The sequence below is a fragment of the Triturus cristatus genome, chromosome 2_1 (assembly GCF_964204655.1).
Source record: "Triturus cristatus chromosome 2_1, aTriCri1.1, whole genome shotgun sequence".
In the NCBI taxonomy this organism is placed as follows: domain Eukaryota; kingdom Metazoa; phylum Chordata; class Amphibia; order Caudata; family Salamandridae; genus Triturus; species Triturus cristatus.
In genome coordinates this window covers 795406440-795478528 of record NC_140581.1, presented here as the reverse complement: position 1 = coordinate 795478528, position 72089 = coordinate 795406440, and the positions used below count along the sequence as shown (strand labels likewise).

Here is a 72089-nt window from a genome sequence, read left to right as displayed (position 1 = left end):
TAGAGTTGTGTGTCGTCGGCGTACATGTGATATTGGATATTTGCGAAGTTGAGAAGCTCTATGAGTGATTCCATAAACAGATTGAAGAGTGTTGGGGAGAGGGAAGATCCCTGGGGTACTCCCAGAGTGACTGGGGTGGGGTTGGATAAAGATTGGTTGATCTTGAATCTTTGTGTTCTGTTTTGGAGGAAGGAAGTGAACCAGTTTAACACTGTTCCAGATAGCCCCATTCTATGCCTCAGGAGGTCAAGTAGGTTGTCGTGTTTGACTGTATCGAAGGCTGAAGAAAGGTCAAATAGGATTAGCAAGCAGGCTATGTTTTGATCCAGTATTTGTAATTCGTCATCAATTATGTGGGTCATGGCTGATTCGGTACTGTGCCCTGATTGAAAGCCTGATTGGAATTGGTCGAGCAGCTTGAAGTGGTCTATGTGGTTACTAAGCTGCATGTGGACACATTTTTCGAGTAGTTTGGCCAGGGTTGAGATGTTGGATATTGGGCGATAGTTATTCAGGTCTGATGGGTCTGCTGATACTTTCTTAAGGATGAGGGATACCTGACCAGTTTTGAGGATATCAAGAATGGTTCCTTGCATGAGAGAGGAATTTATGATCCTAGTCCATAGGGACACTAGCAGTGGCATGAAGGTCTTTAAGTGGGATGCTGTCGGGTGTCTGTGAAATGATTGGAAGGATTCAGAGTAGTGAGCGTGTTTAGGATAGTTTCTTCGCTGTAGAGGTTGAAGGTAGTCCAGGAGGCATTGTTCTTGAGGTCGAGTATTGTGGAACAGTTAAGCGGGGTCCCTGGTGTGGTCCGTGAGGAGATTGCGTGTGTATCAGCAAGGGATAATAGATAGTTAAGTAGGTCTGTCTTTAATTTTTCAGTCTTTGTTATGAAAAAGGAGGCAAGATCCTCACAATTGGGGAGTGTATCCGGATTGGCTTGGGGGGAGTGGGGAACACCCTTAGACTGAGCTTTGATTATTTCGAACAATTTTTGGGGGCGATTCTTAGCTTGGTCTAGTTGTATGTATATGAAATCAGCTTTTGAGCGTCTAATCCTTCTGTAGTAGGCATTTCTGGTGCTTCTTAATAATTTGAGGTGGGCAATGGATGGGGCGGCTCTCCATTGTCTTTCAATTGCTCAATGATCTTCTGTCTTCATTTAGTCTACCATTATACCAGGGGTTTGAGTTCTTTGTGGTGACTCTTTTTAATTGTAGGGGGGCTAAGGTGTCAAGTACCCTGTTCATAGAGTGGAAGTAGTGATTGGTCATATCCTGTACATCCTTTGATCCATCCGGTGGGGGCGTGAGGATGTGACTAGCGGCTGCAAGATCGACCGGATTGATGTTTTCTAGGTTCCTCTTCCAGATTTTCATTCTTGTGGGTTGGACAGAGAGTAGTTTAACTACTTCCTTGATATGGAAGGTGATAATGTAATGGTCGGACCATTTGCAAGGGAGAATCGATTCTAGCTGGGTAGAGTCTGCTTTGGAAATTACTAGATGAAGGATTGAGCCTTTTACGTGGGTGGGGCTGTCACAGATTTGGGGCAAGTTGAGGTCGGATAGGAAAGCTTTGAGGCTATTGACCTCTGGGTCGTCAGGATCGTTCCACTGGAGGTTGAAGTCCCCCAGGAAGATCTGTGTATTCTGTTGTCCGACATTTGTCGCTAAAATATCCATAATGTGTTCGCTGAAGGTGAGGTTGTTACCAGCACTATGGTAGAAAGAGTGTAGTGAGCATATTGGCTTGTTATTGCTCATAATGTGTAGGCAGAGGTATTCACAGGAAGAGAACACCGGGGTGTTTGAGCAGCTCACAGAGAGGTTGTTCCTATGAATGCAGGCAATCCCACCACCTATTCTATCGGGTCTATCTAGTCTTGTGATGTAGTAGTTTGGGGGAACTAGTATGTCTAAAATGGGCGTGGATGATTCAGTTAGCCAAGATTCAGTTAAAATTTTAAGGTTGGGTTCATTGGTTATAATGAGGTCAGCTATATCAGGGGCATGACATGCTGTCGATCTACAGTTTAGTATGATACATTTGATCTGGACCTTGGTCGGGGTGGTGTGCTGGTCGTGGGATATGGGTACTCTTGTGAGGTTGTTTTCAACAATACCTCTGGGAGTGTGTCTTGTCAGTCTTGAGGCATTGGGATGGATGGGTTGGATTAAGGATCGTTTCTGTGTATTCTCTAAGTGCACAGGTCCACATGGTAGGATGAAGGTTCGTAGGAGTGAAGGAGGGAAGTAAGATCATTTGGTGATAGGGTTTTCTTTTCCCTGGTCGGCCGGGATGATGCATTGGGGTAAGGTACTGTTTTCCGTTTGAGGGGCACCTGAAGCGAGGGGCTAGAGCAAGGCTGCTGAATGGGCTTCACTTGGGGCTTGGGTTGTTGCCAGATCAGGTCATGAAGAGTTTGTATGTCATCTTTTATTAGTTGTAGGGATAGCAGTATCTCATCTAGTCTGGGGTCAGGAGTAGGGGTTGTCATGTTGATGGCCTGGACTGTGGTTAAGTGAGGTGGTGTTGTAGCTTGTGTGGTGTCCCGGGGTATGACGTGTGTTGGTTCGAAGGGTGGTGGATTTTCAGTGGGGGGTCCCATGGGGAAGGGAGGGGTGGAGAGTGCTTTAGGAGTATATGATTCGCTGTGTGGCATTGTTGTGGAGTGGAAGTCACTGAGAAGGGGGAGAGTGGAGCGGGGGTGAGGGTGTATTGTGTGGGCTGTAAGAGGAAGGACGGTGAGATTCGTATTGCAGGGAGCGGGTGGGACTGCGGACTTAACGGCAGTAGCTGTGTACAGAGAGATTGGAGTAAAATCTGGAATAGAGTTAATGGGGGGTGGGGAGGGGTGAGCTATCCAAAGAGGTGACGAAGATGTGGTTGTGGAGATGGGGAGTGGTAGTAGGGGGCGAGGGTGTGTGTGGGAAGGCTACGGATGAGGTGAAATGGGTGTGAGGCGAGGTGGGTGTAGTAGAAATAGTGGTGGAGCTGGGGGGGAGTAGGTATAATACAGATGTATGTTATTCAGTGGGGTGACAGTTGGACCTGTGGTGGGTGTATTTGTGCTATGGGATACCGAGGGAAAATGTCTAGAAGGGGGATCAGGTAGGGAGACACTCAGAGGGTTAGGAGAGGTGGGATAGGGTCTTGTAACCTTCGCTTTGATGATTAGGAAGATATTGTCCAATATATTAAGGTTATGGTCTGATGCCTGCATGAGGATGATCCCATTATGATAAATGGTAATTGTGGCAGTTGTGTTGTAGTGTCAAGAATTCCTGTCATACAAGGGAAACACGCCCATATGTAAACAGGAGAGCTGTTACATAACTCAAGGAAAACACGCCCTTATGTAAACAGGAGAGCTGTTACATAACTCAAGGGAAACACGCCCTTATGTAAACAGGAGAGCTGTTACATAACTCAAGGGAAACACGCCCTTTTGTAAACAGGAGAGCTGTTACATAACTCAAGGAAACACGCCCTTATGTAAACAGGAGAGCTGTTACATAACTCAAGGAAAACACGCCCTATAAAGGGAGGAACCGGGAGGTACAACGCTGTCGGATATTGTGTTCACACCGACGTACCTGCTTCGTGAAGAGCAGTGTTCCGGAGTGGTGCTCCAGTAAGGCAAGAACGGAGGTAGGTCGAGTCGTTACTCCCTGGGCCGTGTCTTGCCCCATCGTCACCTGTGAAGGACCCGGAAGCTCTACCGGTCAACCATTGAGCTTCGCTTTTTGACTCGGCTGAGTCCAAGCGCAGTGGCGCTTTTGCTGGTTGGAGTCGTAACTCCCAGCCCGACCAGAGGCACAGGGACTGCCAGCTGTAACGCACACCAGGAGGTGTTTGCCGCGTTACAGACTCGGAAGTCCACAGGATCGATCGAGCGGCTGCTCTCGGTTCAGTCTTCTTGCTTGTGATTGGGGTATCGGTGACGCATCACCAGGAGGTGACTCCGCGTCCCGGTGCAGTCTGAGGAAGAGGTTGAGCGGCTGCTCCCTTCAGGTAGAGACCCCGGCTGGGTGTTTCCCTGACTCCTCGATTCTCCCCAACACTCTTCGTGCCCCTCACAGCCTACCGATTGGCATTGTCGGCCATTTCATTTCTGCCCTCTGTTGGCATACGCCGGGACCGGCGTATATGCAGAGGACGGTTAGGACCATCCGTGCTGTGGGCTGGTAACGTACTTAGCCTGGAGGATTCCAGTGACTATAACTTGTTTATTCTTTGTATTATATTTGCCTTCATTAAAACAACTAACCCTTCACTAGTGGTTGCGTCCTCATTGTCGTGTCTGTTAAACGATCCTGAGACGTTCAGGGCGTTACAAAATATCCGACCTTAATAACACTAACTGTCTCCCGGTCGATAACAGACATGGCAACACTTGATGATGTGCTGGCTGCTTTAGCGGCCATGCAAGTTGAAGTGGCTGCCTCTAGGCAAGAAACAGCCGATGTAAAAGCCAGACTAGATGCTATCCAATTGGACCCGCTCACGCCCAGCACCTCCCTCACGAATCAGACCCCTGCGGTAGTAGTGGAAATGCCGGTAGCCATCCCCTTGGCGACACCAGAGAGGTACAGTGGGGATCCTAACACAGTGCAGGTATTCCTCACACAAGTGGTGCTACATTTATCGTGCAAACCAAAGGCGTTCCCCACGAGTCAGGCTCGTGTGGCTTTCCTTATATCCTATTTGGCTGGAAACGCGGCACAATGGGCCGTACCTCTGGTGAGCAGGGACGACCCCCTCTTATGTGATTGGGGTGCTTTTCGCGAGGAATTCCTGAAGGTATTCGACAGAAGGGCTGACTCGTACACGGCGGACCGTGAAATGCTTGAGTTGAGACAGGGATCCAACGACCTGGTGCAGTATCTCAACGCGTTCCGAAGGCTGGTTGCGGAAACCAAGTGGCCTGTTGCTAAACAGACGGCGCTCTTCCATCAAGGGCTGTGCGATGAGCTCAAGGACGCCGTGGCTCATATTGACCCTCAACCCAAGACATGTGAGGGCCTTATCAACCTGGTATTACGGCTGGAACATAGGCTAAGTGAAAGAAAGGGGGATCATGGGAGAAAAGGAAAATCCCTTCCATCCTATGTGACGGTGGGAAGTCCTGAAACTTCCACCGCATCCAAGGGAGAACCCATGGACATCGGCGCAATACGAGCGAGCCTCACAGCCACGGAGAAAGAGTCACGTCGTAAACAAGGATTGTGCCTATATTGTGGCAAAAAAGGCCACTACGTACGTGAATGCCCTGCCAAACCGAAGACGTCACGTTATCGGGCCAACCGGTCGGTAACAGCCGTGGTGGACATACCGGCGGAAAACTAGAGGACTCCAAGACCAGAGAAGGGGCATCTCGGAGTCACTCATCCATCCCTTCACTTTCCAACTCGGTCACTAAGGGACAACGACACCTGTTTATCACGGTGCACGTGGGAGTGCATGACCAGTGGATACCCGTTGTGGCCATGGTGGATTCAGGGGCCACTGGCATGTTTATGGACCACAACGAGGCATGCAGGCTAGGGCTAGTGCTTCTTCCCAAAGCTGTACCCGAAGACGTCTATGCTGTAGACGGAAGGCGATTGGTGACGGGGCCCATCGGGCAGCACACGGGGGTCCTTCCGATGAGATATGGGTGGAACCATTTGGAACAAATCGATTTTAACATCATCCGAGCGCCCCAATATGGCGTCATATTGGGATTGCCGTGGCTACAGAAACACAATCCCTTTGTGGATTGGCCAACACATCGCATCGAAATGACGTCACCGTATTGCATCCTGCATTGTGGAATAAGAACGGAATCCCTTGACGCAGATGAGAGCGGGAGTCAGACGGTGGCTACAGCGGCAGAAAAAGATGTGGCTCTCCCCCAGGCTTATCACAGTTTTGAGGATGTATTTGATGAGGTGAAGGCGGAAGTGCTACCACCACATAGACAGTTTGACTGCCAGATCGACCTGGTGCCAGGGGCCAGCGTTCCCAGCGGCAGGCTGTATGCCCTGACGGAGCCTGAAAACGTGCATCTCCGGGGGTACCTGGATAAACTCCTCAAGCTAGGATTCATCCGCCCGTCCAAGTCTCCGGCCGCCTCGCCACTCTTCTTCATCCCGAAGGCTAATGGGGAGCTGAGAGCCTGTGTGGACTTTAGGGCATTGAATGCGATAACCATAAAAAATCGGTACCCCTTGCCTCTCATCAGTGTACTTCTGGAACAGGTCAAGAAAGCTCGTATCTACACCAAGTTGGATTTGAAAGGGGCATACCATCTGGTGCGCATGAGGGACGGAGACGAGTGGAAGACCGCCTTTAAGACCAGGTTCGGCCTTTTTGAGTACCTCGTCATGCCGTTCGGTCTGTGCAACGCCCCGGCAGCCTTTCAGTACTTTTTGAATGAGGTATTCAGAGAGGAGTTGGATATCTACGTGGTCGTATATATCGACGACATCCTCATCTATTCGTCCAGTGTGGAGGAGCACGTACACCACGTCAAAGCTGTGCTCCAAAAGCTGAGGGAAAACATGCTGTTTTGTAAACTCAGCAAGTGTGACTTCCACGTCACATCCGTGGAATTCCTCGGAGTGATGCTGAGTCCAGAGGGACAGGAGATGGCAGAACGAAAGATCAAGGCGGTGAAAGAATGGCCGGTGCCCCAAAGCGTGAAGGACGTCCAAAGTTTCATTGGCTTCGCCAACTTTTACAGGCGGTTCATAGATGGATTTTCAGGAGTGGTGGCCCCAATCACACAGCTACTGAGGAAGTCCAAGGAGTTTGTCTGGTCCCCTGAAGCGAACAAAGCCTTTGAGGCCCTGAAAAGCGCCTTTGGTAAGGCGCCGGTGTTGGCTCACCCCGATCCGGATCTCCCCTACGTGGTGGAAGCGGACGCGTCGGATGTGGCGCTGGGGGCTATCTTGTCCCAACGCAACCACGACACAGGGGTGCTTCATCCCGTTGCGTACATGTCCCGCAAACTCAACGACGCCGAACGCAACTACCATATTGCGGAGAAGGAGCTTCTCGCAATCAAGGACGCCTTCACCGAATGGAGGCATTGGTTGATGGGGGCAAGACATGTGGTATCGGTGTACACGGACCATCGGAACCTACAGTTCATGACTGCCACTAGACACCTTTCTCCCAGGCAGCTGCGGTGGATGATCTTCTTTGCGGGGTTCAACTTCCGCATCACATATCGGCCGGGGACGGAAAACCGAAAGGCGGACGCCCTGTCCCGTCAATCTGCAGTTAAGGAACCATTGCCTGCCGAGCGTTCCATCATTTCCCCGAGGATGGTATTGGGGGTTATCCAACCGGATACTTTCCTGAGGGGAATAAAGAGAGGGATCAGGTCATTCGCATGGCGGAGGTGGCTCCTCAGTCACAGAGAATGGCAGCTGAAGGACGGGATACCCCTGAAGGGCAGGTGCCTATTGATACCCACGCCTAGGCTAAGGAAACAAGCATTCATCTGGTGCCATGACTCTCCATGCGCAGGTCATTTGGGCTTTGAAAAAACGGTGGCTAGCATGGGACGGCATTTCTGGTGGCCAACCATGAGAGTGGATGTCAGGAGGTGGGGACAGGAGTGTCCTACGTGTGCTACCATGAAGGCCGACCATGGCCGAACCCAAGGGCTCTTACATCCACTTCCAAACCCGGATAGACCATGGGATAGCATATCACTGGACTTCGTGGTGGGCCTACCGGTAGACCAGGGGATGACGGCAATACTGGTGGTGGTGGATTACTTGACGAAAATGGGGCACTTCATCCCCTGCAAGAGAGTCCCTACGGCCGGGGAATTGGCGTCACTACTCCTAAAGAATGTGGTACGACTGCATGGATTACCTGGGGTGATCGTGTCGGACCGGGGGTCGCAGTTTACTGCGCAATTCTGGAAGACTTGGTGCACTGCGCTGCATGTTAAGACCGCCCTGTCCACCAGCTACCACCCTCAAACGGACGGCCAAACCGAGCGCCTGAACCAAACGCTCAAACAGTATCTGCGATGTTTTGTGGACCAGGGCAGGGAAGAATGGGTCGACTTGCTATGGGTTGCAGAGATAGCCTATAACAACGCCACTCACAGCTCCACACAGTCATCTCCGTTCTATAGCAACTATGGCCAACATCCCAGGTTCTTGCCATTTCTACATCCGTTCAGAGAGGACAGGATTCCCGCCACAGCGGACAGGGTGGCACACATAAAAGACACATTGATGCGCTCAAGGGCTGTCCTAATAGAGGCCAAGAGAAGATACAAGGCTGCGGCAGATAGGAAGAGAAGGCCCGGGCCACTGTACCGCACTGGAGACTACGTCTGGATATCCACAAGAAACATGAGGTTTCGAAAGAACAGTGTGTTCCATCCCAAGTACATGGGCCCCTATCGAATTACCAAGTGTATGGGTCCCGTGAACGTGAAGGTGTGCTTGCCCCAGTCATTGCGGATACACCCTGTCTTTCATGTATCATTGCTCAAACCAGCACCCTCCAAGCCGTCTGGGACACCTCGGCCGGTATGCGTGGAGTCGGAGGTGGAGTATGAAGTGTCGGGCATACGGGCGTCCAAATGGCGCAGGGGGAAGCTGTGGTACCTGGTTGCGTGGAAAGGCTATGGCCCGGAGGAGCATTCATGGGAACCGGCTGAAGGGGTTCATGCTCCGCGCTTGGTCTCCTTGTTCCATCGGCGTTTTCCTGCCAGCGCTGGACCCGTGGGGAGCCGCTGAGAGGGAGGATGTACTGTCAAGAATTCCTGTCATACAAGGGAAACACGCCCATATGTAAACAGGAGAGCTGTTACATAACTCAAGGAAAACACGCCCTTATGTAAACAGGAGAGCTGTTACATAACTCAAGGGAAACACGCCCTTATGTAAACAGGAGAGCTGTTACATAACTCAAGGAAACACGCCCTTATGTAAACAGGAGAGCTGTTACATAACTCAAGGAAAACACGCCCTATAAAGGGAGGAACCGGGAGGTACAACGCTGTCGGATATTGTGTTCACACCGACGTACCTGCTTCGTGAAGAGCAGTGTTCCGGAGTGGTGCTCCAGTAAGGCAAGAACGGAGGTAGGTCGAGTCGTTACTCCCTGGGCCGTGTCTTGCCCCATCGTCACCTGTGAAGGACCCGGAAGCTCTACCGGTCAACCATTGAGCTTCGCTTTTTGACTCGGCTGAGTCCAAGCGCAGTGGCGCTTTTGCTGGTTGGAGTCGTAACTCCCAGCCCGACCAGAGGCACAGGGACTGCCAGCTGTAACGCACACCAGGAGGTGTTTGCCGCGTTACAGACTCGGAAGTCCACAGGATCGATCGAGCGGCTGCTCTCGGTTCAGTCTTCTTGCTTGTGATTGGGGTATCGGTGACGCATCACCAGGAGGTGACTCCGCGTCCCGGTGCAGTCTGAGGAAGAGGTTGAGCGGCTGCTCCCTTCAGGTAGAGACCCCGGCTGGGTGTTTCCCTGACTCCTCGATTCTCCCCAACACTCTTCGTGCCCCTCACAGCCTACCGATTGGCATTGTCGGCCATTTCATTTCTGCCCTCTGTTGGCATACGCCGGGACCGGCGTATATGCAGAGGACGGTTAGGACCATCCGTGCTGTGGGCTGGTAACGTACTTAGCCTGGAGGATTCCAGTGACTATAACTTGTTTATTCTTTGTATTATATTTGCCTTCATTAAAACAACTAACCCTTCACTAGTGGTTGCGTCCTCATTGTCGTGTCTGTTAAACGATCCTGAGACGTTCAGGGCGTTACATGTAGAACGGAGAGGGAATGATAGATAGTGTAACACCATGTGCAGTTTTCTTAGTGGATGCAGTTGAGAATAGGGTAAGAAAGGCTTTCCGCCATTGTGCTCTCCTTTTGGTGTAGAATATAATGTCATTCGTTATGTGTCCTGTGATATCTGAGAAGTAGGGGTCAGAGATTGGAGTTTCTGTGTGTGCTTTTAGGAGGTTATATTTGAAGCCTTTGGCTGCCTTTTTTGAGAGGGTAGGAGAGTATTTGATGGAGTAGGTGTGTTGGCCCTTGGGCTACATAGTGTGTGTTCAGATTGCAAGGGGGGGTGAGAAGGTCAGATAGTTAGCGAGTTAAAGTGGGAGGGGATCTATTCGGAGAGTATGAGAAATAATAGGCCTCAGTATTTGCTACATCACCACATTAAGGGAATAGTGGTTCTGGGGACTGACTGATCAGTGATTATGCTCTGGGGTGATTGCCTGATGTATCAGTCATTCCAAGATGGCCGCTTGCTTGTCTAGTGAAGGAGTGCCGAACTATCTAGGCAAAGTCCTCTGTCCATGCATTAAAACTACCTTGATCTAGTCCTCTTTCTGTTTCTGTGGGGGTAGATCGAGCTTGGTCCTTTGAATCTGTTTGGTTGTGTGCTGTGTCTGTTAGTCCTCTGTCTTTGTCCATGTGGTGGGGTGAGGTGAGTGGACCTTCATTTAATTAGCTCATAAAGATTGCCATTTTGAATTTACTCTGTTCAGGCACAAAATGGTAGGACTTGTTGTGATCAATCGAAGTGCGTCCACCCTGATCACCGCTGAGTTAGGGGGCCAAACATGAGGGCTTGGTTCCCACGGGTAGCCGCAGCAATATCAAAAAGAGTATATGTGTGAGTGCCGAGCGTGGAGCCTGTTTGTTTAAAAAGGCAACTCCTTGTCACCGTTTATCAGGCGAAATCAGAGCATTTATGGCCAAGATTATTGCTTGTAGCGTGCCTGTTTGAATGTGGCAGAATGTGGCAGAATTTGCTGGCTTTATTTACTTGGGCAGTCCTGCTTGAGTTTGTCCCTCCAGTTGCCCTAATCTTGTTAACTGTATTCATCCATAAGCTCACAGGCCTTTAAATCTTGTTCTTGTCACATTTAATGGGCATTCAAAGACAAAGGTCAAACGTCAAGCTGTGTCTTCGGAGTGATCCTGGTGTTTACTTTGCTTTCACTGACTTCAAAGTGAGAGCATTTATAGTCAAGCGGAATGCAGATTACTCTCCCCATGGAGCACAGGTGCCAATCCTATGCTCCAGTTTACAAAGCTGTAACATGACCTTTAAATAGCACATCATGTAACATGCGGATGACAAATTTTATTGCAGCTAGATAGGTAAGTTGTTTACTGCTTTCAACACAGAGTTCCTTTTGTTATTTGTAGTTAATAAACTGCAATCCTTCTAATATAGCACAGTGAGCTATGAAGGACGTGTGACACCTACACCTTTTAACCCTCACTGTTGTATGCAACAAACATCTCGTACATTGATTTACATAGGTGATTTATTGTCAATGTATAATATGTATGTTATGTAAAGCACTCTGACACTCTGCATTGGGATGAGTGGCACTATAAAAGAAATACAATGTCAGTATTTATATTGTTATTTGTGCAAATACTGGGACAGATCAACACATCTGATATTCTTACAGTGCATGAATTTCTCTTATATACAGGGACTGAACAAATTCAAAAGCATGCCTCTCTTATGCACCTGTGAAGTGATAACAAGATGTGAGCCTTTCTTTCCCCTCCTTTCCATTTGCACCGAAGTGCGAACCTCCAGACAGCATCCAGCCAACATCAGATTGGACCAAAAGGAAGCCTGATGGACATTTAACTTCGGACTTTATCTTAGGCCAAGCTGGAGGTGAAAATACATTTTTTTAAACCCTCCCCGCCTGCATGTTGTTGCTTAGAATGTAAGCAGACAACAGTGCGGGCCCTGCTAAACATGTCCCGGTGTCTGATAATTACCCCGGGACACGTTCAGTATAGGCAAATAGGCAAAGTCATTCTTCACAAATAACACCACTTCACTGCTCTTCTAAGCACCTCAAACCACCTCATTCTTCCCTATCCTTTGAACATGCACTTCCAAGAGCTTACTTTATTCTCAAACAGCAAGTGCAGTGACACCAGGTCAATAAGAACTCATGGAAACATTACACCTATACTAATGCTTCAGTTTACGTTTTAAACAGACAAAAGGAACACAATTTCTTTACTTGCACTAGGGGATACCACACACTACCTACGCCAGAATATACCATTTGATCCTAGCTGCATGTTAAAATACAAAGTATGCACTTTCAAGGCTATTGTTCACGAACACCACAACTTATCACCCTGCTTCGGAGCACACACACCGACAACACACCTCTCTCTTTATTGGTCATTTTGAGCTACACTTACCAGACCAGACATTATACTTGTGAAGCAGGTACAGTGGCACCATGTCCAACACAAACACAATGAACATGAACCACTTTATTTCATCCATCTACATATTCCTCTTCTGTCCCTAGACTCACCTCATCCCTCCCCACCCTTCATGCCTCTACAAAGTCCTAACTTCCATTCAGTCAGCAAGTCTACTGGCCCCAGGACAGTAATTTCACTCCTTTGTGATTTTAAAAATAAATGTGCAACTTATAACATTTACTGTCCTGCTACTTGTAAAAAAACAGATACCACAATCCTAGAGCCAATCTGAGAATCCCTTCTCCACCCACCAACAAGTTTAAGAATCACCAAGCTCCTTTCCCTCTGCCTTCTCTACTTAAAAGTAACCGTGGGCAGAGAACTCCGCTCCGCTGGCAGAGCTTGCAGATTTTGCATGCTCTGCGTTCCGCTGAGAACGCGAAGGTTATGCAAAACTCCGACTCCGCAGCAGACCGGAGTTCAGCCGCGGGCCCTCCCCGCCTTTACCCCCTCAATAAATATTTTGACAATAAAAATAAAAATTACGGTAAAATGCACACTTACCTTTATAGCGGCGTTTCCGGGCTGCCCTCCTCCTCCTCGCCGTGGTCTCTCCTGCAGAATCCCCTACGTCAGACGTACGTCATGGTAGGACTGCGCATGCGTGTGCAGTCCTACCCACGACGTACGTCTGATGTAGAGGTTACGGTTTCCAGAAGAGATCACGGTGAGGAGGGCAGCCTGGAGACACCGCAATAAAGGTAAGTGTGTTTTTTACCTTCATTTTTATTACTCTTTAAAAAATATTTATTGAGGAGGGGTGGAGGGAGGTGCGGAGTAGAGCGGAGCTCCACTGAGTTTCTGCCCAACTCCGTGGAGCTCCACGTAGAGCAACTATACCAGCTCTGCCCAGGCCTGCTTAAAAGCTTCACAATCTGCCTTTAGATTCTTTCTACAATTTGCCCAATACTGTGTCTACTTACACCTCACCACACAATCTAACAACAATTACAATGCATCCTTCATGCCCTTCCACCACGGAGAACCATTAAAAATATATGCTCTTTCAGGCCCCATCTTTCACTTACTAAATCACATAAGCAACACAAACCGGCCTTTTGTGTTTTATTACTTTTCAAGCCCTAGCCTATACAACATTACTTAGTGCACCTTAATTACATGTACTGCGTTCAGTAACACCTTATGCCAAAAATAAGACCAATATACAATATTAATTTGTTGTCGGTCCACAATAAAATACATCTGCATATTTAATTGATACCATTACAACTCAAGACACACTACCTCTGCCACCAAGTACATTTTCATTAAAATAGATTTGTGTTATCACCTGTTGCCTATGCCAATGTGTTCCATGGAAACAACACCAAATCCTCAACAGTAATATTTCATAACACTTTTGCACGTGTCTTTTTTTATCCCGTCCCTACCTATTGCACAAGCACTTCTATCAGATATCCTCTAAAAGCACACAATATATGTATATATATATACACACACACACACACGTATTATTTTTTATTTACTTATTTATTTATTTACTTTTCACTGAAAAAAACACAGGTTTCAGGGACGTTATAGTTAGGGATTAGCATTTAAAAAACCTTAGAAATTCACTGGAAAAACCACAGGTTTCAGGGACACTATAGTTAGGCTGACATTTAACTCGTACAAAAACAGAGAAATTTGGCCATTATATTTAGCTGAGCTAACTGTAACTCGCGCCCCCGCAATACTCTGCTGATGATGTCACATATTTCATCACTCATGACATGATCAGTGACCACTGATGACATCACTGATGACATCTCAAATTACATCACTCATGACATCGTCCTGTGAGTGTTTCTAAAAAGTTAAAGAATTAGATATATATATATATACATATACGCCAAGGTGTATTGAAGAATGAATGGCTGTATGAGTGTCAGAATGGATGATTTAGAGGATGCATGACTGACTGTATACCTGAGTGATTAAACGTGTCTTAGTGAATGCATGGGTGAATGTTTGTACAGTCTGTCAGTTGGTGTGTAAGTGGCTGTATGAGTTGGTTAGTAGCTACATGAGTGTCTATAAGGGTTAATGATTGGTTGTCTGAGTATCTGTATGGGTGCCTGAGTGTCTGTGTGGGTGGGTGAAGGGGTGTATGACTCACTGCATGGATGTTTGAGTGGGTGAATGCCTGGGTGTATGTGTTCATGAGTGCATCTGGAAGAGGCTGTATGGTTGAGTGAGTGTGTGCATGGCTGTGTTGGTGAGTGCATAGATGTTTCAGTGTTATATGGGTGAGCAACTGCATTGTGAAAGGCAGTATGTGTGAGTGTAGGAGTATATAAGTGTATATGTATATAAGTATATATAGGTACTCACTCACCTAGTCAGTCACCAAAGAATCAATTACGCTGCCATTTACTCACCTATACAGTTATACACACACCACCTCACTTATTCATACAGACAGTAACACATGCTTACTCTCTTCTACAATCACTGACACAAGCACACACTTATCCATACAGCCACTCTCACAATCAATCACTCATGCATACAGTGGGTGAGTGGTGCTATGTGAGTGTCTGTATGGGTGTATGAGTGCATATATCAGTGGCTGTATTGATGAGTGACTGAGTGTATAAGTAACTGTATGGGCGAGTGAGTAGATGTGTGTGTAGACCTATGAATCAGTGAGTGGGTATGTACTAACTGGTATTGGTGTGTCTATGGTTTCGAGGATGGTACTCTATATTTTAGAATGGGTGTTTCAAAGGTTATATTAGGGTGTGAGGAGGTGCTTCAGATATTAAGTGTATGATGTCATTAGTGAGGTCATTTGAGATGTCATCAGTGATGTCACTGACCATGTCATGAGTGATGTAATATGTGATGTCATCAGCAGTGCATTGCGGGGCGCCAGTTATACTTAGCTCAGCTAACTATAATGGCTGAATTTCTCTGTTTCTGTGCAAGTGAAATGTCAGCCTAACTATAATGTCTCTGAAACCTGTGTTTTTTTCACAGAATTTCTAAGGTTTTTTAAATGTGAATTTCTAACTAAAACGTCTGAAACCTGGGGGGTTTTCAGTGAATTTCTAAGGTTTTTTTCAATGCTAATCCCTAACTATAACATCCCCGAAACCTGTGGTTTGTTTCAGCGAATTTCTAAGGTTTATTAAATGCTATTTTCTAACTATGATTACATAGGTAGAAAAAGTACAGAAAGAGGAAGAAAGGTGCAGAAAGAAGCAAGAGAAATGCAGAAAGAGGGAAGAGAGGTGCAGAAAGAGGAAGAAAGGTGCAGAAAGAAGCAAGAAAAATGCATAAAGAGGCAACGGAAGTCCTCAAAGAGGAAGAAAGGTGGAGAAAGAAGCAAGAAAAATGCATAAAGAAGCAACAGAAGTCCTCAAAGAGGAAGAAAGGTGGAGAAAAAAGCAAGAGAAGTGCAGAAAGAAGCAAAAGAGGTGCAGAAAGAGGCCTATTTCGTCTATACCTTACCACACACTCATACAAAGTAGTCTAATCACTCATCCTTCTCCCAAGATGTGTTAAATCTCACTTATCTCTTGAAGGTTCACTATTCATCAACTGCTCAGAATGTTAGGCCTACCAAATGTAAAACAGCAATACTAACCATATCACTGTTTTAAGTCTGACAAAGTTTGTGAAGGTATGCCTGCATGTGTCTCTTCTTTTACCTAGTGACATGTTATATAAATATAAACATATCAATACTTGAATACCTGTGGTTTAAACAGCATACTCTGTAAATTTGTGTACAAAAAGGTGTATGTATTTCTTTCTGCTCATAATGCAGGGCACATGGGCATTCAATAGTATATTTGAGGGGTTCTATAACACCTATATACATAAAACATGTCTGCCTGTGCAATCGAATAACAGAGCAGAACTAAGAAGATTTGACCATCTATAAGAGAAGCTACCCGCTTTTTAAGCTACCATCTTCAGATACATAACACGTGAGAATACATGTACAAGTAGACATATACCTCAGTCACGAGAGCACGGAGACCTTTAAACTTGACAGTTTGCAATTCTTATTTGAATTTAGAAACAGGCGAGTGAACTACAGAAAGAAGCAAGAGAATTTCAGAAAAAAACAAGAGAGGTGCAGAAAGAGTAAGAAATGTGCACAAAGAGGCAAGAGAAGTGCAGAAAGAGGCAACAGAGGTGCAGAAACAGGCAAAGGGGTGCAGAAACAGGGAACAGGGGTTGAGACAAAAGCAAGAGAGGTGTAGAAAAGGGAAAGAGGGATATAGAAAGAAGCAAGAGGGGTGAAGAAATGTGCAATAGAGGTGCAGAAAGAAGCAAGAGCAGTGCAGAAAAAAACAAAAGAGGTGCAGAAAGAGGCAAGAAGGGTGTAGAAAGAGGCAAGAGAAGTGAAGAAAGAAGCAAATGAGGAACAAAAAGTGGCAAGAGGGGTGCAGACAGAGGCAAGAGGGGTGCAGAAAGAGGGAAGAGGGATGCTGAAAGAGGGAAGAGGGGTACAAAAATTTGCGAAAGTGGTTCAAAAAGATACAAGAGATGTGCAGAAAGAAGCAAAAGAGGTGCAGAAAGGGGACAGACGAGTGCAGAAAGAGGCAACAGGGGGCAGAAAGAAGCAAGAGAAGTGCAGAAAGAAGCAAAAGAGGTGCAGAAAGAGGAAAGATGTACAGGAAAAGGGAAGAAGCGTGCAGAAAGAAGCAAGAGAGGTGCAGAAAGAAGCAGGAGAAGTACAAAAAGAAGCGACAGAGGTGCAGAAAGAGGCAAGAGGGGTACAGAAAAAGGCAAGAGAGGTGCAGAAAGGGGGAAGACGAGTGCAGAAAGAGGCAACAGGGGGCAGAAAGAAGCAAGAGAACTGCAGAAAGAGGCAAGAGAGGTACAGAAAGTGGCAAGAGGGGTACAGAAAGAAGCAAGAGAGGTGCAGAAAGGGGACAGACGAGTGCAGAAAGAGGCAACAGGGGGCAGAAAGAAGCAAGAGAAGTGCAAAAAGAAGCAACAGAGGTGCAGAAAGAGGAAAGAGGTACAGGAAAAGGGAAGAAGCGTGCAGAAAGAAGCAAGAGAAGTGCAGAAAGAAGCAGGAGAAGTACAGAAAGAAGCAACAGAGGTGCAGAAAGAGGCAAGAGGGGCACAGAAAAAGGCAAGAGAGGTGCAGAAAGGGGGAAGATGAGTGCAGAAAGAGGCAACAGGGGGCAGAAAGAAGCAAGTGAGGTGCTGAAAGAAGCAAGAGAAGTGCAGAAAGAAGCAACAGAGGTGCACAAAGAGGCAAGAGAAGTACAGAAAGAAGCAAGAGATGAGCAGAAAAAGGCAAGAGATGCTCAGAACAAGGAAAGTGAGGTAAAGAAAGGCAAGAGAGATGCAGAAAGAGGCAAGAGGGGGTGCAGTAAGATACAAGAAGTGCATAAAGAAGCAACAGAGGAGCGGAAAGAGGCAAGAGTAGTGCATAAAGAGGCAAGAGAAGTACAGAAAGTAGCTAAATAAGTGCAGAAAGAAGCAAGAGAAGCGCAGAAAAAGGCAAGTAAGGTGCAGAAAGAGGCAAGCGAGGTGCAGAAAGAGGCAAGAGGTGTGCAGTAAGAGGCAAGAGTAGTGCAGAAAGAAGCAAAGAGGTGCAGAAAGAGGCAAGAGAGGCGCAGAAAGAAGGAACAGTGGCTTCTGCACCATTATTACCGATTTAACACCCACATTTATCAGTAAGTAACAGGTGACCATTCCAGGTTTGCAAAGGGCCTTCCACCATGCAGTCGCTGCATTTTTGGTAACGTTTGAGCCGTTCGAGCTAGAAACAAGGGTTTTTTTGTTCAAATTTGCAGATAATGCAGCAAATGGGGAAAATGTATAATAATGCAAAAATCGGTGCAGCCGAACAGTCTCATAATTCCAGTGGCCCTCCTCATACCTCTAACTAGGTCCAGAAGTGCTTCTCAGTGGTTCCTTCTGTTTTTTGTCCCAATCGAGTTTATAGTTTAGCTTCAATGGAAATGAGGAAGACTAAAACTAAATACCAGATACTTCCTATCTACATAATTTCACTGCACAACATACCACATAATTCCACTACACACAACGTGCATCCACTTCACTCCCAAAAACATTAGTAAAATATTTTTACATCTACAATGCCAATAGCTCTAATTCTCACGAGACCTATTACATTGCAAATGCTTTCTTTAACTAGTAGTCACGTTTGTAGAATGGTGGAGAAAGGGGGCTGGGCCTATGACCAGCGCTCAGGAAATCCGCTGCGGAGGACTTACAGGAGGTACCAGGAGGGCTTCTTGGCCCCCAAGGCCCCTCAGGTGTAAAGTGGACTTCATCCTCCAACCAGTAGTGGGCCAGGAGGCATGTTTGCAAAGTGATGGACTAAGGGGGCGTGGCCTCCGAAGACCTCTTAGCAATCCCACTGTATGGAACTTACTGGAGGAAACAGGAGGGGTAGTTGCCCCCCAAGGACATCCTTGGGGGGCAACTACCCCTCCTATTACCTCCAGTGAGTCCCACACAACAGGATTGCTAAATTTTTATAGCAGGCCACGCCCCCTTTGCCCACCACTCTGCAAATACGCTCCCTGGTGCGCTCTTGGATGGGTATTGAAGTCCCCTTCGCTGCTGGGGGTCTTTAGTGGCCAACTAGCCTACCTGTTACCACTAGTAAGCCCCACACAGTGGGATTGCTGAGAGGTGGACACAGGCCACGCCTCCTTTCTCCACCACTCTGCAAACACTCATACTGGCGTGCTCTTGGTTGGGGGATGAAGCCTCCTTGTCCCTGGGGGCCAACTAGACCTCCTGTTACCTCCCGTAAGCCCCACAAAGCTGGATTGCTGAAAGTGGTCAGAGGCCATGCCCCCTTTTTACACCACTCTGCAAACACGCCTCCTGGCGCACTGCTGCTTGGGGGATGAAGTCCACTTTAGTCCTGAAATCCTCAGGACACAAGGGGACCTCATCGCCCCACCACCAGTGCGCCATGAGGTGTGTTTGCAGAGTGGTGTAAAAAGGGGTGTGGCCTCCTACCACCTCTCACCAAATCAGCTGTGTAGGGCTTACTAGAGGTACCCAGGGCTGGGGGGCCTCAATGGACCCCAGCCCTTAATTTATGTTTGCCCCGGGGAGGTGGTGGTCCCTGGGGCAGGAGCCCCTCCGATACTTCTTTTTAAATAAAAAGTGAAGCCCCGAGGAGCTGGAGGTCCCTGGTGCTTGGGAGGGCCTACGAGGCGCCCCAACCCATAATTAAGTTAATGCCCCGGGGAGGTGGTGGTCCAGGGGGCCGCTTGGGGGAGCAAGAGCCCCCCACACATTTTTGATTTAAAGCCCTGGGGAGGTGGCGGTCCCTGGAGCTTGGGAGGGCCCGCGAGGTGCCCCAACCCATAATTAAGTTAATGCCCCGGGAGGTGGTGGTCTCTGGGGCAGCGTGGCGGAGGAAAAGCCCCCCCACACATTATTGATTTAAAGCCCCGGGGAGGTGGCGGTCCCCGGGGCTGCGGGGTGGTGTGTGCCCCCCCACATTTCATTAGCATAGCCCCGGGGTGGGGATGCCACAAGGGCTGCAAGGGGCCCCCTGGGCCTCGCATAATATTTATGCATTGCCCCCGGGACCTTGCCCAACAGGGGGCTTCAAGAGAACAAAGCACGGGGTCCGCGAATCCGGCCGACAATTAAAAATAAAAAAGCCCTCTTGGTCTCTGAGGGACCCCCTGAGCAGGCCTAGGGGGTCAGGGTGTTTCTACCCTGCCCCTTTTCTTTCTTTTTTTTTAACCTTTAGTCACAAGATGGCTGCCAACCCTTACTGGTTTGGAGTTTTGGCAGCCGATCAGAATCAAGCTTGTGAATGGGAGTGTTTGCAGATTCACCGCGATCACCAGTTACAAACATTTTTTTATATATGAACTGCTGAACGGATTTACACCATTTAAAAAAAAAGGTCGCTTTCTAAACCAAAACCTACCTTTTTTGCCAAATTTGATGTAATTCTGTTGAGTAGCTCGGGCTGTAGCCTTGTCTAAAGTTTCCTATGGAAATAAACATATAGCAAATGCGTTTTGGGACCCCCTTTTTTCTCAGCGCCTGCATGACAAATCACCCCGAAACGTTCAAGACAGGAGCTGGCCGGAGTGCCCCATTCGTTTTGAAAATTTCGCGAAAATTCGTCAAACAGCTCCAAAGATATTGGCAAAAAAAAAATGCTTTTTGAATAGAAACAAGGTCCTAACTAGAACTACCTACTGGTGACTGCCAGTAGGTAATATATATATGTGTTACAAATAGGCTTCTCTAGTTGGCAGGTTGTTACCCTGTCCAAGTAAGGACCCTTCTTCCTAGTCAGGATATGAGGGTTACACTTCTAAAATAACCCCTGCTCGCCCCCTAAGTAGCTTGGCACAAGCAGTCAGGCTTATCTCAGAGGCAGAGCGTAAAGCATTTGCACATAACCAGCGTAATACAGTGAAAAACCACTACAAAAGGACACCACACCAGTTTTAGAAAAATAGCCAAAATGTATCTGTGTAAAACAAGACCAAAACGATAAGAATCCAACATACAATTATTTAAAATACTCATAAGGCAAAACCAGACTTTAAAAACAGTTCCTTGAAGTTGATCGCTCCATCTCGGGCTATCACATCGTCGTGAACAACCAGTTCTAGCTGACTGCAGCATTGCAGGCCAGCTACAATGTCGGGAAGACCCGCAAAACAGTACCTTCAGAAATTCAGGGTGTCGGGGACCTTGTGATGAGCTCTGATGAGCCGCCATCCGTCCCGGAGGTCGGTGCAGGAGTCGTCGGGTCCTTGAAGTCACACGCGCTGCAGGACGAACTGCACGCGGTTGAAGTCGGGAGTGCCGATGTCGGGCTGTGTGGTGGAGTGAAAAGGTGCGGTGTACGATGCCCTCAGGTCGCAGTGCAGGCAGTGGCTCGGTGACTGCATCCACCAGTGTCGGTGAGACCAGGGCTGCGGTGCGAAGTGGGGCGGTTCTCGTTGTGGTGCTAGCAGGTCACGGTGCAGGCAGCAGCGTCATTGTTGCTGAAGCCCTGTCGTCGGCTGACGAACTGAAGTCGATGGCGCTGATGTCGGTAGGCCATGGCTACAGTGTGGGATGGGCAGTGCGCTGTGTAACTTACAAGCGATGCCCCCAAACCAAGGTGCCAGCAGCAGCATCGAGGTCAGCTTGAAACAGCGTCGTCGGTGAGACCAGAGTTGCGGTGCGAGGCGGGACTGTTCTCCGTGTTCTCCACGAGCAGTGTCCACAGGTCACGATGCAGGAAGCGGCGTTGGTGACAGGCTCGTGGCGGCTTTGGGAATACCAGGGCGGCGGTGTGAAGCAGGGCGGTGCGGAGTGGGGTGCCCACAGGTGACAGTGCAAGCAGCAGCTCGGTGATAGCGTAGAACGTCGTCATCAGTAAGACCAGGGTTACAGTGTGAAGTGCTGCGGGGCCCTCTGCAGTGCCTTCGTTGACAGCGTTGGGTTGCTTTTTCTACTGTTGCAGCACAAAACACAGTTTCCAATGCTGGTAGTAGATGAACTTGAAGTCTTTGCTGTTCCCGAGACTTCTTGAACAGGGGGCAAGCTCTACCTCAAGCCCTTGGAGAAACTCAGGCAAATAGGATGCAGAAAGTTCAGTCCAGTCCTTTCACTGCTCAAGTCAGAATCTGCCACTGCAGGCCAGCACAACAAAACACACAGCAAAGTGATAGTCTCTCCGCACAGCTTCTCCAGCTCTTCTTCTTGGCAGGTTTCTTTTTTTTTTATAAATCAATTTATTGTCCTGGCAGGTTTCTTGATCCAAAAGAGTTCTAAAGTTCTGAGGTCAGGGCCCCAATATTTATACCACATTTCCCTTTGAAGTTGGTACAAACAAAGTTCCACTGGAATACATAAACCAGTTCAGCCTGGTTCAGGCCAGGTTCACCACAGGAGGTGGAGACAGCTTTGTGAGAGGCAAACACAGTCCAATCAGGTGCAAGCGACAACTCCTCCCATTACTCTAAATGCAGCCAGGTCTATTCAGCCTGGCTACGAGTCATTCATCATCATCATCATCATCATCAAACTTTATTTCGGCAAAATAGCCATAAAAGCAAAAAGTATTTAAAAGACAGTTCCAACAGTTAAATACATATACACAGACCAAATATTCATTTAATATATAGAATGGGGCGAACAAACAATTAATCTATCTCATCAGTTGTGCAATTCCCGCATTAAAAATCGAAAAATACATTATAATTTAATTTAAAAAGCCAGATTCCTTCTAAAAACATTTTAAAAAGAAGGGATCAATAATTTTCTTATTAACTAATCAGGACCAAAAGGGAATAGAAACCGCAACAATTCATTACAACTTACAGCCGATCTGTTTTCTAATAAGGTACACATTAAATAAAAACCTACCTATACAAAACACTACCAGTTGAGTGGTATTTGACTTGAGAATACGTTCTGCCACTTTGTAGGACCTAACCCCCATGTTTTTACATAAGGGTTTGATCCAACGCTCCCTAGGTTTTTTATAAACTGGACAGAAGAACAATAGATGAACATCGTCTTCTTTTGCTTTTTGAGAGCAGAGGGTACACAACCCGCTGTCATTTTTGCCCCCCCACCTACAGGTATTTGCGGTGGTTTATAAAACCCCGTATCTAAATTGCAGGTATAATGTTTTTGCTAAGGGTGGTTCTATCTCATCCATAAATTGTTCAAAAACAGGAGTATCCTTTAAAATCAAAAATTTCTGAGACAATGTGCCAATCGTTGAGCTATGAACTAATTCACCACTAACATAAGACCAAAAGTAGACTTTACAAGCTTTTTAAGAGAAGACATCATGTTCTGAGGTTCTTCCGATAGCTGGGAGAGCCCCAGCCTGTTAAACCACTGGAAAAAGTGCTTTAACCATGCGATTTTCTTACACCCAACATTCTGGGTTATTTCTATCAGCCCACTCTTATAATCAGTCAACTCCGGGGTTGTCCATAATCTAACCCAATACAATAGTGGCCTTAATATTGCATGGTAGTCTGTCCTTTTAAGATTAATGTCCAAGAACACTGGTACTAGGGGAGTTCTCATTGGTATTTTAAACAACCTACGTATAAAATAGTTTTCTTCTTTCTCGAAGTTGCTTTTACAGGAATGCCCCCATATTTCAGCACCATAAAGTGCCGCTGATTGAGCCTTTGCCTTAAATACTTCCAATGCCGGAGTGATAGCTTTAGAGTGGCTAGTGCTATGCATTTTTAAAATGGGCATTGAATTTTGTTTTAAAGATAATTTACTTTTTTCCAACTGCCCCTTCCAAGAAAGCGTACTATCCAGCATAATTCCTAAGTAGTTAAAACTCCCCACATACTCCAGTTTTTGGTCATTTAAGGCCAAGTTCTTCCTAAAGGACTTCTGGGGATTTATGGACATATATTTTGTTTTAGATGAGTTTATTTCTAACCCCTTCCCTACACAATAATTATTAAAGGAATTCACAAAATTTTGTAGACCCTTTGGTGTCTGTGAAATGAGACTCGTGTCATCGGCAAAAAGTAATGACGTGATCACCTCACCACCTAACTTCGGCGAGTCATGATCACAATCACTTAAATAAGTAGGTATATCGTTGACATATAATGAAAAGAGTGTAGGCGCCAGCACACAGCCTTGACGCACACCCCGTCCTACAGGTATAGCCTTAGAAACTTCACCGCCCTTCCCCCATCTGACTTTGGCATTATTCCCTGTATGTAATCTGATAAGTTCTTTAAGTAACTCACCAGGGACCGCCATATTCTTAAGGTTGGACCACAACAAATTTCGTGGGACGAGGTCAAAAGCGGCCCTCAAGTCAATAAATGCCACATATAAACTGCCCTTCCTTATATTAATGTATTTCCAGCAGATACACGTGAACCTAAATACTTGAACAACCGTACTGGTTTTTAATCTAAACCCTGCCTGATATTTAGTTAATATCTGAGTCTCCTCTATCCATTCTAAAAGACGGTTTAAAATATGTCTGGCAAAAACTTTTTGTAAAAGATCTATTAAACTTATGGGGCGGTAATTGCCCAGATCATAGCGATCCCCTTTCTTAAAAATTGTTACAATTTCAGCCCCTTTCCAAGTTTCGGGAATAGGTGTTCCTGCCACTATAAAGTTACATAAAAAGTTTATATAGGGCCCCCAAACTTCCATATCGTGCTTCAATAAGTCACCGGGGATCTTATCAGGGCCAGGGGCTTTGCCCATTTTAACGGCCTGTAGTACCTCAATAGTCTCCTTTAGGCTAAACTGCAAGGGAACAATACTCGATACTGAAATAATCTCTTGATCCCCCGTGAGTAACCCCTCTTCATTAATAGCATAGAGTTTCGAGAAATGATCGCACCATGTTTTTTCATCTAAGTAAATATCCCTAGGTGATCTACCCTTTTTATTACCCTTCGAAATTAAGTTCCAAAAAGTGCCCTGATCTCTCAAATTGGCCGCATTTAAGAGATCAGTCCATAAGGCATCATCCCAATCTTTTTTTGCTTGGGTCAAAATTTTATTATATGCCTGTCTACTATCACTTATATCCTTGGGGTTCTTAGATCTAACAGCCTGGATCAAGTGGGACTTAGCTATGCGACATTACTTATTATACCATTGATTTACTAACTCTACATGATTATCTTTTTGATTCTTATCCTTTTTGTAAATTTTACTCAAATGAGGAGTTAGAGCGTCTACTAATTTATAATGCATATCTAAAACACCCTGAGTGCCTAATAAGGGCCTCTGACATGCTTCAATGGTAACAGTAAATGCATTATAAATTTTTTGCATCGTCTCTTCTTTAGCCAAAATGTAAGGCCATTTTAAAGCACGCCTATTATTTGTTATTTGGGGTTCCCCAAAAGAACTACTAGGTATAGTTTCTCCAACTATGTTAGATATAAAAGGCTCAGGATCCAACCATAGTTGGAGTGGGAAATGATCACTCTCTGTCCTATGATCTATTTTAAAATCAATTATTAAGTACCATAGGTTCAAGGAGACCAATATAAAATCTATATGTGACCTACAGTTGCCTTTACAGAATGTAGGGGCCGAAGGTCTGTCGGACTGGAAGCGGCCATTACATGCCCTTAAATCATGAGTCACGGACAGCTGTAGAATCTGGATAGCAGCTATAGAGCTTTTGGCCGATCCAGTAGAGTCCAAAGACAGGACATTATTTGCAAAATCCTGCTCATCAAATAAATTGTCCAGACCCGACACAGGTTCATATTTACAATTAAAATCCCCACCAACCACTACCTGTACATTTGGACTTAATTTGTCTAAAAAGGAATCCAGAAGCTCTATCACTTTGATTCCTTATTAGATGAATATGGTCTATTATATATATTTATTAGGTGTATGGTACCTTTACCCCTAGTCACCATTTTTAATATCAATAAATCAGGAGAAGAGATCGATAATTGGGTAACATCTATTTCTAGAGGGACCCTCACCCAAATCACCAATCCCCCTGATGCTCTCCCTCTTATGGGATTGCGCCACAACGGAATGTTTTATACCCTAATCTATGCGGAATTTCAACGGCCCAAGTCTCCTGGAGGAGAATAATATCATACTTCTCAATATAGGAGCACCAAGCTGCATCCGGTAGGTTCCTAGTTAAACCTGCTATATTCCATGATGTTAATCTAACAGGTAAATTTCCTTCTGGGCAGGGTGAAGATACATTCACCGATCTACCATGCCTAGCTGTACCAGGTACAGAGCTAATTGAGTTATTTAATTCATCGGCCGTAAATTTTATAGAATTATTTCCCTCTATCTCAGTGGTCCTAATACAACACTGTCCAACCTCACCCAAATTAAGATTACTAGCTCTCATAATATTTAGGAGCTCATCAGATACCACAGGTTTAGGAGTCAAGACAGATGTAGGTCTAACCTCATGGGGTAGTGAGGAAACCTCTGGCTGTAGTTGTTCCAGCTCTATAACACTCAAATTCATCTTCCCCGCCTGAGTATCGACAGTTACCTCTAGGTCAAAGTTGCCACCCGGCGAGAGTCAATCATTCAGATCCAGAGAACTCAGTGCCAGATATCTGTTATTAATAGGAATCTGGAAGGTTGGACAACTGATGGGATTGTGGGATCTACTTGAAGTATTAGTATGGGGGACCCTAGCGAGATGACTATAAAAATACCCCAGAGGGTGCACACCCACACTATTCTCCTCCAGTGCCAGCGACGCTGCTCTGAGTAACACAGTCGCAACATGTTGGGGATGTCTAAAATTTATAATTATGCATTCACCTCTACAGATTTTTCTAGCATTACCGATCCAAGGGACCCGTCTAGTTAGTAATATCTGGTCCGCGTAATTTGTTGGGAACCCACAATTTTTATTCAGCCAGGAAACTGTTTTACGTTTAAGTGAGTCGTGGGATTCATTTCGTGAATTAGGTAGTGAAGAGTCTAGGGGTGGAACATTTGAAAGAACAACAACATATGGCTCACACTCTGGGGGTAAGTTAATCGAGTGAATTTTTCTCACTGAGCCTAAGGGCTGCACTAAACTAATTGGAGCCTCCTTAGTCGGAGTAATGTTATTTCTCGTTTGACTTATCACATTGGCATTAGGTCTATTTACTCTCTCGGCGGCATCTGTGCAGCTTTTTCACGTTGTTCCCACAACTCCCTCTGTAATGTACTCTGATCATTAGATATTTTAGATAAGAGACCACCCAATCTAGTCACTTCCACTGTCAATGAATCTATCTTTTCTACAAGTGGCTTCACAACAGCTTCGAGTTTATCTTCAAATACCTTTGTTATATGGGCCAAGAAGTCTGTATTCATATCTATGCTAGTACCACAATTAATAGTCATAGTCTCCTTATGAACAAACTCATTACTCTGAATTGGAACAGATAAAAACTTATGTTCTACACCCCCCCGCTTAGACTGCGTTTTCCTACATTTCCTTACAACTCCCTTAACAGGAGAGTGTACAATTGGAACAACCGTGGGATCATCTAGTGAATTTTGTTCTATTACGTCCTGGTCTACAACTGTTAGTACAGAAGTCTCTGCCAACAAAATTTCATTAACGGGGGATGCAACAGCATTTAGGCTACAGTTATCATTAGATGTGGGAGAAGATGGATCCGGAAAACACTCCCGGCCCAGTGATTTCCTTCTATCATTATTGATCTTGCTCACCACCTTTACTAAATAATTATCCATGGTAGATTTATTTTTGGATATTAGTGTGCTGTGTGAACACCTCAAGTAATACAAGGAGTGTTTAAACCTTACAGTTACTTTTTAGGAAAAGAAAAATAATCACCAATGCCAAAAACAACAGTCTTAACACTGTAACCAAACGTACTTATGTGATGCAATAGTTAACAAATAGCCAAGATCTAACCAAGCTTCCCCCGAACATATGAGGAACAGCTTTTCAGAATGATGTTAACACAGGTCACACAGTAAAAGGGCGGAATAACAGTGGAGACCATCCGCAATGTCCCCCCCAGGAGCTATCCGGCCAATGACCACAGATCACAGCAATAGGAGGGGCAAGTGACAATATCGATTGGCCGGCAGCTTTGATAATCAGTTCAGCACTGTCAGGGAATAAGGGCTCCAACCTCCTCTTACCTCGACACAAGAGGGGTGGCCCAGCCCAGCCTCTACCAGCCCCGGACGGCCACAGACGGCCCGCCCTTTGTCCGGGCTTCGTCCGGCTCCGCCCGCGCGCGTCCCGCGACGCGGAGGGAGCCTCGGTCTTTTCTGCGCCTCCGGGCGCGTGGAAGGCGTCGGCGGCCGCTAGGCAACCTGGGAGCTGTAGTCACCCCCTGCTCACGGCCGCGCGATGGAGAAGCGGCGGCAGGGGAGACACACAGCGTTAGGGCCCCAGGAGCGACGATAGGGCAGGCACAACAGCAGCAGGACCCCACAGCAGGTAAAGCGACTCTAACGATGGTTCCCGCTCCACCGAGGGAGCCTCGGTCTTTTCTGCGCCTCCGGGCGCGAGGAAGGCGTCGGCGGCCGCTAGGCAACCTGGGAGCTGTAGTCTCCCCCTGCTCACGGCCGCGCGATGGAGAAGCGGCGGCAGGGGAGACACACAGCGTTAGGGCCCCAGGAGCGACGATAGGGCAGGCACAACAGCAGCAGGACCCCACAGCAGGTAAAGCGACTCTAACGATGGTTCCCGCTCCACCGAGGGAGCCTCGGTCTTTTCTGCGCCTCCAGGGGCGTGGAAGGCGTCGGCGGCCGCTAGGCAACCTGGGAGCTGTAGTCTCCCCTGCTCACGGCCGCGCGATGGAGAAGTGGCGGCAGGGGAGACACACAGCGTTAGGGCCCCAGGAGCGACGATAGGGCAGGCACAGCAGCAGCAGGACCCCACAGCAGGTTAAGCAACTCTAACGATGGTTCCCTACGAGTCATTCAGGAAAGGCAGAACACACCTCAGCCCCCCTTGTGTCTGTCTAGTGTGAATGCACATCCCCGTCAGTCTAAAGCCCAGACAGCTAATACACAAAACAGGCAGAGGCACATGGATGGTTAGACAAGGGAATACCCACTTTCTAAAAGAGGTATTTTTAAACACAAAATATAAAAATTGTCTTTACTAAAAGATGTATTTTTAAATCCTGAGTTCAGGCATACTAAACTCCACCTTTCTATCAGCTCCTCTTCACCGGCTACATTTGTAAAACTGTTACAAAGCAACCCCCATGTTAACCTATGGGAGAGAGAGCCTTTCAACTTCTCATGGGCCGAATCAGTCGCCACAACAAACACGTCAGAGCATCCGGAAGGGGAATATTTCAGTTCTGATTTGTGCCACAGCATGATTCCTGCGAGCGAGACGATGCAGCCATGTATCTCATCGCGGACATCATCCCCATACTATACGCCTACGAGGAATACTACCACCCCAACCGACGCAATCGTCGCAGACGGTAAGTCCGACTCTACCCCTCCACAATAACGCAACTACCCAGAGAAAGACTATACAAGAGAAAGCAGGGGCACAACTACAGGAGGGAGAATACTTCCAGCAATGTAGAGGTAATTTTTTGGGGGGGCTAATACTTCCAGCAATTCTGACCCAAAGGTGGGGCTGGGAGGTAAATACCCCCAGCAATGTAGAGGCAAACCAGGGATTGAGGGGTTAATACCTCCAGCAATGTTGATGTAAACCTGGGGTTGGGGGGCGAATACCCTCCGCAATGTAGAGGCAAACCTGGGGTTTGGGGGTTAATACCCCCAGCAATGTGTACTTGAACAATGTAACTGGTGCTTATGCAAAGTGCCTCAATACCTACAGGTGGAGTACATGCTGCAGGAATTCTTTAAAAAACAAACCCAGGTCATTTTGCTGGAAATGCATTCCCATGCTGTGGCAGCAAAAGCAACTAGCAACTTTGAGGAATGGGGAGACGGGAGATGGTGATGCTCTAGGGACTGTTGAAAACAAATAAAGCCTCATCATCTAGTAAATGGTCCCTAAAAATCATGTGAAATACTTAAGTGCTGATGCACAAACATGACAGACCAGCCACACACAGCAGCTCAAGGACTGTATGTGTGTGTGTGGAAGCTGTCTCAGCCTGGGACGACACAATTGATGGGGGCGCTGAAGCTCATAGAGTCCTATGGGTGTTGACTTTGATCAGAAAGTGTTCTGCATAGGCTTGGATGGCTGTGTGTGAAATGTGACCTTGGTCGATGGGCTGGTGCGCCAGGGTCACCAGTGGGCCATGGTTTTCAGGCCTCTGTAAAACATACCAAGAGACTGACTTACTTCACCAGTCCCCACCAGGCCACTGCAATGTGGTTCAAGTATGTTGTCTGCTCACCAGATGTGCTGTAAATTGAGGCTGGGGGACAGCCTTTGGAGCATACTCACCTTGGCACACTGCCTTGCGTGCCTTGACAAAAGCAGTGTCACCCCCCACCCACCCATCACTTTCAGGTCATGGCAGGTGCAGGGAGTTTGCGTTGTATGTAAGGGCCTTGCAGGGAGACATGTTTCATTTGGACAGTCTAACCAACACACCACCCTATTGATTATCAGGAGTGTGCCTTTGTGAAACTTCCCTTGACAGGTAAAAGCACAGAGGCTACAATGAAAGAGATGATCACAGAATGTCTTCCAATTACTTTCAGAGTGCCCGAGCATCATTCTGATCTCAATCCAACCATGGGCCCCTAGCATGTTGTGCATGTCCAATGAGGGAATGTCATCATCAGGTGGGTACACTTAGCCCGCAAAATACTATTAGAAACACACTTGAAGGTGGAACAGGAATTGTCATAACCACACATATGTATGTATCACAAAGTGAATGCATGAGTCCACCACAACACAGACTAAAACATTGCAGGGCAACAGAACTCCAATGTACTCACAAAAGTATGACATTGTGATGCCTCTGTGTACATTAAAGCCCAGGGGACATTGGCCCAGACAACACACTACTCCACAGACCCAGCAACTCTGTACTGATTTCAGTGCCTCCCAATACAACAACCTAGAAGTGGTTTTGTCACATTCGTCTTTGAATTATTTGTAGACAAAAACCATCTTGGTTTTGAAAGAAGCACTGGCCAACAACAAGGTGGGATACAGTCACTAGGTGTGGACTGTGGGCGCTGCACACAACTCCCAATCTGTATGTGTACAAGGTCATCTTTGGAGAACGTCACTCACAGCAATTCTACATTGAGCTCCTCGGGCTGTAGTGTGTCACAAAACAAATCCCAAGTTGAATGTGCAGATAGTGTCGTGCAGAGTAGTAGGAGTACGCATGAGTCTCAGGCTGTAGAATCCACCAACAGTATTGGAGGGTCTAGTGTACAACCCATTGTGTAAGATAAGCTGCCAGTACTAGTGAGGATGCCAGGGGGGGTGGCTCAATCTGTGGCTCCCAAACACAATGGACATAGCCACCCTCAAGCCAGGGGATATGGGTACATCTTGTGAGGATGAGGGATATGTGCAGAATGAAGTCTGCTATGTCCACATTTGGCACTGAAACACTTTCTCCAAATCTATGAAAACATCAAGGAGACCTTCCACAAAGACATTTTGCCATCATGCTCTAAAGCAGTGTTTATTGGGCCAAATGGGAGCACCCATGGACCACACACAAGGGCTACCCTTGCCAAACAAGATTAGGGGGTTGCAAACTATTGACAATGCAAACACCCATTGGAACTGGGTGTAATGTACCAGTGTCACACGTGTGTTTGCATACACTGCAATGTGTTTTCCTCAGCACAACCAGATATATCATCACAATGAGTCCATCTCCCTTGGTGCCCCCATACCTTGAACATTCAAAGTCAGAATGCCAATAATAACCATGCGTATGTAGTCCACTGTGAAGTGTGAGGATGCGTTTCTGGAGTAGTCTGACACCAGGTGCCACAACATCACACATCACTGACTTCCCACGTGAGGGGGCTATAGCCCTTTAAGCAATGTACTGTCATTCAATGTTCTTGCATCATGACATTACAATATAAGCAATCATCACCTCTATCAAAAGGCAGTAAGCAAGGGCAGGAATGAACAATCAGTGACTACAACTACCTACAAAGTGTAGACCCACACAGCTGCCCACACACAACTCAGACAAGGGAAAGGTTAGGCGGAGGCAAATTGTCCTGTGAGGATAATAGGTTTTGCATATGTCAGTGTACTCAGAGGGGCCTTTACAAAAATCAGTCATAAGCATTCAGTGGCAGACAGCAAGCTGCAGCAAACACATTCCACATAGTCATATTTACTCTGGCTACTGTGTTTGGTTACTTACATACACCTAATCTACACATATGTACATTTCAGCATTACCTCATGGCCTGCAAGATCTCTACTTGTGTGGCTATGACTCTTCTCACATCCAACTCAAAGTACATGCTCATCTCTCAAAACTATCATATACACACAAGCATGTCATAAGCATCCTCTGGTTCATCTAAATGAAAAGTATGTATGCCCCACATGCACAAGCATTGTACTCAAACTCTTCCAAACTGATTATTACAATCTCACACTTGTGCTGCCTGACTTAAATTTATACCTACATTCACAGAACAGCTCTTCATCACTATGTACACAACACCTCTCACATACATGACGTGTACACAATGTACTGTACTCATCAACACCACAGCAGATATCAAACGTAACATGTCAAGTGGACCACTCTCATCACCAGTTTCACCCTCAGTAATGTCTTGAACTGCACTCATATCACAGCGTGCAGCATCACAGCCCACTCTGACATGCTCTCTTAACACATCAACAAATCTCACGACAAGACACTTACATTGCTCAATGAATATGTCATCAGCCATTAGCATACACCCACCATACTCTGCTTACGTTCTACAGATTTTCATTTATAAAACAAATGCACCGACAGATTTAAACTCAACATACATCAACTTTATAACACCTCATATGTCACCGTCCAGCACCATAATTTTCATAACTGGTGTATACCCTTGACATACACTTATCCACTTTGTTACAAGTGACAAGTTTAACCTAGACTCACTGTGGCTCTGTCACATCCACATGTCTTCCAGCATCCATACCACCATTGACTTATGCACATTAACAACTATCTTCACTCATTGAAACTGCCCTGTTACAGTCATCTCCACCGGAGTGACACAGGCCAAAGCTCTCATCTCCTGCCAGAATCCAACCTAGTCTACTTGGTCATACCCCTATCACATTTACCTATTCCTACCATACCTTGCACAGGATTTAGCTATTCTAACAAGCTTGCATACTCTGATTCACACCCTTGTATGTTTAACCACTCACATTGGGTGAATTTGGATACCTCACGTCTCCTACACAAGAATGCCTATGAACTTAACTCATACCTTACACTCTCTGACAATCACTAAATGTGTCCTGCCACCATGACATATGAATCTCCACTCCATCTAAACATTTGAAAGACTAGTCACTCTCACCTTTACCCTTGTTTAAGCAAGCTCAGCACATGCTACATGAACCTTGGATACCACATCGGCAACTAGGCCTCACATTCAATCAATAAAACACATCCTCCCCTGTGTGGCAACGAAGAGCATGGATGTGACACTGGCTCCTGTAGCATTTGCACAGTAGATGGACACAATTCACTTCTGTGCAATCACTGTCCACTTGGCTTACCACATGTAGCACTGGGCAATCCTACAGACATAACAGCAATCCTAGTTCATCTCTGTGTAACCTTTAACAGCTTCAGTCATAACATAAAAGGGCCCCATTGTAAGTCATCCACTATGGGGCATGCCAGGCACCAAAGGGACAAAACTAGGTAGTACTGGGTTGGGTTTTGGGAGGGATGGGATCAGGAGGGGTAGTTGAGTCCACTGCAGTGGTTGGGTCAGATTGTGGGGGTGGTGGGACCACTGCAGTGGTAGACTGAGGGACTGTATAGCTGTGATGTGAGGGCTCGATAGAGAGTAGGATGGGCTTGGATTTACCTTTTTGGGGATGGTATAACCCTTAATGGAAGGTACAGCAAAAGGGAGGGACTCAGACTGTTTGGGAGGGTTTTTTGTGTGTGATGTACTGGGCTGGGCTTGGAAAGTACGGGTTGGTGAAGGGGTTTTGGACTTGTGAGACTGGGAGGATTTGCGAGGGGGGAGTTTTAGACTTGTCTTTTCAGAGGGGGTGGCAGGTTTAGATGTCAGGGCCGGGGGGTGGGTTGCATCTTCTTCTCAGGAGGGGGTTTGGATGGGTCAGTAGGGAAGAGGCCAAGCTCACATAGGAAGAGTTTCTGGGCATAGGGGTGGAACAGGAGAGTAAAGGGTAGGGGTTGTGGAGGCAGAGGGTTCTGAGGTCTGCAGAGTGTCTGTGGATGCAGGGGTGTAGTCTGGTGTTGAGTGTGCTGTTTGTATCCTGAGTGTGAATTTGTGTGGGTTTCAACTTGTGTCTGTGATTGTGTGCTGCGTGTGGCTGTTGAGGTATGTGCATGTGTGTGTTTGCATGTGCTTGGGTCAGGGAGGGTGGTTGTGACAGTGGATGTTTCAGAGGTAGAAGGGGAAGTGACTGCTGGAGCTGGGACACTGCTGCAATCAGTGTGGAGGCCTGAGACTGATTGGAACTCTGTAGGGTAGACATGTCAGAATGAATGCCCTCCATGAAAAATAACATTTGTGTAAGATGGGTGGTATGCACCTGTAGGACATTCAGCACTGCTGTCTGCCCCACAGAGATCTGCCTCAGGATGTCGATGGCCTCCACACTGAGGGCAGCAGGGGAGACGGGCAGGGGTTGAGGTACCTGGCGCGAAGGAGACGGGTCCCCTGCCAAGGGACTGGCCACGAACACTGGGCCTGGGAGCAGCTGGGAGGGTGGAGATGGTAATGGCGGTTGTGGACTTCGATGTAGAGGGATCATCCACTGTCTCCTCCACCACCAGGGAGTAATCACTGGAGCTTGACTGGTCTTCAGATGCTGCAGATATTGTTTCAGACATGCCCTCAGTGTGGCTCCCCTCACCCTCTGCCCCAATGGATCCTTCCATGTCCAACTCCGCACTGGATCCAGACTGGGGAACTGCTCCCCCTACATCCATGGCACTGCATCATAACCTGGCCGGTGCTGATGCTGTGAACAAAAATGAAAAAAAGAAGAATCACATAAGTCATCTCAATGTATTTGACACATAGGTAACATCACAGATCCTCACAGTTCAAACAACGACATCACTGACTAGTGCTATCATCTTTTGATACATTTACATACATGGCACTTGTCAGTCTGCAAGTTAACTAATGCTCCCTCACACATGATATTATCTGCAACATTTCATGTATCAACATCAAATGCCACAACCACATGTCAACTACTTCACTATGTAGCAGGTGATGTATCGTCTCGATCTTGTGTCATTACATACCTGTCTCATCTCCTGCAAGGGAGTTCAGAGCTCACAATTTGAATAGGATTCACACAATTGAATTGAGACATGGTATCCATTCTGCAATCCCTAGTCATCCAATTGGTAACCATTGGCTCTAATGTCACAGGTCAAATACCATCCTTGTCAAACTTTAAGCTGGCATGGTCATTGCATGAGTCATGTCACACAGATAACAGTGATTGTGCTCATTTGTCCTGTAACTCAGGTTCTCCACTCTCAGGTCACACATCGGACTCTAATTGAGGATTCACCAAGGTAGTAGGCATAGCTAGGGTGAGAGGCACGTGGCCCACTGTCTTGTGTCATCTATGCACAGTGTCATGAAGATGAATCAGAATGTTGTGCATATTGTAAACAGCTCACCATTTTCAGAAGTGAAAATGGTCTACACATTTCCAAGTTCGATGACTGCATCTTCACAATGCTTCTGGTGGAACACCTTGCCACTTGCCCATCAGGGTGCATTGTCTGTATAGATATCAGTTCTGAACCTCCATTCTTCATGAGTCCAGTCAACACTGTGTACCAATCCTGTCTAGACTGCAGAAGTCCCCATTTGTATGGTCCAAGTCTGAATATCCCTCACTTCCATTAGACATTTTGCACACTTCTTACAGCTTAGATTAATCTTCCTTTCCATCTAATTTTGTTGCCTTATTTCAAAATGATGCATATGTGACACCTCTCAGCTGACAGTGATGCATCATACACATGGGTTACAAAGCCCCATGTATGTATAGTCAACAGCATTTACACACATGGCAACTGTTGTGAATGTGTGTCTAACATCATACCTACATTTTCAGCCATGTTTCAACCAGTGACCACCTGTGTTTGTCAATAACTGGCATATGTTGTCACTGTTACAGAGTCGAGTAAGACACATGGACTCACTCTTTTGAATGGAGAGAATGGAATTTTCCACACAATCATGTGACAGGCCAGTGTGACAGATGACCAGAGTTAGCATACCTGTAATTGGTCCATGGGATACATTTTATAACGCTGAGCACCAAGGCTGGGACCTAACATTGGCACAATGAGCAAGCAAAACTCACCAAGGCCTCAACATTGATATCGTATACAAAAAGACCTGTTCACAGACCTATTGACAGTCATCCTGCCTTACCTCGTATGCAAAATATTTGTCTTTTCTTTCCATCTTTTAAGTGAGCCACACCAACGAGTAGCATAGATGATACAATCACTTGCTTCAAAGATTGTCTAAAATGTATGACATCTGTTACGGATATATGAACCACGCGCTCACGTTGTGAACAGGTCTTTTTGTATACAGTTCATTGAGTGGGGGATGACCTGTTCTTTGCCCCTGTAGCTCCTTATTGTAGATTGCTCAACATTGATATCACCTGCTGCAGGGATGTATAGCATGGCCTCTTCACACGTTTGTGCTCCAATAACAACATGCTTCACAGATTTGAAACCACACTGAGAACAGGTCATACATTAGTCAATGTGCTGGCACATGTTGGGCAATTGCATTACTCCAGGTTACCTCTATGCACATACTGTTGTAATTTGTGGTGATCACATGAGCATGGCACTACTGTTACTTCCCTGAACATAACTGACTCACATCTCCCTGATGAAAGGGGCATAACCGGGCATCGCATTATCCTTGTGCATATGCATCTTACAAAACTGATCAGTGGTTTGGCTGACTTACAGCCTGTAAAAGGGGAAGCAGGTTAATGTACTGTAACATGCATTTTTAACAAAGGTGTGTGACAAGGCACATACCCACGTCCTCCTTGCTGCTGTGTGACTTTCAACTACCCAACCAGGTCAGGGAAAACCACCGCTAGGATGCAGAGCATGTGGGGGGGTCAGGGTTCCGCACCCGCCCCTCTTGCCTGGAAGTGACAGGCCCAGCTGGACTTCAGTCATCTTCTTGGTCCCGCCACAAAGGTCCTGCCACCTCTTGCAACAATGACGGACGCACCAAGTTTTTCAACCCCACGGAGTGCACCTTCCGGGCGATGATCCTCCACAGCTTGGCCTTCTCATGGGGTCGACCTGAAAGGATGACATGGTGACAGAACCTTAGTTCACATGCAAAATGTTTCTTGTTTGCCATAGAGCTGGCTGTACAGTGGCAGGAGGGTGTCCAAAGGTTCTCCTCTGCGCTGAAAGCTAGGGCCCTGTCCACTGTACGTGCCATAGTAGCTCCCAGAGGATGTGGACACAGCAGCAGAGAGACGGGGAGGTACAGGAATGAAAAAGGTAATGCAGGCAAGTGAAGTCTCTAGGGAACAGACAGACATATCTAATTTGCAGAGGGGTCTTAATTCCATGCGGCCAAAGCGATAGGTTTTTGTCAGTCACATTATTCGAATCGGTCCAAATGCATAACATATATTGCAGACAACATGCCTACCGCCATGTTCAAAAACTCATCGGACTGCGATTGACTTTGATACATTGGTGATGGAAGGTTACAGAGTCGGTTTCCACGCGAAGAGGATACAATCTGAAACGCGAGTCTGTCACATAACAACCAACAGCCAATGGCTGTGACCGAATTGGTTTGGATGCAACTACCATGAACGTTGAATACTTACCCACATCTGTCACTATAACAACCAACAGCCAATGGCTGTGACGGAATCGGTTAGGATGCAGCTACCGCGTCCTTTGAATACTCACCTGTGTCGGTCACCATTACAACTGCTCCCTACGGCTTAGTCAGAATCGGTTAGGATACGGCTACCGTGTCCTTTCAATAATCGGCCGGCAGGGCAGACACTCCTGTAATTGATGTATTTTTGTGCATTACATGTGTGGAGACAGTTTTTTCATGATGAAATGAACCTTTAAATAAATAGCTCACACTCCCATAAGGTGCTAACCTTAAGGGGCACATGACACTGTTTTTGAGGCTCTTGCCAACATTAAGACAAAACTACTCCTTTTACCCTCCTAGACTTGGTCACAGTGCCAATGAGTTTGGGAGATACACACGTGTTTTCTTTACATATTCACTGCTTTTGTGGACTGTGTGACCCAGTGTGCAATCTGTGAGATTTCTGACTGTAAATGTTGGGTGTTGAAGTCATGGAGAAAGCATTTACCTTTGAATGAGTAGACCATGACATTAAGCAGCCACATCAGCTTGTGTTTGTTATGTGAATTAGTAGTGTATCCTTGTGTCCCAGACTTAAGTGGATGATGGTGTAATATATGCAACACCTACATTGTTTATGTTCAGTGTATGTGATGGTATGTGTTTAGCAGACATGACAACATGACAGTGTCCACCCTGTGACAGTGGTGTGCATGATTCTCATTGTGAGACGATGTGTGTATCATGTGTCCTACATATCTGGCATTAAAGAATCCTATTGTGGGTACCTTTCAACCATGTAATGGGTGTCACAAATCTATATCTTGGCTTATTTGGTGGGGAGTTGTGCAGTATGTGATGCTTGATCACATGAACGGTGACAGACCTCACCACCATGAAAAACAGCCCTGTGCAATAGAATAGACCTTATGGTGCAAAAACTGGAGAAACACAAACCTCGTATTGAGGGGGCAGAGCAACGCATCTCCAACCTAGAGGATACTGCAGCAGCACGAAAGACACAACTAACGCAAATGGATTGCCTGTTAAAGATCATTGCTGCGAAAAATGAGGATCTTGAGGCACGCTCAAGGCGCAATAATATACGCATTCTGGGGGTGCAGGAAAGTGCAAACACAGGAAAAATGGAAGACTATGTTGAACAAATGCTACGCAATGTCTTTGGTGCTGAAGTATTCTCCGCCCAATTGGTGGTAGAGAGGGCACATCACTCCCTGGGTCCCAGACCACCCCCGGGGGCACCATACAGACCCATTATAGCCAAACTACTCAATTACAGGGATCGCGATACAGCACTAAGTTTGGCAAGAACAAAGCAGCACATCGTGTTTGATGGACACAATATCACCCTGTACCCTGACTGCACACTTGCAATACAAAAAGCTAGGAGGAAATTTGTACCAGTCAAGATGAAAACTAATCCAGGAGCAAATTGACTATGTGATGATGTATCCAGCACGCCTCCGAGTCACCCATCAGGGGAAGCAGCAATTTTTCATCAAACTGCAACAAGTGGAGGATTTCCTCAAAAGACTAAAAAGACAACAGACAAACCGAGAAAGAGATGGGCCGGACGACCGCTCGCTATCATCGCTGTCAGAAAATGATTAACAGAACTGTATGGGACTTGTTGTGAGTATAATAATGAGCTGCGTAATTGTAAGATGCCCCTGAGGCACCCAGCCTAGTTTAAGACTTAATATTGACAATGCTGAATGCTGGCACAATTGACAATTGCTTTTGTTTGTGTATTTAAGCCCATGCAGCTTGTGAGCACAATACTCCTTCTCTCCCTGGCACCTCTCTCTCTCTCTGCCTCTAGACTTGGGGGATGTAGGAGCGGGTTGTTGTGCCCTCTGCTATAGCGCCAAAGGGAGGTCCCTCGCCTTTTCTTAAAAATCCCTTTTGGACTACGTCAGCCCTATCTCATCTCCACCCCCCCCCCCCCATTTTTTCACCTTTCTTCCAGTCTATCCCCTACCCTTAATTCTCTATACCGTTGATTATTGCATTACGGTTTGAAACAACTTTGGTGATCATTCATGGTGACCACAAGAGAACTGTATACTCTGCTGGGACAGTTGTTAGTTAACTATTGGGTTTGTATGGGTGGGAATAATGACCTCGACAAGTTGGGGCTGTCGTTGTGGATGTGGTGTGGCACAAAGGGATGCTCGATTAGATGCATGGTGTATAATGTAGGAAATCATGAATCGCAATCATTAGATAGCACATATAAAAGTATGACTAGCCATTTACACTACCCAATAGAATATATATTGAGAACGCTGGGATGACAGAATCTACCAAAACACTGGAGATACCCTTTATGACCAGGAACATAAGGGGTTTGGGAAACACACGAAAAATAAAGACAAATACTGGTATACCTCGATAGACGTGGTATTCACATAGCAATGCTGCAAGAAACCCAACTCGAACCCAAAGGGCCCCAACGCTTCGCTACACGATGGGCAGAACACAGATGCTTAGCATCCTTCTCCACCTACTCGTGCGGCACAGCGATCTTAGTTAAAAAGAATACACCATACACACATTTGGGAGCACTCTAAGACCCTCAGGGCCACTCCAGCATTACGTGGGGTAAACTAGCCTCTCATTCCGTGACATTAGTCAGCTGCTACGGCCCCAATATAGGCGATCCAATGTTTTTCGCCAACTTATGGGGAAAGATAATGTTCATCGGATCCACCTATATCATTTGAGGGGGAGACTTCAACACATCGCTTGAATCAACTCTAGACAGATCACACCCCCAATCACATCACTACACCCATACCAAACGACAAGTAGGCAATATTGTTACAGAGAACTGTCTATTAGATACTTGGCGTCATCTACACCTAGGACAGAAAGAGGGCACTAGTGGATAGTCTCTAAGGGGCTTGGTCTATGGTTTACGCAGGTAGAACATCTCACACATACTTACTCCAACCACTCTCAAGTGGTAATGAGACTTACTCCACCGGTGGAATACGTCCCACACATATCATGGCGCTTAAACCCCACAATGTTACTGGACACGGTGTTCCGAACGGAAACAGGTCAGGAAATACACAACTACTTTCAACGCAACATTGGTACGGTTGAGCACATGACAACGGTATAGGAGGCTTCTAAAGCCACCATAAGGGGGATTTGCATTGCCAAAGCAGGAGGTGTATTGAAAGACATGCGAACAACTCTTAATCAATTAAAAATTGAAATAAAGCGAATGGGGCAGGAACTTGGCCACTCACCTTCTGCAGCGGGACAAATAGCACTTATAACTGCATATCGAGATACAGCAGATCGGGAGTGCCTATTTCGTGGAAAATATTTCAAAGCCCGTATATATGGGGAAAGGGAGAGACCAGTTAAGACGCTGCTGAACAGATTTGTACACCCTGCTTCCCAAAAGACATGAATGAAATTCTGACACTAGAGGGTGAGAGAGTCAGAGATACGCCAGATATCCTCCACACATTCCAGACTTTTTACTCCTCACTCTATACCACAACGAGACAATACCCACTCACATTAAAGCGGTATCTGGAACAAGTTGCCCTCGGCTGGCTGGGCAATGCACAGAGGGAATTCCTCTCTGCTGATATTGAGGAAGACGAAATTCGAGCATCTATTATGCAACTCAGATCAGGCTGAGCCTCTGGTCTGGATGGCCTACCGGCTGACTTTTACACGGCATAGGTGGGGCATCTAGTCCTCATTCTAAAAACAGTATATGAAGAAGCCATTGAAGAGGGCATACTCCCTCCCACGATGCGCGAAGCATCTATTATTTCCCTGCTTAAACCTGGGAAGCCAGCCAATAAATGTGAATCGTACAGTCCACTCTCCATGATGAATTGCGACGTAAAAATGTTGGCCAAAATACTCTCCAATAGATTAAGTGTCCTTATGGGTACACTAGTATTACCAGACCAAGCTGACTTTGTGCCAGGCCTAGTCACCTCCCATAATCTATGCACCCTGTTCACAGTCATGCAAGATATCAATCCAGAACTTGCAGCAGTCGCTGTATTTCTCGATGCGTCCAAAGCGTTCGATTCGGTGGAACAGGACTACCTCTTTGAAATACTTCAGAGAATGGGAGTTCCACATGGCTTTCTGTCTTGGGAGCGGTTGTTATATCAACGGCCACAGGCAAGAGCATTGGTGAATGGGGTCTGCTCGTACCCCTTCCCTATCACGAGAGGCACAAGACAGGGATGCCCGCTCTCCCCTCTGTTATTTGCACTAGCCATTGAACCGTTGGCGGCCATACTCCAGCAACACCATGAGGAATGGACCCTCTGCTACCCTACTAGACACATTCTAGTTTCATTATACGCAGATGACGTTACGCTACATGTACGGAAGCCCAGGTCAGCCTCAACCCGATACTGAGGGAATTCATAACCTTCAGTGAACTGTCAATGTAAAAAATCATTTGGGAAAAATCCCAGATATTCCCACTCACTGCCTCCGCCCAGCCTTACTCACTAGACTACCCCATCGAATAGTGCCCAGTCGAAGTTAAATATCAGGGGAAAATTATCTTGAGAGACAAGGTGGAGCTGCTCAAGGCTAATTACTGGAGAATGCTAGAACACTTAACGGAATCAGTTACTAGGTGGATCGCCCTACCTTTATCCATTGCAGGAAGGATATCCCAGATGAAAATGATTATCCTTCTGAAATTATTATACTTTTTTTGTCAATATACCCTTCACTTCATTCCACACCTTTTTTAAAACCCTGAAAACTCTAATGATAAGGCTCGCCTGGGGAGGTAAACAACCGCGACAAGGGGGGTTAGAGACTCCTGACTTTGAATTATACTACCACAGAGCACAAGCACACTTTGCGACATATTGGTTCACACCTCCCCCTTACATGCCACATCTAGTGTAAGAACAATGTTATATGGAACCAACGCCACTGTCGGGATTCATAGCAACACGCACGCGAGCAAGAGATACAGACCCCACCACAGTGGAATGCACTGTGGCAGCATGGCAGCAAATCGCAAAAAGTCTAGACATAGTAATGATATATTTACCCCTGCTTACGCTAGCCAGGCATCCCGACCTAGAAGGGACTTAGGAACTAAGATGTCGCCAACTATTAGATAAGTTCCAAATTACTAAATGGGGAGACCTCGATGTAAACGAGTATTTCCGCACAAAGGAACAATTCTTCCAAAACACAGACCATACAACGATGTATCTGTTCATGTATGTCAGGCTGAGACAGAGTCTGAAGGCAGCCACCCCGTCATTTTCTAATGAACCACCTACGCTGCTCCCACTCCATCGTCTACTACAGAGCACAAGTCCTGCGCATGCGGCGTCCCTTATATATCAAACAACGCAAATGGCAACACTGGGAGACAAAATGACATCCCGGGTACAATGGGAAGAAGAACTAGGCGAACCCCTTAGAGATAAAAAATTGAATTACTGATTCCAAGAGACTGGATGCATATCGGCGAATAGCTGACTGCGCATTATACATTTCAAATACCTCCACAGACTGTACTTTATGCCTGTTAACATTTTTTAAATTCCAACTGCGAGACAATGACGCCTGTGATCGATGCGGGCAAGAAAAGGCAGAGTTTTTACATGTCGCGTGGGAACGTACACCAGTCAAACAATACTGAAGCCAGGTATTTGAGGCCCTAGGACTGATGACCTTGACCTCACTGATGGCGCAACACACAATCGCGCTCTTAGGTTATACAGAAGAGATCCCTACAACGTACAAATGGTATTATAGCATTAGTGCCATTGTTGGCCAACTGCAGATTAGCGTGCAAATGGAGAAAGGGCGGACACCTAAATTTAAAGAATGGCTTCAGGATCTCCTGGTTTTGGCAGGAGCAAACATTGAAATACGTGGAATTACTCCCTATATCCTCCAGGCCAAAAGACATCTGGGACTCCTTACGCATACATCTGTTTACTAACCCAGGCGTAATAGACAGGCACAGAGACACACCTAGCGGGCGGGAATGAAAACACTCACCCGGTCGAAAGACAACGCAAGCCGATAGGGAAACAAAACTGACACCTTACCACACTTTAAAATTCAGAGCACTAATACACAGGTGAATGACACGAATATCGAAGGCATTCAGGAATAAGCAAGTAATCTGGCTGTTTTCCGAGCTACTAAACTGATGTTACTAAATGTACATGTTATAAATGGCTGTGATATGCGACTCATTTTCTATATGTTACAAGATGTTGTAGATGTGCCAATGCTATTGTACCTATGTATTGGTTTGAAACTGACAATAAAAACTTTTTTTTATGCTCATCTAAAACCCCTTGGGGCAACTGATTACAGCCATCAGAATGTGTCCAGGTGGGCTCTGTATCTGGGGCCAGTGAGGGTTGGGAGGGGGCTGATGGAGGGGTAGGAGAGGGGGCAGCAAGCCGTTCAGAAAGCTCTTCTAGACGTTTGGAAATGGGTTGGAAGATTACAGTAAGGCCTCTGTGATGGTTTTACCCTTCTCCCTCTTAGTTGAACCCGGAAGTACCAGTTTCCCACTTAGGAGTAACCACGTGGCTCATAAAATTCTCGCAACGTATGAGTTTTATTTTTCTAACAAGCAGTCCTGATAGTTTGAATGTACCAGAGCCAAACAAAAAAGGAAAATACGCAGTCTGTAATAACTGTCCTCTAGCGGAAGGTCTTCTGCTTCTTCCAGCTTTACTCTTCACCCACTGCAGCCCGGGCCGACTCTTCCCCAAAAGGCAAACTGGAAAAAAGAAACAAAGGACACTACTGTCACTGTCTATCTGCTCCGCTTATAACTTTACAGGGTGCTCCCCGTCACCAACATTCCTAGGTCACCGAGGTTAGTGCAGGGTAGTCAGAGATTGTATGGCAGGTAAAGTGAAGGGGTGGTGTAAGGATTTCTACTCATTCAGGATGCGAGTGCTTTACTTGTGCCACAGTCCCCAGAAACCCTTTCCCTCCAACCTCCTTCTCCACCCTTCCCTCCACGTCACTTGCCTGGAGCTACGGTCCCCCTGGACCGTAGCAGTGGGTATCTCGGTGTCCTGTTGCCTCAGGGGACTACCGAATACTGGAGTGGTGGTTGTGAGAGGATTCTCCCTTTGTGGCGATGCGCCGCCCTCCTCGGCTCTCCCGCCGATGTCCTCCGCTCCGCCGGTCTTTCCTCCAGTCTCCACGTCCTGGACCTCCGTCTTCCTCTGCTCGGCACGCTCCTCCCGCACTTCCTCCTCATTACTCTCTCCCCCGCAGCTGTCGCAACCGTCGTTCTCCTTTTCCCGCGACGACACTCCTCCCCTCGGCTCTGCTGCTAGACCGCTCACTGGTGGATCGGAGGGCGTCCAGTTGGGCGCCATCTTGGATTTCTCGGCGGCTGACCCACCCCTATCACAGCCTCCATCCAGAGAGCGTTGACACAAATGGTCATAATAGAAATCCTCATCTTCATAGGGTCCATAAGCCTCAAGGCCTTGTTCAAAGTCTCATAATCAGACAGATCAACACAGAGGGGAAGCCTCACAATCTACAGTTCACAGTGAGAAGCAAGGGTTGCAGGGCATTGTCAGCAAGGAAGGATCACCCTCAAAATAAGATTTATTGCAGCCCTGGAGGACTATGCCAATCATGACAATAGTGGGAGCTGAAGGCTGGTCACAGGCCACAAGAAACAGTACCACGTACGCAAACCCAATTAAGAAGGTCCAAAAAATTGGATCAGCTGGATGGATTAAACCATCACTGCAGGAAACAACAAATTTGATGTAAGAACACCAATTTCTTCAATGCCTGTAGAAGAAATCTCTTTTTATTGCAGCCCTTGGGAGGCGGCACCAGTGGAATGTTTTCAGGAGGCTCCCGAGAGCGGGGGAGGACGTGCCGGCAAACTTCCAAAGAGGCACGTGTGTAGCCCATAAGTAGCCCAATTGAGATACACATGGATCCTCACTTTCGTAGGACACCACTTCAGCAGCTACGAGTCCTCGCACAAGAAGGGGAAGGAAACTGGAATAAGGGGAGAAAAACCGGCACTACAGACGCCTAACTTGCAGTGAAGGATGAGAACCAGAGGCAGTGGTGGACCCTCTAGAGGAAATTAAGATCTACTTATATGGTTACCCCCACTTTTTGCTTGATGCAATGCTGTTTTTGACTAGTCTGACTGGGATCCTGCTAATCAGGACCTGAGTCTCCCTGCTTTCACCCCTAAATTGTTATGGTAAATACATCCCAGATTGATACAGGGGTACCCTTATCAGTCCCTAGTATATGGTACTAAGGTACCTAGGGCATAGGTACCACAGAGGTCCCCCATAGGCTCAAGCATGTATTATGCCACATATGGGAGACCATTCAAACTATCTCTACAGGCCTGCCATTGCAGCCTGTGTAAACTGGTGCTAGCACCACTTATAAAAGATATAGGTTTCCCTATAGCTAAGTTCACTGCACTTAAAACCTATAAGTCACCCCTACAGCAGGCCTTTTCAATCCTGAAGGCAGGGTGATTAGTTCTAAGTGTGAGGGTGCCCCTGCCCCTGCCCCTGCATGAGCAGGACACCCCTACAGCCTTCGGAGTCCCTTTTCCTGGGTTGTAAGTGAGACAGCCATATAACATATTGAGGGGCACAGCATCATTACGCAATGACCATTTCAAAGCTGGCTGTAACAAACTCTGTCGTGTTTGATATCAAAGATGTTGGACTCATACCACCACACTGTAAACGGTGTGTGATGTATGATTCCAAGCACTGTAAAGGCCCTCCATTAGGCCCTCAGTGCTCCCGGTACCAGTCTTCTAGACCCAGACAGCACAACATGGCTGCTGCCGACCAGTGACCCAATTCTGCCTTCCTGCTGCTGAGCAAAGCTCAAGCAGGGGAAGGCAGAATAACAGGCATCCTGTCACAGGGAGGTGTGACCACCACCCAGACAGAGTTTAGTGTATTAGGGCAGGGTGGGAGCCACGACGGCAAGTGATGGAAGCAATTCAGATCACAGAGGCTGCGGGAATAAGGAAAGAAGGAGAAGGAAGAGGAGGAGGAAAAAGAGGCAGATCAGGTCCAGAGGGAAGACAGGAGCCGCACCACCATCAACAGACATCAAGGCCGACCCCGACAACAATGTGGAAGAAAAGGGAGACCAGGACCAAAAGAAGACAGAGGATGACTGCATCACAGTGCACGCTGGGACAGAGGACAGCGACATGGAAGATGACGGAAGCACCCCTGAGGATCTCTTAGAAGCTGTCCGAGAGGACCTGCAGAGGCTGCACCAGATGGTCAGTGAAGCCCCTGAGACCGGAGCAGAAAAGAATGAGGAGGACAACATTGTGTGGATAGAAGTCGCAGAAGCCACCATGGAGATCTCCATCGAGAACCCAGACGAGACAGCACCAGTGACAGAGGGCCAACAGACGGTTCAGTACCCAGCGGCCTAACAGCCCTCCCACAGAAAGGTTCAGAAACCAGACACTGACTGCTAAAGCTTGAGACAATGGTGATATCATTGTTCACCCTAAACGTCAGAAGTGTGAAGGATCAGGTTAGGCGGGTCGGCACCTTGCGCTTCCTGGCATCTCAGAACCGAGATACTTGCTTTCTACAGGAATGTGGGATTCCGTACGCCCAGTCATACAGCCAGATTGACGCACGGGCCATCTTTTTGGCCTGGATGTAACGATTGTAAATCGTCTGGCCATTCTAATCAAGGGAAGGCATTTCACCGTGGACATGGTCACCGAGCAGGTCAACGGCAGAGTGCTGGTCATGGACAGCTCGTGGGTCGGTGAGCCCGTTAAGAGAAGAATGAGCAACTCAAGATGTTCAGGGTGCTCAGGATGCAACTCGTGACCTCCAGAACCATTTTGATTGGTGGTGATTTCAACTACATAGTAGAGTTGGATGCATGCACTGGGTCAGGCTCTGCAGGGATGGATGTGACGTCCAGGCTGTTGGTGGAGATGACAGGTGAGGCGTCCCTCCGGTATGTCATTGGGAGCATAGACCAGAATGCCAGGAACTTTTCCTGGAGTAGGCCGGACGGATCTGTGCATTCATGGATCGACTTCCTATTCACCTCCCCAACAGTAAAGCCTGGGCAATGCTCCATGGTCGCCGTCCACTTCTCTGACCACAGAGCAGTTAGTTTTGAGGGGGAACTTACAGGGAAGCTCCTCGCTGGCCCAGGATTGTGGAAGCTGAACTGCTCGTTGCTGGGCAACGAGGAGTTGGTGCCGAACCTCAGAACCACGTATGCAGAGTGGAGGGACATGAAGGACTTCTTTCACTGCACCAGTGAGTGGTAGGAATGGGTGATGGACAGGTTCGGGAGCTTCTTCCAGGATGGAAACAGAGCTGCTACACAGGAAAAGAAGAGGTCATTCAGGAAGCTGCAGAGCAAACTGAAGCAACTGTACCAACTCGAGCTCAGGGGATGGGACATGGATGACAACCTGGAGGAAACTCGAACCCAAGAAAATCATCTTCCGGACCAGAACCAAGAACCTCGAGAAGGACGAGAAATGCAACTCTTTCCTCTTTAAGAAACTTCACTCAGCCCACACACCACTGGTAGAGCTTCTTGACTCAGAGGGCAACCTCCAAAATGAGAAGGAGGAAGTCATGAGAGTCGTAGCTGACTTTTATGGTGAACTGTACTCACCGAAGTTGTCGGAGAGAGCCCAGGCAGATAGTTTCCTGGAGGACATCTCAAAGACACTGGGTCTGGAAGAGAGAGAAGGCCTGATCGCAACCTTCACCCTGGAAGAGATGCACTTGGCCGCCACAACCTCCAAGAGAAGCAAGACACCTGGAAATGACGGTCTCCCAGTGGAACCTTATGTTGAACTGTGGGACCTAATCGGGCCTGACTTGCTGGACCTCTACGAGGAAATGGTGGGCAAGGGCAGTATGACGCAAGCCCTGCGAGAGGGTATGATAACACTCTGTGCAAACAGAAGGGAGAGAGAGAAGACCTTAAAAACTGGAGGCCCATCTCTCTCATCAATGTGGACTACAAATTCTTGTGAAGGGGATGGCCAACCACCTAAAGAAAGTGATAGCGAAGATAGTTCACCCTGACCAGTCCTGTGGAATACCAGGTCGGCAAATCGCAGACAGTCCCCTAGACTGCGAGCCCTCCGTAAACGATGTGCACAGGCCCTCTGTGTTATGCTGATGACAAAAGAGCCGCTTGCCCCAGCAATTTAGCATGGAAAGAGAACACCAGTTTACAGCTGTATTGTATCTGAAATTTGTAAAGGGCGCATGTTTTTTTATATTTTTTTGCTGTTGCTTTATATGGGTACTGTAATGCAGCTGGGCACTATGCTTAAAATATGTGCTAAGAGAAATGGATTAAATAAAGAAAGTTTACAATAAAGAAAGAAATATAGCTGTTTTTATTGGCGTAAATAAATCTGCTGAAATCTGTAGAAGTGCCTGGCAATATTTTAAATATAAAGTGGGAAGCAGTTACAGAGTAATTTATTTTACGGTTTCAGATATAATATGCGAACGGCCAAAAGTATATGTAGATGAGCATTCCTGAAACTGCCCAGAGACTGAGCGAGTCCTGCATAAACAATGTGCCCCGCCCCTTTGTGTTATGCGGATTACAAGACAGCCACTTCTTATGGACAGAGAACCCCAGCGTCCATCTGTCCATGCTTGCGCACCTGTGCAAGTGTTTGTTTATTACATTTTTATTGTTATATTATATTTCATAGGCTGTGTTAGACACTTAGAAAGACAGTGCCTCAAAAAAACCACTTTCCCACAAAAGTAGCATATAAAGGGGGCCCCAGTGTCCATTTGAACACGTTTGCACACCACTGCAAGTATTTACATTTTTTCTATACTGTTATTTTTTTATACACTGGTTTGGAGGCTTCAAAGGGCAGCTTCTGGACAAAACATATCTAAAATCAAATCCATCCAATATTTTAGTTGTAGAGGCTAAGGCAATACACCAAAGATAAATGTACTGGGATTAGACTTTTCTATCTATGTAACAAAAGAAAGAAAGGTACCTAAGTAATGTGAAGGTTCTCCAATTACAAAATACACTGTTGTATATGTGAGGAATTAAAATACCGGTGGAAGGACAACTTTTTACAAAATCATGCTGCAAAAAAAAAATAATGTTGTATAGTGTTGTTGACATATTGTAAAATAGCATATGAATCCTTAATGTTTGTGTATTTGTGATTTTTTTACAAATAATGAAAGAAAGGAATTTACTAAATGTTAACAAATGTTGGCTACAAAACGTTCTCTTAATTCACTGTAGCAAAGAGAGTTCTTAGCACACATGTTTAAAGTCTTGAGCATTTATGGAGCAGTACAATGTCGTAAACAATAATTAAAGAAACAGTATTAAAAGCAGGAACGCTTTCCCGCGGAAACAGTTTATCAGTGCTTGAAGTCTAGACTGGCATTTGTCATTCAACTGAGCAAATTGTGCTAAAGCAACATATGTTAGGTTAAAAAATGTATGCAAAATAATATTAACAATGTAGCTGTGCATTGTGCCTGAAAAAGAATTAAGTATGAAAAAGAGTTAAGTATGTGCACTTAGGCAAATGTTTGAAAATAAGCATGTAACTAATAAAAGTGTACAAAATTAGGTAAAGGTGCAAATAAACATTTTAAATCCTCGAAAACATTTCAGTACATATTAAATATATAGAGGAAGAGTAATATTTGAAAATGTGCATATAAATTGTAAAAGTCAGTGCGTGGTGTGAAAAAAAAAGCCGTGCAAGCTTTAAGTTTGTGCAGTTAGGGATATGTTAAAAAAAGGCATGTGTAAAGATAGAAATTGTAAAAATTTACTTGAAGGCGCTATTAAATAATCCTTGCAATACATCTTTAAAAGCACCGTTTCAATGTGTGCAACTAAGCAATTCATTAAAATACAAATACAAACTTAAGTGCTTTAATGCCTAGCTAGGAGGAGCAAGCGCTAAATTTACACAATCCATATGTAGTAGAACCTATTTTAGCATAAGCAGTAGTAGCACTTTTAAATACTTACCCATCTTAATTGGCATGTGCACTTTGCCTCCCTTATACTTTTGCATGTTAAAAGGTACTTAAAGAGGTTTTGGACACCTTGTTGTTGTAAGGGTGTAGAGAGAATTCTGACTGTCTAAACGCAGGAAAGAAATGTGGCTCAGTGAGCTGAATGTTTGCCACAAACTGCGGTGTAAATTTGGAACCGCCCAATAGTTTTAATGCCTCCATAGGAGTAATTAGCGCTATATAAATGCAATCCCAATTCAATAGAACTTAAGTCAGCATGGGCAGTAGTGGTAGTTTTCAGTACCTTACCATGTTAATTGGCGTACCATGTTAATTGGTGTGTGCACTTTGCCTTCCTTACATTTTTGCATAAAAAAGGTGCTTAAAGAGAATTTGTTATGTTATATGCAGTTCTAAAGCGCAGCGGTTACCCAAAGGTGTCCTGGCGCTAGCTATTATCCTCTGAGCACTGAACGTTGTGGACATGTTTACACGTTAAAAAGCCAGCTTTGGGCAACTTGTTGTTAAAAGAGTGGAGAGAGAGTTTGTCCTATTTAAATGCAGGATAAAAGGTGGTTCAGCGAGCTGAATTCTTGACACAAAGTGCACAATAAAATATTATAATTTTGATGTACGTGCTGCCAACAGGACACTTCAGCGTTTTTGTGCGTCTTGTTGTAAAAGTGGAGAGAGAGTTCCACCCTTGTAAACGCGGGAAAAAAAGATGGCTCTGTGAGCTAAATACATGTCACTTACAAAGTAGGGTCTAAAATTAGAAACATGCAATAACTTCAGTTCTTTAATGCCTCCATAGGAGTAGTAAGTGCTATATAAATGCAATCTCAATACAATAGAACTTATGTCAGCATGGGCAGTAGTGGTAGTTTTCAGTATGCAACCATGTTAAATGGCGAGTGCAGTTTGTCTTCCTTATATTTTTGTAAGTTAAAAGGTGCTTAAAGAGATGTTAGGCATCTTGTTGTAAGCATGAAGAGAGAGCCCACTCAGCAGAGATGTTCAAAGTCATAGCATTTATAAATAAACACTGTTAAAAGCAGGAATGCTTTTCCATGGAAACAGATCATATCGTAGATTTTATCAGTGCTTAAAGTCTAGACTGGCATTTGTCATTCAACTGATTTTGCTATGCGTGCTACCACAAAAACAATTCAGCACACATTAAATATATAAAAGCAGGAACATGTTTGCAAATACACATATACATCATAAACTTCGAAAAAGTTAGCTAAAAACACATTTTGCCATACGTGTTGCCAAGAAAACAGGCATGCATGAGTGCAGGCATGGATATGTTAAAAATAGGTGTGCGTAAACATAAACATTGTAAAAAGGTACTTCGGCGCTCTTAAACTATCCTTGAAATACATCTTTAAAAGCACAGTTTCAATGCGTGCAACGGAGGAATTAATCAAAATGAAATTACAAACACGTTTGGTTGCAACACAGCAATTCATAAAAATACAAATCGAAACACAAAATACAAAAAGAAACATAGGGGCATATTATCAAGGACGTTGTTAAAATTAGCGCCGGTTTAGCGGAAGAAAACTGCTGCTAAAGTGGCAATAATGGGCTTGATAATATGCCCAGGAGAATTCCAATAGAAGCCCATGTTCACACCAGAACATGGACTTCTATTGGAATTCTCCAGGGCATTTATTAAGCCCATTATCGTCGCTTTAGCGGCAGTTTTCTGCCGCTAAACCGACGATAATTTTAACGCCGTCCTTGATAATATGCCCCACAATCTTCCCCCAAAAAAATTCACCAACACAGAAACAAATGTCCAAACTGCATACTTAAGTTTACAAATGCAAACACATTCTTACAAACAACAAATATCGCCATTGCACAAGCAAATGTTCAATTGCAGACAGAAGCAAAAGAACAAAAAGCTGCATGCACGTTCAACATAAACGAACACAAACAAAATAGTTCCACGCCGAATACCTTCAACCCACCGGTCGCAAGTTTATGGTAATTAGACAGTGCTGTGTAGGCGTTAACAAACAACTAAAAGGAGGAAATAAAACACAGATTACCCGATACAAATTAACACATTTTAACAGACAGTCGAACAAACCAATAAACTGTCAATGGATGGACTGTCTCCCAACCCTCCCACCCCCATTAACTGGCTGCAGGTCTCGGACAGCGCATGCGCTGCCTAGGCTCGTCCTAAAAAAAAAAATCCTGTTTCCACTTCCTCAGTCGGCCACTCAGGGATTTTGATTTTTTTCAGGTAGAACTATGTAGCCATTCAGGAAACGCAGACGAAAATGTGACTCGTTGGGATCATAGAGACGGAAACAGACAGTACAAAACACAATGGCCTTCCCTGGAGACACCGTGTAAAAATAAAATACCCTAATATGGTGGTATATTTCTTGTTCTGCATGCACAGCTTGGCACAATGTCCCCACAAAGAAGAAGGGGCATAGTGGTGTTGGGGTCTATTTTTTTTTATTTCGCATATTTTATATAGCGCGAACTCGACCCGAAGGTATTGGAGCGCTTTACATAGCACCGTATTTACATTACACATTCAGGCACGGGGAGATTAAGTGATTTGCCCAGAATCACAGGATGTGGACGCGACCTCGAGGCTCGAACTCTGGTTTCCAGCACCAAAGTTGGCAGCGAAGCAGACGGACCACATCCTCTCCCCTTTTACTTAACGTACTGAATTATCTCAAAACAATGTCAAATTTACCATTTTGAAACTCGCGTATTCCCAAATCACTAAATTTTACATCAAGGCCCGGAGGCCAATATTATGCATTACATTATCAATCCACATTGAACAGAAACCAAGTCAAACATGGCCGATGCTTTTACACGTTTACTAGCAGGAGTCACCAGTATCTCTTCTCTCTTCACTGTAGGGTATTCTATTGGCGTACATCCTCAAACCGTTACTACGGTTGGTCGAGCTCCGTAGTCATCTGCTTAGTCTCCCCTTGCCAACAGGGTTGTGATTGGTCAGTATGGGCTGGCGTCACCAGAGAGGACCTCAGCCCTATAGGTGCAAAGTGTAGTGGGAGGGACGGTGTGGACTGCCAATCGGTGGTAAGCTGCCTGGTTCAAATCGGGATTTCCAGAAAAAGTGTAAAAAAAAAAAAAAAAAAGTTCACTACTTTCAGAGACGCTTTTTTGAGCCGCGGAAAGCAGCAGCCGTCCGTCACCGGAGGCATCGCACCGAGAGCAGGCTCGCTCCACCGGCACCATGTCCCACAAGAACATCTACTATTCCGACAAGTACACGGATGAGCGCTTCGAGTACAGGTAGTTAGATTCGCGCGTGACTCCCGGGAAGGGCGGGCGATTGGTTCGCTGGCATGCAGGCCTCGTGGTTGCCCAACAGACCTGCCTGCGGTTGTCTACTCGGTCCTAAGGGTATCCCAAGAACTTGTGGGATGCGAATGTCATTTACCCAGGGCGTAGTTATAGACAAATGGGGCCCCTTGGAATTGTTTTGTGAGGGGTTTTGGTCGTCATACGTTGCGATAGAACGTCGTCGTATTACCTCTACCGGCGGAGGGAGACCGTTGGCTATAGCGGGTTGTAGTGCAAGAGGAAAGTAAAATCTGTACTATTTCGCGCGCCTCGGCTGGGCGGACTGCTCGTATGTGTTCAGTTGGTGTCAAGCGTATCAGTCTAAAACCTAGGCAGGCTGTTTTTACCAAGGAGCTAAGATTCAAATAGACAAATCCATTGGAAAGATGAATAGAAGCCAGTTTGATCTTACACTCCAGCCATTGATTTTCCAATTAGTATGTCCCTGTGTAGTTTGCTGAGTCTTAGGAGAATTCAATGCATTATCAACGGTAAGAAAAGCGACCAATTGAACTACCTTTGTGATATCGCGACATATTGTAACGAATGATACAATGCCAAACTATGGAAAGTTTGCAGCACCCCATTGTTTTTTTTTTTTTTGTTCGCTCTGCAATCCATAATGGATATATAATTACATTGGGAGACCATTCAATGTGTTGGAGGTTTCACACGCTAACAGCCCCTCCAGTGCTGCATTTAGTGCTTGTGATTCTTGATGGTCTCGTATCGAGATAACCTTATTAAACAAGCATTGGCAAAGCCAATAAGTCTCTCCTTTGCAATGTGTGTAAGCCATTATGTACTCCAGTACAGCTGCTTTTGAGCAGGGCTAGAAGTTCATGGGCTAGATTTGGATACAGTGGAGTAGGTTAAAGTGGGGAAGATTGGGTGGATTATAGTATTGTTGATTAGAGTGGAGTGGGGTAGATTTGGATAACATGTGGATCGAGTGGGGTACATTGGAATGAAACAGGAGAGAATAAAGAGGGTTGAGTGGGGTGGTCCTAGATTGGAGTTGCATGGGCTAGAGTGACGCATCTAGAGTGGAAGGGCGTGGAGTATGCATAGTGTGGTAGCCCACTACCATTTCAAAGACCTTTTAATTTGAAATGACCCTTACATTTGCACCGAAAAATAGTTTTACTGCACATAAAAGATAATTTGCGCGAATGTCCTCGCCTAATATGTGTTTTGATCTATTCCAATGTTTCCACCACACTTTAGAAATACATAACAAATGTGCTTCATTTGTACTAAGTCTGATATTCTGAAACATCAGCACAAGCACAATTTTTTTTTGTGCTAAAAAAATCCTACATCCTCCTTCCATGGATACTCAGCGGGATAGTCGCATAAATTCCCTCACTTTGAAGTCAGAGAGAGATAAGTAAACACCAAACTCCCTCGGAAGGGAGAGGTTGATATTTGACCTCTGTTTTTCAATGCCCAGTAAATGTGATTCGATGAGAACAAGATAGAAAGCCTGTTTACAGAAAGGGAGTTCATGGAAGAATATAGTAAACAAGTTTGGGCAATTGGAGTGATCAACTCAAACACGACCGCTTAAGCAAATAAGCTAGGAAAAAGTGGGCTGCAGTCGGCCAAGCCTATGGTAAGCAACGGGCAAAATGCATTCCTAGGTCAGCTTTCTGAATGTTCTTAAGATGTTTTTAGCAGACCAGACAGCTGTGCTGTCTGGCGGACTTAGACCTAAAAATAGCAAAGCCAGTTCGTGTGGCGTTGACTGCCAGCATTTTGTCACGATTTTTGTAAAAAAAAAATGGAGGGTCTGGGTTCCCCATAATACAAACACTGGTTTTAAAAAAAGGTGTTTAGTGTCACGATGGACACTTCCTGACTAACCCCTGAACTGATGGATGTTATTTTTGTTTGCATAGTTTCTGCTTGTAAAAGAGTGGAATGCTGTTCCAGTGAAGTTGGCTACTGGCTCAAGCGTTGACCCATTTCTTCATGTTTTCCACCTTAATGGTTGGAAGAAAAATTTGAATGATGCCTTAACAGACTAATCGATAAAGAGAGCTGACTGAATGCCCCCTATAAGCAAATATAGAGCATGTCAAAATTTGCTAAAAATGAAAAGGTCTTGCTAGTGTCTAGACCTGAAAGGAAAAAATGGACAGTCCCAGTGGTCTGGCCTTGGCCTCTGACGTTTTAGCCTTTCCAATGCTTATAAGTTGTCGCTGTTTTCTTTTTGTAGGAGTGCTCACATTGTTCAAAAACAGGCATTGTCTAAAAGTCAAAATATATATTTTACGTAAAATCACATATTGCACCAGTAGTGCAGGTCTCTAAAGAAGAATACTCGTGCAACTGTGCACATTGAGGGAAGAGCAAGGTAGTCCGGTAACTCACTGGCTAAAGTTGTCGCTGTTTTCTTTTTGTAGGAGTGCTCACATTGTTCAAAAACAGGCATTGTCTAAAAGTCAAAATATATATTTTACGTAAAATCACATATTGCACCAGTAGTGCAGGTCTCTAAAGAAGAATACTCGTGCAACTGTGCACATTGAGGGAAGAGCAAGGTAGTCCGGTAACTCACTGGCTAAAGTTGCCTATCTGTACGCCATGCTATATACTGTTTGGGTAAGGGGAGCATAATGTAAATCGTTCTGCATACTACTGGGAAGAGGGCTTGGATTCTTACCCGGCTGGAGATGTAACTGGTTGCTGTTGCCTTATGGTGTTTGATGGGCTATCAAACGCGTGGTCTTAATATGGGGCCATGTCCCTTTTGAAGTTTGCCAGCTCTGGGCATGACTGAAACATATCGAGAACAAATACATGCTACACTTGCCATATGAAATATCTTGGGACTAAACTGGACAATCATTTAAATGTCAGTTGCTTTCGATCATTAATTCTTACAAAATCAATCTGGTGAGTTATGCGTATGATGTGCAACTTACTTTGTCTTTAGAGGGAAATGAGTATTTCACAAAAGTTTCCATGAATGTATGCAAACTACTCCCAGATGGCTATTGGACAGTTCCCTGCTGTTCAACAGGGAAAAGACTGAAATCTTGTACTGCACGGCCAAGAAAGTTCCTTGACCTCTCCCGGCTAATTTCTGGCCTATTCCCTCGGACAACCCCCCCTTCCTGCTGAAGCTGTGCGTAACCTGGGAGTAGTTTTTGATAAGTTGAGTCTGGAAAATCATGTTAACAAAACGGTTGGTACATCTTTCTCCCTCATTAACCCCTTCTGTGCCCATGACGAGAGAGTCTAGTCATGGAGCGCGGTTGCACTGTGCCCATGACGAGACTCGTCATGGACCCCGCCCGCTAATGAAAGGGCCGGCACAGGAGGGGGAAAGGGCGGGGCACTCAAGGGGTTAAAGTGTTGCGGAAAATCCTTCCTATGCTACCTATGACAGCCAGGGCTGTTGTGGTGAGAAGTGTTATTTTGAGCCGCCTGGACTATTGTAATCTCCTGCTACTAGGTACTCCTAAATTTCTGATCATGAAATTACAAAGAATTCAAACAATAGCTGCAAAACTTGCCATAAAGAAGCCACGTGGAGCCTCTGCCTCTGTCCCTTGGAGAGCTCCACTGGCTCCCAGTACTACAGAGAGCTCAGTTCAAGTCACTCTGTATTGTTTTCAAATTGCCGCATGGTCTAGGACCGGTGCCACTGCAGAAAAAATGTGCCCGGTATGCCCCCGCAAGAAGGTTGCGTTCTTCTGTAGCTCCTATGGGTTGCACACCCAGAATCACTACCTCCAGATTTGTAGGTAGAGCCGTTAGTTATGCAGCTGCCCGCTTATGGAACGATCTCCCATCCGGTCTTAGGGGAATAGAAGAATTCCTACACTTTAGGAAGAAGCTTAAAACCTGTCTCTTCCCTAGGATGTAGGTGCTACAGTCATCCTTGTTGGTATATACGTGCTTACTGGAGAGCTAACTTCAGCGCCAGGTTACCCGTGGGGTGATGATGCGCTTTATAAGTCTGTAATACAATCTTTATTAAAAGAGCTCTGATGAGTTCAAGTGTAAACTGAACGAAACGCGTTGGCTGGATGTTGTGCGTTGTTGCAGAAAACTTGAGAAATTAAAAGGAATACTTGTCCGTACATGTTGACTTTGGATACAAAGCCTTTTGGTGCACCATTCCAAATATTCAAGATTACTGGGAAGATGGTTGACTGAAAGCCCCAGTAAGTATGTATAGTGCATACATTTTTATTAAAAAATAAAAGGTATTTTCCAACACCAACCCTAAAGGGCAAACAAGCCAAATATTTGCCTGGCTTTGGGGACATGGTGGGGATTAAAATGTTTGTAACCTTCAGATATATCCCTGTTTAAACAACACAATTGTAAGTGTCCAATGGGACTACAGAAAAACATACACAGCTGTGGCCAGTACATTTTGTTTCGCATCCCACTACTAAGATTCTTTAGAAAGTGTTTGTTCTTCTAGTGTTTATTGTGGCAGTAGATATTATTCTTATGAAGTAGTTTGTACTACAGTACTGTCCGTTGGTTGCACGTTGAAGAATTGCATGTCCTGCATGGATATATGCCAGATCTGAGGCAGTTTATATAATTTGACAACAAAGGAGTTTTTTTTTTTTTGTCATTTCGTGTGTTTGCACATGATGCAATTGTTTGTGGCTCTACCTTGTTTTGTTGTGGGATCTTGGAGTTGTGCTGATTTATGGCTAAAGGGTATACATGCGACTTGACCATAGTAGTGACTGACAGCGCGACTTATTTATGAACAACATGCCCAAGTTGAACTAGAAAGAGCAAGGCTCAAAATCATTTTGGTAATCGGGAAGGGCACTAGTCTGACCTTACACAACAGCACTGCCGTTCCATATAGGCAGAGGGCCTCGGGGGTGGGGGTCCAAGTGCCTCCATAGATAATGCACATGCTCTAACGCCTTTTCGTCCACAGGAATGTGGTTTCTCTCTCTGCTGGATAAATGGCAGATCTCTCAGCTATCCCAAGCTATTTTTAGCCGATTGCGCGTGTGCACAAAAAACGCGGAGGGTTCCAAGAGTTTGGGGTTTTCCCTTTTTAAAAGCTTGTCGATTGCTGATGTTACTGAGAACTAAGTGTTTTCGCATTTTCCATGACTAATTTCTTTATCACTTTTGCAGGGTCGCTTTTGACCCAGCTTTTGTTTGTCATGGTTTTCCTGTTTCTCTCCCTCTAGGTCAATCTGATGTTGCAAAATATGCCCCAGGAATCAGTGCTGGTGCCTATTACCTTCAGCCACCTCTAAAATTTAGCACTGGCTTTTGAAGAATAGTTGAGGGTTGTTTTTTTGTAGTGGACATGATTACCACCTTATACAACTGTGGAAAATCTGCCAAAGTTGAGATTGTGAAGCACCTTGATCAAAAGTGGGCACCTGTTACTTTTGATGTCATACCTAATAGGGAAGCTACTTGACCATCCACAAAACCTGCTGGGGTCTTCATTAGGGCATAGACTGCTTCTGTGCTACCAACGCCTTCACTGAGTTGCAATTTATAATGCAGTTGGGTACCTTAAACCATAGCAATCCGCGTTATACGGTAACAGTATACTATAGCCTGAAAAATGTCCTCCTTCCTTTGTATTTGCCAAAGCTTACTAGTGCGTGTGGAATCTGGATATGTGAATTCAGCCCAAAGCTAAATTAATAGATTTGTAACTGTGGAACCTGTGTTCAATCAAGCTATTGCAATTTCATTAGGGCATGGAGTATAATTTTTAGATTTAGCCTACTGAACAGTGCGTGTGGTCTGTTGCGTGACATTTTAGCTAATGACTTTTTTCTACCTCCCTTAGGCATGTCATGTTGCCCAAAGACCTGGCAAAGCAAGTACCAAAGACCCATCTTATGACTGAAGAAGAATGGAGGAGGCTTGGTGTTCAGCAAAGTCTTGGTTGGGTTCATTACATGATCCATGAGCCAGGTAAAAGCAGGCCCTTCTCAGAGGAAGTATATTTATTAGTAGATGCTTTATGGATTTAGGGGGTGGGGGTCCCCAACTGCTGACAGGTATGTGTATGTGGCTCTCCCCCACTGCAGACAGGTGTGTGTGTGGCAAGACTTTACCAAGTGCAGACAGGTGTGTGTGTGGCAAGACTTTACCAAGTGCAGACAGGTGTGTGTGTGTGTGGCAAGACTTTACCAAGTGCAGACAGGTGTGTGTGTGGGGCGAGACTCTCCCAAGTGCAGACGGGTGTGTGGGGCGAGACTCTCCTAAGTGCAGACGGGGGGTGTGTGTACTCGTGTGTGGGGCGAGACTCTCCCAAGTGCAGACGGGGGGTGTGTGTGTGGGGCGAGACTCTCCCAAGTGCAGACGGGGGTGTGTGTGTGGGGCGAGACTCTTCCAAGTGCAGACGGGCAATGTGTGTGGGGGAGAGCCTCTCCCAAGTGCAGACGGGGGGGGGCGAGACTCTCCCAAGTGCAGACGGGGGGGGGCGAGACTCTCCCAAGTGCAGACGGGGGGGGGCGAGACTCTCCCAAGTGCAGACGGGGGGGGGGCGAGCCTCTCCCAAGTGCAGTCGGGGGGGGGGCGAGCCTCTCCCAAGTGCAGTCGGGGGGGGGCGAGCCTCTCCCAAGTGCAGACGGGGGGGGGGCGAGCCTCTCCCAAGTGCAGACGGGGGGGGCGAGCCTCTCCCAAGTGCAGACGGGGGGGACGAGACTCTCCCAAGTGCAGACGGGGGGGACGAGACTCTCCCAAGTGCAGACGGGGGGGGCGAGACTCTCCCAAGTGCAGACGGGGGGGGCGAGACTCTCCCAAGTGCAGACGGGGGGGCGAGACTCTCCCAAGTGCAGACGGGGGGGCGAGACTCTCCCAAGTGCAGACGGGGGGGGGCGAGCCTCTCCCAAGTGCAGATGGGGGGGGGCGAGCCTCTCCCAAGTGCAGATGGGGGGGGGGGGCGAGCCTCTCCCAAGTGCAGACGGGGGGGGGGCGAGCCTCTCCCAAGTGCAGACGGGGGGGGCGAGCCTCTCCCAAGTGCAGACGGGGGGGGGGCGAGCCTCTCCCAAGTGCAGACGGGGGGGGGGGGCGAGCCTCTCCCAAGTGCAGACGGGGGGGGGGGCGAGCCTCTCCCAAGTGCAGACGGGGGGGGGGCGAGACTCTCCCAAGTGCAGACGGGGGGGGGCGAGACTCTCCCAAGTGCAGACGGGGGGGGGGCGAGACTCTCCCAAGTGCAGACGGGGGGGGGGCGAGACTCTCCCAAGTGCAGACGGGGGGGGGGCGAGACTCTCCCAAGTGCAGACGGGGGGGGGCGAGACTCTCCCAAGTGCAGACGGGGGGGGGGGCGAGACTCTCCCAAGTGCAGACGGGGGGGGGGCGAGACTCTCCCAAGTGCAGACGGGGGGGGGGCGAGACTCTCCCAAGTGCAGACGGGGGGGGGGCGAGACTCTCCCAAGTGCAGACGGGGGGGGCGAGACTCTCCCAAGTGCAGACGGGGGGGGGGCGAGACTCTCCCAAGTGCAGACGGGGGGGGGGCGAGACTCTCCCAAGTGCAGACGGGGGGGGGGGCGAGACTCTCCCAAGTGCAGACGGGGGGGGGGGCGAGACTCTCCCAAGTGCAGACGGGGGGGGCGAGACTCTCCCAAGTGCAGACGGGGGGGGCGAGACTCTCCCAAGTGCAGACGGGGGGGGGCGAGACTCTCCCAAGTGCAGACGGGGGGGGCGAGACTCTCCCAAGTGCAGACGGGGGGGGCGAGACTCTCCCAAGTGCAGACGGGGGGGGGCGAGACTCTCCCAAGTGCAGACGGGGGGGGGGGCGAGACTCTCCCAAGTGCAGACGGGGGGGGGGCGAGACTCTCCCAAGTGCAGACGGGGGGGGCGAGACTCTCCCAAGTGCAGACGGGGGGGGCGAGACTCTCCCAAGTGCAGACGGGGGGGGCGAGACTCTCCCAAGTGCAGACGGGGGGGGCGAGACTCTCCCAAGTGCAGACGGGGGGGGCGAGACTCTCCCAAGTGCAGACGGGGGGGGCGAGACTCTCCCAAGTGCAGACGGGGGGGGCGAGACTCTCCCAAGTGCAGACGGGGGGGGCGAGACTCTCCCAAGTGCAGACGGGGGGGGCGAGACTCTCCCAAGTGCAGACGGGGGGGGCGAGACTCTCCCAAGTGCAGACTGGGGGGGCGAGACTCTCCCAAGTGCAGACTGGGGGGGCGAGACTCTCCCAAGTGCAGACAGGTGTGTGTGTGTGTGGCGAGACTCAACTGCTGATAGGATAAACTTGACACAATTGACCACATCCATACCTTCTAGGGAGTAATCTCCTTAGTAGGTGGCTTTACAACGGTCTTCCACCTTCTTGTAACTAACTCTCCAAGAACATGGCATAGTGCTATAAACTCTCGATCTTGTGTATTACTAGCTTTCACCTATCGTGACTTTCATCTAAACCAAGTGATAGAACGGAGGTTTCTTCTAACTCGACCAGTGGATGTCCATATACGTGCTGGAATAGCAGCATCCCCTCTTGCTTTAATGGAACAGAATGTCACATCTGTTCGAAATGATGGGTCACACTGTGTCACCTTAATGGCTTAAGATTCACAAGGAAACATGCAGTTGTCTGCCTTATTGAAGGCAGCAGCATTCGCAAGGCTCTTATTCCAGCTTCCCATGTGTGCCTAATAGGATCTTCTCTGCGGTCCCCCACCTAATTTACTGTTTATTGGGACTTTTTGCTATCTTGTCAGTTACTTGAGGTAATTGGACTACATGTGAAGTCGTAGGGCTAGATGAACTATTTTTACATATACCAATGGCTTCCAGTCAGTCTGATTTATGTGGTTAGTAATAAAACTTTTATTTGTAACAGTCATTCTGACGGCATGGTTAAAACTACTTTACACCACAGAACAGGGAGAGGCACCCTTAACTGCCAAAAGAGCAGGGTAGGTCCAAATCTGGATAGATGGTTCCCTTATGTGCAACTGATTAAAGTTCAATATGACTTTGCTAATCGTATATTGTTTAGACTACTGAACACTATCTTCTATAAAAAATGTCTATTTTTATTTTGTGCAAACAAACTAAGCATACCATAAAATCATACATATGTATATAAAAAAAAAGATTACACACATTTTCATTTACATACTGTTACTGTTGACCTAGTTCTGCTTTGTACTGATCATTGTTGTACTTTGTTTTACAGAGCCGCATATACTGCTATTTAGACGACCCCTTCCAAAAGAACAATAAACCGCCTTCTGGAATCTTCACATGAATATTTTGGGACTGTAACTGTATATATAGTAGTATTCAATGAATACTTGATTACTGTGTAAAATTCTCATTCAGACCTGCGCATGAGCTGTATTCTTCACAGCAAGAGCTCAGTAACCTGCAGTTAAGTTGACTGCTGTGATAAAAAAAAAAGTTTGCTTTCTGTCTTCTAAGTTCTGTGATTTCTTCTAAGTCCTTGTTAATAAAGTTTACATGTTGCATGTATCCCCATATCAATAGTGTAGTACGTTTTGGATTGACATTTTACATATACTTAATTTATGGCTTAAATATTTTGTTGTATGTTTTCAATTCACATGGTCAGACTTTCTGCAGTCTCACCTTTCCCCATGAAAATAATTGTCCATATTTCCACTGGGCTCCAATTTTAATAAATGTTTATCTCCATCTTAAACTGTTATATTTTGGCTTTTTAAATCTGTTTGTGTTTTTTTTGTTGTTGTTTTTTTTTTCCCCTCCAATGCCTAAAACCAGAACAAGCCCTACAAGTGCATTTGACTTTTCTGAGCCACATGTAGTTTGGTTTTACCTCCGTTAAATTATACAGCATATGGTGCCTGTCAGCATTTTAACATGCCTGCCAATTTTAAGGAGTTACATTACAGATTTCTACAGAAGGAAAATACTTCCAGTAGATCTTATTCAAAATATTGTTCACATTGGGCAAGAAAGCCCTGAAAAAAGCCCTTTAAGTAAGATCGGTTACACTTTTTAAGATGAAACCCGGAAAGAGAGCGGTCATTTTTCTAAATTTTTAACTGATTACAATGAAATTAAAGTGTTTATTTAGTGCAGATATTTTTCACTTGAAATCTCGTATCTGGACCACATCCTAAAGCACATAAGGCTTGCTAGAGGTGGTCATAGACCACCCACCCCCCATTGCACAAGTGCACTCAATTCTCATTTATGGCCAGCCTCCATGGTGGTCAAAAATATCGTTTAGTGTTTCTGGTGGGTATATCCTACCGCAGGTTCCTCACCATAGAAAAATTCCAGGCTTGGGACTGTTCTGGAAAACATTTCCCCTGCAATGACCTTGCGGTGCTTCCAGGTGGCATAAGTTGACCATCCCTTGCTGCAAAATTCTAGTGGCCCCGTATATTGACAATGGATGGCCTTGGAGCATAAAAATTGCTTAAGTGGTGGTCTCTAGATTTCAGTAATGATTCAATGGGGATTCCTCAATTCCAGTAATGATTGTGGGGGTTCACAAAAGTAAAAAGGTTATACTCCACTGCCTGTTCCCCCAAGTTTCTGCCACTGATCCGCCACAGACAGACATAGACCACATCCAATCTTTAATCCGCAAAGCAGTTTAAGCTACTTCTACCATAAGGGAGTTCCCGCCCCCTCTCCAACCCCCAATCTCCTCTATCTGAGAAGAGAAGACCTCTCCGGGTGTTTCTGGGGAAGAGGGGGTGCAGATATGTTCGGGGGACGCAATTGAGAGGTCATCAGCCACCCGAGGGAACATTTCTTTACCAGATGTTCCAAACAAAGCCTTTTTTTTTTTTTACACACCTGTTATCTACACAAGGAGTCTGATTTCCCTCCTTAATGAAATTAGGGGTCTTAACCAGGGAGTGGGGGGGGGGGGGGGGGGGGGGGGGGGGGGGAGCCTGACTTTCCAAGATTTTGCTCTGGATGTTAACCCCTGCAGAAATATCAAGAATGTGCGGCGAACATAAAGTGCATCTGATGGCGGGCCTAGCTTCAAGAGCGACCATCGTTTTGGAGAATGCTTCTGTCACTGAGAAGATTGAAGCAGCCATTAAAAGGGTGTATTCTGCATACAACTTTACACTGAGAGCGGGAACTTGTGCGACTTTTGTAATAGTCTCTTGGAAATCTTGGAGAATTGTCAGATGAACTCCCCCAAGCAAAGGCTTACACTGTCAGGCTGTCTATGATGGAACAGGCTAGAGTCCTCCCAGGTATTTCATTTGATAATGTGCGGCCACATCTGCTTTCTGAATAGCAGTGTCAACTCAGGCACATTTGGGTGAGCTTGTGGCAGGCTGACTGACCGGTAATCTACCTTGAGCCTCCTCCCTTTCAATAGGCAGATTTGTGGTGGGGCTTCTGTGGGGTTACCCTTGGACAGTGATCATTGTATAGCACCACCGCCCCCTTTTTATTTAAGGCGTAAAGGAGAGCCTCCGTAAACAGGTAACCAGCCTACTGCTGGGCTCTATCGGTATGATAGTTATTGAGACAACTTTAATTCTGTAACGAACCCCAACCTGGCTTCATGTATTAAAGCATCATTCAGTTTGCCCAAAAGGGCCATCTCACTAGGTCTGACACATGATGCAATTAGCATACTTATCTACTGCATATCACTCACCTCCTATTGATTTTATATTTGTGCCATTAGTAGATGCCACCACCATTACACAGGTTCAAAATCCTCCTGAGCGGACTCTCCTGACTACTCCCTGATTGAGGTACAATTTACCTAGCCTCGAGGGCAAATGTGAGTGTGGAGACTGAACACATGTTGGCTACAGGTTGAACAGATAATAGATTTACTTAGATCTTATAGCTGAATACTTTGAGTTGATCTGAGTTCAGCCTATACCCAACCACCCTGTAGATATCCTTTAATACATTGATTTTGCAGAATGAATTATTTCTGCATTCACGTATTGTGTGTGTGTGTGTTCTGCAAGGCGAAAGTTTCCGGAATGTGCTGCTAGTGCTTTGTGATTTTTCTCTATGGCATTGAACATTTGAGTACTAGTCCCGCCTTGCTGACGTCAGGTGCTGTTCTATGAATGGTCGCCATCTTCAGAATCTTTTTTTTCTTTTCTTCTCCCCCCCCCCCCCCCTGTTTAGTCTGGGTGCACAGATGGGAGCTCCAGATCACATTCTTTGCTTGGTGCATCTATCAGTCATAGTGACTCAGTTCAGTTCAAATAACTTTATTCGATTTGTGTGAATCATAAAAGTATGCATGTTGGAAACCGGGCAACCGGGTTAGCAGTCACCAGATTCCCAGCACAACGGTAGCTTGGCTCTAGCGGTTGGGGGTCAGGCACCGTGTTAAGCGTACGTCAAACCCACACAATAACCATGCGTTCATCCGTTCCAAAAACGACACTACACCGTAAAAATAATGCAAGTCAAGTTGAAAATATATATGTCTTTATCTTATTTTCTCTTAGTTGCAGATTTCATAACATAAATACAAGACAATAAGATTTTCCTTCAAAAGAGCAGGTCAAATAAATAATACTACATTGGAATTTCAATAAATAGGTACAGGTCCTCATTAAGCAAAGAATAAATAGTTGTGCAATAAATACAGATGGCAAATAAATACAGTCCGACCATAAATATAGTGCAGGAATAAATTAGTGGTTGACAATAAATAAAGCACCTCCAATAAATAAGGTAAAACAATCAATGACAGTTACAGTTCAAAACATTTTCATGAGGTCACTTGGTCTTACTTTGCCCATACACAACTTAAGGACACTTGGATGGCATGGGGGTGCCCCACCTAGATTGGTCAAGACTGGGGCCTAAGCTGAGGCAGAACAAGGGTAACCTAAAGATCTGGCCCTCCAAACTACACAGCCCCTCACAGATGTCACTGCACCAGTCTTAGTTCACCCCTGGCACTCCCAGGCTGGTTCTAACACCCCTCTAGCCCCTAGAATGGTCTTTTTGGGCTCCACGGGGCCTTAAACACCCCCTCTACCACTTACTGCCCTTTTCACGATGATCGGCACCGTGTCGACGCCGTGAGGCGGCTCCGGATCTATGTCGCTGGGCGGCCTCGAGTCGATGTCGCTGGGCGGCCTCGGCTCGGTGTCGCTGGGCGGCCTCGGCTCGGTGTCGCTGGGCGGCCTCGGCTCGGTGTCGCTGGGCGGCCTCGGCTCGGTGTCGCTGGGCGGTCTCGGCTCGGTGTCGCTGGGCGGTCTCGGCTCGGTGTCGCTGGGCGGTCTCGGCTCGGTGTCGCTGGGCGGTCTCGGCTCGGTGTCGCTGGGCGGTCTCGGCTCGGTGTCGCTGGGCGGTCTCGGCTCGATGTCGCTGGGCGGCCTCGGCTCGATGTCTCCTTCCGGCGTCGCAGGGACTCGGACTCCCCACTTCCTGGTGTCTCCGGAATGCGATCTCCACTCCCGACCTCCGGCGCGCTTCACCTCAGTTTCCGGCGACTCCGGTGGGCGGACTTCACTCCCCCGTCGACGCCTCACCTCGACCTCGGGTGACTACCGACTCGACCTCGACCTCTGGCGGCTCCAGGTACGACGTCTGCTTTCTGTCAGCGCCGCTTCTCGACCTCAGGCCCCAGGTCTCCAGGCTTCTCGACATCAGGACTTCAGGAGGACACTGCTAAACACGTCAGGAGCTTGCTGTTCTTCCTCTTTAAGGCCTGTTCCAAATATTCAGGTCCTTAAGATGGTTCTTCTGGTCTTGGTCCCACACAGGGCTTTAGGCTGGGCTTGGTCAGTAGGGACTAGCATCAAGAGTGGGTTTCTGGACCCCACTCCAAGCACTGGTTTCCACCCCTGCTGCCTTACTCCGACCTCCTTCTATATCTGTCCTCTCTCTTCTCCAGTCAGTTGCCAACTGCCACTCTGAGATGGCCTCCCAACATTCTAAACTGCCTCCCTCTGTCACAGGGTTCTAGAATGTTCTGGAAACCTCCAATGGGTTCTGGTGATGTCACAGGTGACAATGGGTGGCCACCATTTTGTGTCTCAGGCCCTCAGACAGAAGTTCCAGGGGTAGGGAAAATGGCTCCCTGACCCTGCATCAACACTAAAAAGTCTGGTGGTTCCCAAAAAGGAAAAATTATAACGGGGTTTGAGGCAAAAGTGGGACAAAATAAATAATGATGAGGAGGGACCACCCAAAGGGCTGACAGGTCTAACACGCGTGTCCCCCCCCCCCCCCCCCAGCTGAAAGTGGGGAGAGCTACCCAACCCCTTGGGAGTTCAAATCACTAAGGCGGAAATACCTTGAGAGACCGTCTGCATTGGCGTGGTCCACTCCAGGCCGGTGTTCCACCTGAAAGTCCATTCCCTGTAGGGAGATAGACCACCTTAGCAACTTGGGATTCTCCCCCTTCATCTGCATCAGCCAACGAAGGGGTCTGTGGTCGGTCTGAACTAGGAAGTGCGAGCCAAACAGGTATGGCCGCAACTTCTTCAGAGGCCATACCACTGCAAAGGCTTCACGCTCTATTGCACTCCACTTCTGTTCCCTGGGAAGTAGTCTCCGGGATAGGAAGACCACGGGTTGATCCAGACCCTCTTCATTGAGTTGCGACAACACTGCCCCAATGCCATGTTCCGATGCATCCGTCTGGACAATGAACTCCTTGGAAAAGTGTGGGGCCCTTAAGACCGGGGCCTCGCACATGGCTTGCTTCAGTCTCACAAAGGCCTGCTGACAAGCCTCCGTCCAGACTACCCGTCGAGGTTGCTTCTTGGACGTGAGCTCCGTGAGGGGGGCCACAATGGTACCATACCCCTTCACGAAGCAGCGGTAATATCTGGTGCGGCCCAGAAAAGCTCGGACCTCAGTCTGAGTCTTGGGGGGTTCCCAGGCCATGATAGCCTCGATTTTCGCCTGGAGGGGTTGCACCGCTCCCCTACCCACCAAGTGTCCAAGGTACACTACCGACCCCTGCCCGATCTGGCATTTACTGGCCTTGATCGTTAAACCAGCGTGTTTCAGGGCCTGGAGAACAGCTTGCAGGTGACGCAAGTGATCCTCCCAGCTGTTACTGAAGACGGCAATGTCGTCCAGATAAGCAGCAGAGAAACTCCCCATTCCGGCGAGGATCTGGTTCACCAGACGCTGAAACGTGGCAGGTGCGTTCTTGAGCCCAAAGGGCATCACGCAGAACTGGTAGTGGCCCTTGGGCGTGGAGAAGGCTGACCTTTCCTTAGCTCCATCAGTCAGAGAGATCTGCCAGTACCCGGAAGTAAGGTCAAAGGTACTTAGATATTGGGCAGCTCCCAGCCGGTCAATCAGGTCATCCGCCCTTGGAATCGGATGAGCATCAGTCTTGGTTACTGAGTTCAGTCCCCGGTAGTCCACACAGAACCTCAGTTCCGGTTGGGCACCCGGTGGTACAGCTTTTGGTACTAGTACCACCGGACTGGACCAGGGGCTGCTAGAAGGTTCAATCACTCCTAGCTCCAGCATCTTAGTGACTTCACTGTGAATGCTGGCCTTCACCTTGTCTGTCATCCGGTAGATCTTTGACTTCACAGGTGGGCTGTCTCCTGTGTCCACGTCATGGACGCACAGGTGAGTCCTACCCGGAACAAGGGAGAACAACGAAGAGTACTGCCCCAGGACCTGGCGGCAGTCCTCCTGCTGTTCAGGAGTTAGGGACGGGGAGAGAATCACTCCCTCCACCAACCCATCCTTCTCTTGACACGCAAATAAGTCGGGTAGAGGCTCGCTTTCCACGTCCTCTGCTCCGTCAGTCACCATTAACAATATGACTTCGGGCCTCTCATGGTGGGGTTTGAGGCGGTTGGCGTGCAGCACTCGTAGGGGCTGGCGAGGGGTCTTCAGATCCACCAAGTAAGTAGCCTTACCCTTCTTCTCCAACACCTCAAAGGGTCCTGACCAGTGATCCTGGAGGGCGCTAAGCTCTCCTGGTTCGATCACCCACACCTTCTGGCCAGGCTCCAACTCCACCGGGTGAGCATTGTGGTCATACCACGCCTTCATCACTGCTTGGCTGGCTTCCAAGTTGTCAGAAGCTTGCTTCCACAACTTAGCCATTTGGCTCCGGAAGGCCAGCATGTAGCTCACCACGTCCTGGGGAAGCTTTCTGGGAGTTCTTTCCCATCCGTCTCTCACCAGGCTGAGAGGTCCACGCACAGGGTGCCCATACAAAAGCTCGAAGGGGCTGAAGCCCACTCCCTTTTGTGGCACTTCCCTGTAAGAAAACAATAGACAGGGTAGGAGGACGTCCCATTTCCTCCGCAGGCTTTCAGGCAGACTTCTGATCATGCCTTTCAAGGTCTTATTGAACCTCTCCACCAGACCATTGGTCTGGGGGTGGTAAGGAGTGGTGAACCGGTAGGTCACTCCACATCGCCCGCATGTATGCTGACATGAAGTTGGTCCCCCTGTCGGACACAACTTCCTTGGGAAAACCCACTCGGGTAAAGATTCCCATCAGGGCCCTAGCCACAACAGGTGCGGTAATGGTCCTCAGAGGTATGGCCTCTGGGTACCGTGTGGCATGATCCACCAGAACCAGGATAAACCTGTGACCAGCTGTAGTAGGCGGATCTAACGGACCCACAATGTCGATGCCCACCCTTTCAAAGGGGGTGCTAACGACAGGAAGTGGTTCCAGGGGAGCTTTCAGCTTCACCCCTGTTTTCCCACTGGCTTGATAAGACACACACGGACGACACTTTCATCTGAGGCCAATAAAAGTGTGGGACAAGCCGGGCAAAGGTTTTGTCTTGCCCCAGGTGTCCTGCCAAGGGGATTTCATGAGCCAATTCCAGAAGGAAGGCTCGGTAACGTTGAGGGACAACCAAGCCCCGTGACGATCCGTGCATGGGTGCCTTGGGTTCACTGTAGAGGAGGCCATCCTCCCAGTAAATGTGGTAGTTCCCCTCCACGTTCCCGGCTGCCTGGGCTTCGGCCTGTCGCCTCAGTCCCTCAAGGGTAGGACACTCCCTCTGGCCCTTGCAGAATTCCTCCCTGGTCGGCCCTCCCTCCACGTGCCACTCGGCCGGGATGGGTAGGTTCTCCAGGTTGGTAACATCCCCCTCCGCGGACTCCTGGTCCACCACCTCCGGTGGCCTATCCGTCACACGGGGCGCGGATGCCGAGGCAGGCTCCTCCTGCCCTCGGTTCTTCCCTTGGTCGGCAGCCGGCGGTGCCTTTGTTCCAGGCTCCCGCCTAAACTAACTCCCCCTCCGGGTAGTCGCAGACATTGGGCTGACACAGGCCCAGTCAGGTGTACCCAGCATCTCAGCATGAGTCCGGTATTCCACCTTCTTCCAAGCATTATGCTCCATGTCATTCCCCAGCAGACAATCGACTGGCACGGCAGGGCTTACGGCAACTCGAAGTGACCCTGCAACCCCTTCCCATTCAAATGGAACCTCGGCCACTGGATGGTGGCCCATTCTGCCGTCAGCCATCGCGGCAGGGTGGAGTACATGGGGAATCACCTGCTCTGGAGACACCAGTTGGCTACGTACCATAGTCATACTGGCTCCTGTGTCTCTCAGAGCCTCCCCTCTTTGGCCGTTGATGGTGACCCATTGCCCATACTTTGTGGTATTTGCGGGCACCTGGATCTTAGGAACCATCTCCCGTTCTCCCAGGGACACTAAAGTGACACCCACCCACTCCCTTCCCTTATCTAAAGGCATCTCCTCCCCGAGCACTACACTAGCTACTCCGGGGGCCTTTCCTCCGATGGGAGGGGGTGGTCTTTTCGGGCACTTCACATCTCCCTTATAGTGTCCGACACCACCGCACTCGAAGCAATGGACAACCCTTGGCTGCTGACTCTGGCCAGGATTAGGGTTTCTGGGTGGGTTAGCCCTAGGGGTGAATCCTGTTCCCTTCCCTTGGAAACTATTTTGGGGGCCTTTAGAGAACTC

The 72089-nt window shown here is 47.0% G+C and overlaps 1 protein-coding gene across 1 annotated transcript; it reads left to right on the top strand.

Annotated features, from left to right (window-relative positions):
* Positions 1–53920: 53920 nt before the first annotated feature.
* CKS2 (CDC28 protein kinase regulatory subunit 2) lies at positions 53921–63871 on the top strand. The gene is made up of 3 exons (XM_085632812.1): positions 53921–54182; positions 60040–60167; positions 63386–63871. Exons 1-3 carry the CDS (start codon positions 54124–54126, stop codon positions 63430–63432), a joined length of 234 nt encoding a protein of 77 aa, XP_085488938.1. The 5' UTR covers positions 53921–54123; the 3' UTR covers positions 63433–63871.
* Positions 63872–72089: the final 8218 nt, after the last annotated feature.

Coding starts and splice junctions, on each gene's coding strand:
- CKS2 (XM_085632812.1), top strand. CDS start 54,124: ATGTCCCACAAGAACATCTACTATTCCGACAAGTACACGGATGAGCGC. Junction 54,183..60,039: donor GATGAGCGCTTCGAGTACAG/GTAGTTAGATTC, acceptor TACCTCCCTTAG/GCATGTCATGTTGCCCAAAG. Junction 60,168..63,385: donor TTACATGATCCATGAGCCAG/GTAAAAGCAGGC, acceptor TTTGTTTTACAG/AGCCGCATATACTGCTATTT.